The 72,089-nt window shown below is 34.0% G+C and overlaps 2 protein-coding genes, 1 long non-coding RNA gene and 1 pseudogene across 4 annotated transcripts; 1 reads left to right on the plus strand and 3 right to left on the minus strand.

The window, feature by feature from the left end:
* Nucleotides 1-24,627: 24,627 nt before the first annotated feature.
* Nucleotides 24,628-26,243, plus strand: LOC120178794. The gene is made up of 2 exons (XR_005521543.1): nt 24,628-24,736; nt 25,998-26,243. It is a non-coding gene; the product is annotated as an uncharacterized LOC120178794 (long non-coding RNA).
* Nucleotides 26,244-28,239: 1,996 nt separating this feature from the next.
* Nucleotides 28,240-28,691, minus strand: LOC120178779 (cyclin-dependent kinase D-1-like). Its single transcript, XM_039184576.1, has 2 exons — nt 28,553-28,691; nt 28,240-28,464 (listed from the first exon to the last, which is right to left on the minus strand). The coding sequence occupies exons 1-2, from the start codon at nt 28,619-28,621 to the stop codon at nt 28,240-28,242; spliced, it is 294 nt and encodes a 97-aa protein (XP_039040507.1). The 5' UTR covers nt 28,622-28,691.
* LOC120178790 (cyclin-dependent kinase D-1-like) lies at nt 28,544-30,811 on the minus strand. 2 transcript variants are annotated; one of them, XM_039184580.1, is made up of 5 exons: nt 30,515-30,802; nt 29,948-30,240; nt 29,760-29,868; nt 29,024-29,149; nt 28,544-28,859 (listed from the first exon to the last, which is right to left on the minus strand). In XM_039184580.1, the coding sequence occupies exons 1-5, from the start codon at nt 30,617-30,619 to the stop codon at nt 28,683-28,685; spliced, it is 810 nt and encodes a 269-aa protein (XP_039040511.1). In that variant the 5' UTR covers nt 30,620-30,802; the 3' UTR covers nt 28,544-28,682. The 2 variants fall into 2 exon arrangements, with proteins under 2 accessions (XP_039040511.1, XP_039040512.1); XM_039184581.1 differs by having other exon boundaries at nt 28,737-28,859; nt 28,977-29,149; nt 30,515-30,811.
* Nucleotides 30,812-36,752: 5,941 nt separating this feature from the next.
* Nucleotides 36,753-54,994, minus strand: LOC120178780 (annotated as a pseudogene).
* Between the last annotated feature and the right edge of the window lie 17,095 nt (nt 54,995-72,089).

Genomic DNA, 72,089 nt, shown 5'->3' on the forward strand with positions numbered 1-72,089 from the left:
AAACCATGGGTTGTAGTTAATGCTAAGTAGTATTGTCATAACAACCGTCTAAGAATACTCAGTAATCTTGTTGGGAAGCTTAAGCATATCATAACAAATCATTCTAGACTTAGAATAATTGCTTTTCGTAATAAAAGATTAGCATGAGTGATCTGTGAAAAGTCTAAATATATGAGGTTGTTTTGAATATATTTGAATCAACACTTGTCTTTTCCTTGCTTATTTTAATTCGATAGTTTTTCATATTTATTTTGCCTCGACCAACTCTTCTATAAATCATACTTTATAATACTTTCTTTCTTTATTTCATTAATAATAGTCTTCTAGTTTGACAAGACTTCAGGAATTATCTCGTGACAACAAGTTCTGGTTGTAGTGAAACTTAAAAGTGTCGACCAATCCCTATGGAGACGATAACTCACTTACCCTTTATTACTTGATTCGATTGTGTATACTTGCACAGATTTTCTTGCCTTAGCATATACCTTTCCAAGTGATCAATACACAAAGTATGTCGAAATTCACCTATGACTCTCAATGCACATACAATAGGCCTTTAAGTCAAATTCGTAGGTTAAACATTTATTTATGAAACATCAATAACTCTTAAAGCAATATAAAAGTTCATCCATTTGTTTTAAAGCAATTCATACTCTAAAATTATTCGTAAAATCACATCCATAAACTTTATGAAAATATTTCAAAATACTGTAAAACATACTTTTATCAAAACATTTGAGGTTGATTCATTGCAAGTCATCCTCATCTCGTATAAGTACATAATAATGCACTCATCTGGTATGCCTCACTATTATGCCTTAATGATGTCCGACTATTTTGCAACTTTATCCTTGTCCTTTTGTTTACTTGACTTGAGAGCTTGATTATGATCAACACAACCATCTATAATCACACATACAATACAAATGTTAGTATACTTTCTAACCTTTATACAAAATAATAATACTTAAAAGTATTATTATTTTTTAATTCTATTAAAATTAATCCTAACTTAAAATTTCATATTGAATAGGATTGGTACCCCTCCTACAATATTGATACTTCTCTTATATGATACTAATACCCACTTCAGTATCGATACCATTTTTGCATTCTAGAATCCATTATTCAATTACAGTGTTGATACCTTTATCTTGGAATCGATACCTCCACATCAGTATCGATACTACTTTAATCAATATTTATATTGTTCATCTTCATCCTCTTTCCTCCAATTTAACCTTATAGTATCGATATTGTTCTTTCAGTACTGATACCCTTACCCATATTTACTTATTTCACTTCGATTTTTACCTAATTTTCCCCTAAATCTCTTACTCTTATCTCCTACTATACCATCAAACTCATCATCACTTAACCCAACTAACTTACATCCATAAATATCCTTATAACATCCAAAATATCCAAAGAACACTTAAAACTAAAAATCACACCCAAACTCAAACATGTTTGTAATCACTTCTAAGGCTCTAAATCTCTTATTTACTTCTTTGACAAGTCAAATATGCTTTTAGAATCCCATAATTGTCCAAATTTCATCAAATCACTTAAAACCTCATTTTATTAAATCACTAATAAATCATTAATCTCTTAATTTTAATCATCTTTAAACTTTCCTTAAGCCTTTATATCACTTAAGGCTTCAAAACCAACCCATAAATAAAAGGAAAACCCAACTTGAAGAAATCTTACCTTTTTTATGGAGGGTACAAGGAGAAAATAATAAGAAGAATACATAACCAAATTTTTAGCTTTAACCTTTTTCCCTTTATCAACTTAATAAGTATCCCTAAAAGAATGAATATTAAATTTATTTCTTCTAAAATACCAAAATGCCCCTTCATTCTTTCATTCTTAATATTAAGTCTTAAACACAATTTTATATATTAATCCATGTACTTTTAAATTTATTTAAATTAACCCACCAAATTTAAAAATCCTTTCACTATAGTCACTGATATGATGTTTGGGGTATTACAGTTTTCTTCCAATCGATAGTAACACCCTTGAGAAAAGTGGTGGTGCACTCTAAGTTACCCTATGAGGTAAGGTGAAGCTATCTAAAATATCTCATGGCTCTCTCAACCACTGATCGGCCGAAATTGGATCATCATCGCCTGAACCACACAAGTCTACTGACTTATACCTCCTCAGTCTCTCTACTGGGATTCTATCGACACTAACATACTCTGGGTGGCCGGCTACATACTCTGCGCTCTAGGAATGGTGTCCACTATCTCCTTGAGAGTGTAGGTCAAACCCCATAAGAAGATTATCCCATTAACTCCCGTGTTTAATGGAATCCCCAGATCCTCTGCCTAGGCAGGAACTCCTCACTGACACTATCTGGATTAGAGGCTTAGCTCTCCATCCTATCCTCAAAACCTTGCTCGAAACTATCAGCTGTCACAACATTCTACAAAATATAAGAAAGGAAACACCATCAAGATTCCAGACTTATATGAATACTTTAAGTACCTAGGGGCATGTATTCACTGACACCTTACTAAAACTAACCACTGGGTCCTAGGACCGACTCAACCTGACACTCTGATACCACTAAATCTAACACCCCAAATTAGATTGGGCCTAAAGTGTCATACTGGGCAATTAAAGAAAACCCTAATTTTCCAAAACCTATTTATTTTCCTTTTAGACGCATTGAATGAAATTATAATTAAAACATAAATAATCACTTACCATATATATATTGTAACTATCCTCGTTCCAACTTTTCGTATACGTACTCAATTCAATATACTTTAGCGTATTACACTTAATATAGTTACACCCGATGTAACATACTCCTACGAGTGTTACTAGGTATGCTTCGTCATTTATGTCCCCCATGGACTAAGTCTTACTATTACGGATCGTACTTAGCTCTTACGGGCCTAAAATGGGTCAAATCTAACCATCCAAAGTTAGTAGTATCGATACTTTACTTGCAATATCGATACCATATGGTCAAGTATCGATACCCTTATGAGTATCGGTACCAAAAATGCATTCTATTGCGAAAATGAGGCCTTAGTATCGATATTGTCACCCTGACTATCGATATTGTAGGTGCAGTGTCGATACTCTCTTATGAAATTCCTAATTTTAGCCCCAATTCAACCAGTATCGAGATTGTTCATCCCAACATCGATACTCAAACCTTGAAATGGTTTATTTAGGCTCAAAAAGCATTCTAAATGACGTGGTTTGGTTTCTAAACTTTATTCTGAAGCTTTAGTAAGTTTCTTATGGTCTTAAAGTATCATAAAAATGCATTATTAACACCTAAAACATGATTTGCTTTAGAAATCAAATATAAACCCTAAAATGTTAAAATCACCAAAATTTGGTAAAATCTCTAAATTTATGAAAACTTAACACTTCAAAGGATTAGAAATACACTATCTTGATGTTTGAATCCCGAAGTGAACCTCCTTGAGCTAGCAAGCACTCTCATTTTTAACTTGGTTGATTTCTCATTATTTTTCACTAACCAATAAAGATGCATGGATTTATCGACAAAAGGATGTTGTAGGGAGCATTAAAGATGGATTTTGAAGCTTAAGAAAGTAAGGAAGAAATCCCAACACTTACCTTGGGTTATGCTCTTGGTTAGGTATGTAAATGAGACATTACAGATCGCGAGCTACTCGAGATCGACTAGGTCAAGGCTTGATAAATACTCAGATCGAATGGACTCAACTTGAGCTTGACTCAAGTTCTTAACGAGCCGAAACGAGCTACTTGATACTTGACTCGAAAAGCTCGTGAGCATATCAAAAATTGATATATTAAGATTTTATTTTTTTAAAATAAATTATTAATAATATTAACATTTATGTGTTGATTTTTTTCAAATATCGTAAGGTTTTCATGTATTTAAGGTACAGGTTCGAGTTTGAGGCTTCAATCGAGTTAAGTTTAAGATTTTTTTCATTTTGATCCTTTTCAAGCTACTCACGAGCTTCAGTTCATGATTTTGAGTTCGAGTTTAGCTTGAAAATTTTAAGCTCGTGAGTTTTTGAGTTGAGTTGAGCTCCATTTTAGAGTTTTCGAGCTGAGTCGAGCTCAGCAATACTCGAGAGCTCAACTCGGATCGTTTACACCTCTACTCTTGCTATAGAGAGGAAGATGGAGGAAGAAATGAGAAATAAAGAAGAAAAGATGTGAAATTGGAACCCCGCATCCAAAATGAAATAAAACCCCCAAAAATCAGCTTGTTTTCCTTCAATGGTGTAATTGCACTTTTAGTCCTTCACATTTTGTATCGTATTTAAAAATACACTTTTTATGTCTAATTGGGCACCAAATCCAACCCAAATTAAGCCCAACTCAACCCAACAACTTTAATTATAAAATTCAAGGGGTCCACTTACCTCTCGGATAAACCTGAAACTACTAGCCTGGAATTTGAGGTGTAAAATTTTCTTTGCCGATGATCTAATGTTGTATGTATATGATGACCTAAAGTACGCTAATGTCATTGAGAGAACCCTCTACCAATTTGGTCACTTCTTTGGACACCAAGTTAGTAAGCGGAAAACTCATATTTATTTCTCGCCTAATACTCCCATTGAAACAGGAATTGCCATCCAGTCAACCCTTGAGTTCTGGTGCTTTCTGGGCAAACGAAAGCTACTGACTTTTTTTCTATCCTTGATAAATTTCACGACAGATTACATGATGGACTGCTAGAACCCTTTCAATGGTGGGTCGTATTACACTCGCTAAATCATTTCTTTCGGCTATTCTAACTTATTTCAAGCAAGTCATGGCATTTCCAAATCGTGTTTGTGAGATGCTTTATTTGGGGATCTAATTCCGCTGGTAAAAAAATCCCTCTTGTAAATTGGCCTACTGCTTGTAACCCGCTTGAGAGAGGAGGCTTGGAAATCATTCAACCTCTAGAACACAATAAAGCTTTCATGTTGAAGCTTACTTACTTCATCCTGGTGAAACAATATCAGTTCTGGGTGCGCCTCCTAAGGCAAAAACATAAAATTTGAAACTCCCTAAACCCGACCTAGAAGAATTAGGTCGAATCTAGAGAGCTCAATTGAAATCATTTTCCCTCGTCAAAATCATGCTCATTCTAAACTTCGAAAATAACGTTTGAAATAAAGAAACAATTTCTCAATTCAATATTTCATAATCTTACTAGAATAAAATATCTGGAAAAATCCAATATAAAAAATCAATAACAAATGTTCCCAAAATCATGTAAAAGAGTTCGGATAAATATAATATTCAAAGTCTCAAATTACATGAATAATAAAAGTAATAATAATAATAATAATAATAATCTAATAAAAATATAAATAAAAATCTGAAATATAAATTCATATAGAATGTAATAATTTTATATATGAAAAGTGAAATAGTTTTCAAGTACCAAATCTTTTAAGTACAAGTATCTGAAAGAAAATTAAGGAGATTTAAGCTATAAGTTTAGTGTGTCTCTAAAGTGTAAATAGTCACAAACAATATTATAGTCCGAACAACCAACCAAAATCAAAATCCAATTCAACACATAACTTTCAAGTCAAACAATGTTAAGAAAATGCTTATGCACCCACCCATACTCCTGTCACATCATTCAAAGAGTGGGTTCCCCAAAATCACATTATCTACAATCAATTCACACCATGAAAGTGAGATCCGTAATAAAGACAAAGGTCATTGAATCCGAATGTAACATTTACCCCGTCGAGTGAACGCACTAAACTTTTGCTATCAAAATTTGTCTCAATATACTATGCAAATGACATACATATCTGATCCGATTCAAATAACATAAATTCAAACAACATATATTCGAATTCTGATCCGATCCGAGTGTAATAACTTCATATACAAATAATCCAAATGCATCTCATAAATTTTAAGTCTAACATATCAACATATTTCACATAACATTTTTTTCAAATAAATACTGATACATACTCTCATGTTAACAACAAATATGTTAAACAATCAAAACGACACAAAATTTATTACTAAGCAGAGATACACCTCGATAAAACATTCTAATTGCGCACGTAATATTTTTCACTGTCAGGTCAAATATAGGATCTGTCCAAATCAGTTCCTACGGGATTAATGTAATAATTAGATAAATAATCTAAATAATTGACAAATCTTGACAACTAAAAATATCAACTATCACTCATGCTCAATACCGGTAATACGAGTCAGTTCGAAATTCACGGGTAACTGAGAAGGAACGGTAAATCCGATTCCGGTTCGATATCTCCAGCAAAATTACGATATTCGACTTAGATTCCAACATACAAATTTTCAGATTATAGGAATAATTTAACGTCAACAATAAATTAATTCATGGTTCGAATCAAAAATCGACAGCGGGGTTTTGGTTCGAATATGAGATTGTCAGTTCAAACAAAAAGGAATTATCAATTCGATAGCAGTAGATCACTCAGCCGTTGATGTTGTGGGTCTCGATAGTAGCCATAGACGGGGCTTATCACCGCTAAAAAAAGGTCAGAAAAAGGTTACCGAAATCCCTACGGCCAACAGAGTCGGAGTACGATCCTAACCAGGCCGGTTCAAGCTCCTCCACACGAGCCTCAGCCGGGCAGCAATCATGAACGATCGAAAATAAGCAAGATAGCGGCGGATGCAAGCCATCACTCGCAGTAACTTTCCATGAACGACTAACAATGAACCGACAACTACACAAAGGGAAGAAAGACGTGACTAGAGGCGGTTGTCTATCACCAAAGGCCATGGTTCAGTGGAACCGACGATGGTGCAGCGTGGACAGAAGAGAGCAGATCATAAAATAAAAACGAAGAATAAAGAAAGAAGAAATTTAGGGAAGCGGTCGCGTGTAGAGAAATAGAAATAGGTTAAGGATTTGTAACATAATATGAAGGGGAAATTCGTAGGATTAGTCCCTATTTTTCTTAGGGTTTTTGAAGTGGGTTCAAACTTTGTTTTCTTTGCAAAATGGTCAATAGAGATTCCTGCAAAATTAAATTTAGTCTCTATGTCCAATTTAGAGATTTGAACAATTTTTCCCAAACTTTAGGGTTTTTAATTTGGGGTAAAAATAGGTGTTACAATTATCCCCTCCTTAAAAAAATTTAGCCTTGAAATTTACCTAAATGAAATAGGATGAATTACTAAAATACACTCAATAATGTCTAGCTCATCTTGATCCACATGTATATGAGTAGCATATATCAATTCAAGTTGCCTCACTCTTGATCTAGCTGAACCTCCAGTCTGAGTCAGTCTCTCTATTAATTGAATCAGAACCATTAGGTCTATCGTGTTCTCTATCTTCAATTAATGTCTAACTAATCTTAACCTTGACCGATCACTAATTGAAAGCTCTTACGGGTGGCATAGTGAACAATCTACGAATGACAGAATCCTAAGATCAGAGTTGGTACGTGAAGTTCTGACTTAAAACATATATTTACTTCTAAAAAATAGGAAAAAATAACTATAAGAAATAATTTTATTTAAAAAAAATTCCCAATTTTACAAGAAAATATTATATGCTTGCAAAATCATTTTTTGGTTATAAATCTTGTGGTAGAGCTAAATAGTCTGAGGGTTGAACCTAGCTCTGATACCACTAAATGTAACTCTTAAATCCGACCTAGAAATATTTGGTCAAATCTAAATAGCTCAATTGAAATCTTTTTCGCTAGTCGAAACATGTTCATTCTAAACTTTGAAAATAACGTTTGAAATAAAGAAACAATTTCTCAATTCAATATTTCATAATCTTACTAGAATAAAATATTTGGGGAAAATACAGTATAAAATATTAGCAACAAATGTTCCCAAAATCATGTAAAAACAATTCGAAAAAAATGTAATATTCAAAGTCCCAAATTACATGAATAATAAAAGTAATAATAATAATCTAATAAAAATACAAATAAAAATCTGAAATATAAATTCATACATAATGTAATAATTTATGGCTGAAAAGTGAAGTAGTTCTCCAAGTATCGAATCTCCTAAGTACGAGTATCTAAAAGAAAATTATGAGGGGTGTAAGTTATTAAGTTTAGTGTATCTCTAAAATGCAAATAATCACAAACAATATCATAGTTCGAACAACCCACCACAATTAAAATTCGGATCAACAAATAATTGCACATAACTTTCTCAAATAGTCACATCATAATCTTGAATGTTATGTAAATACTTATGCACCCACCCACACTCATGTCACACTATACGAAGAGTGGGTTCCCCAGAGCCTCACTATCTACAATCAAAACACACGATGAGAGTGGGGTTCGCCACAAAGACAAATTCCATTGAATTCGAAAGTGACATTCACCCCGTCGAGTGAATGCATTGAACTTTCCCTGTCACAATTTTCCCCAATATGACATGCAAATAACTTACATGTCCGATCCTATTCGAATAACACATATCCAAACAATATATATCCAAATTCTAATCCGAACGGAGTGTAATAACTTCATGTACAATTAATCCGAATGCATCTCATAAATTTTGAGTCTGACATATCAAAATATTTCACATAACATTTTTTCAAATAAATACATATAATCAATAATCACAAACCAGTCATACTCTCATGTTAACAATAAATAAGTCAAACAATCAAAACAACACAAAATTTAGCACTGAGCAGAGACACACCACGATAAAACATTCTAATGGTGTACGTAATATTTTTCACTGACAGCTCGAATAGAGGGTTCACTACTAGAAAAAAACCCCTTTAATGACGCGCATTACGCATCATCTATGGGTGCAGATGACACACAAATGCGTATCATTGAAGCCACCATCATAAATCTCATATGACACGCAATTGTGTGTCATAAATCTATGACGCGTATTTATGACACGTATTTATGACACGCATTTATAACGTGCATTGCGCGTAATTGAAGCTCCCGTCATAAATGAAGATGACACACATTTGTGTGTCATAAATTTATGACACGCATTTATGACTTACATTTATGACTTACATTGCGTGTCATTGAAGCACACATTATTAAAAAAGATGACACACATTCGTGTGTCGTGATTGTATGTCGTAAATTATATGTATATATATATATATTGTAGATTGACAAATAATCAAACTATATCACATTTAATGCCTCATAATATTAAATATATATATCATATTATATATAAGCAATCCATTTGCATACAATATATTAACATTAAGTTATCAAAAATATTGTAATCATATGTCGATACAAAATATCACGGCATAATAAAGTTTTCCATATAAGATACCCATTCTTTGTGAATATCATCAATGTCATCATCCGTGTATTCTTCCTTCCCATCGCCAACCTAAGTAAAAAATATGAAATAAGTATATAATTTATACTTATTTAAAGTGAAGTATATAACTATCAAAGAGTACTAAAATGACCAATTTTACATATGCATTCTTTGAAGCATATGTAAAAAAAAAATTTGCACATTTAATTAGTAAAAATTCCCATATAAATTATATACATTATCACGGCACAAATTCATAGTTTTCAGTCATGCTAACAAGTACTTGCATTAATTTGTTTAGAATATCATCCTACTTTAAGTCCATATGATAGTTGTATGACTAATGTGTATGTATGATATGACAGATGTGTATCAGAAACGTTTGCTTACATTCTTATTAACCAGCACTTCAATTTCGTTCTCGACTATCTCTTTCATGAACTTAGAAACATAATATCCACACTCGGTACCTCCCGACTGACGAGGACACTACAAACAGTTTACAATAAACGATTAGTCAAAATGAAAGCTGCAATTTAAACAATGAATGATCGAAGTCCTCACCAAAACATTGATCCAATTTAGGCTAACCCTTTTGTTAGATCCACTTTGAGGAGTGTACAATATCATTTCCCTGTAAAAATTGATGAAATATATCAAAGAATATACTATAATGTTTTGATAATTTATGTTACTTATGCATCAATAATTTGCTTCAACTGCTGATGGACATTGGTGGGCCCCAAGGAATCAAGATAATAACAACTTGTTGCTTTCATATCTATCATCGCCAACACCCAATGTCTTCTATAAAAAAACAAAATCCAATTTAAGTTACTAAAATATATTGATAATCAAATGAAAAATCAAATGAAAAAACAAACCCCGGATTATATGGCACTAGGACGATGTCATTGTTCTTTCTTAGAGACAATCGATCTGCAACGCTTTGAATTACCTCATTGCTATTTTTAAATTTTGTCTTACGTCGAGATTGCAGACGGGCTCACAAAGCAAATTCCATGATCTCTTTTTGGCCCATTCTTGATTTCCTCAAACAAGTACCTATATATTAACATACAAAAACTAAAATGATTAAATATATTGTGTTTTACTAAAATTAAAATTAAGCACTTACATCATATAACAAGAAATCGCAGAACCGGTCATCTCATCCACAATAAAAACCACTTTAAAATCTTCCCAAGTTATGTACGTGAATGTCTCGTATCCAAACATATCGTTCTCACATTGCACTTTCAAGGACTCCACATTTTTAAGTTGTATATCAACCATACGTGCAAACACTTTCAAAACATGATTGCTTTTAACTCTTAGCCTTGTCCTCATTTGTGCTCTCGTCCTCCTCCTTTGTGGTGTTCCCTCTTCCTTTTCTTTCTTTTTTCCCTCTTCAGTGTCCCTTCTCCTTTCTCCTCTTTATTTTTCCTTTGCGGTGTCCCTTCTCCTTTCCCCTCTTCCTTTTCTTTCTTTTTTTCCATCTTTGGTGTCCCTTCTCCTTTCTCCTCTTCCTTTTCAACAAGTTCTCTTTGCCCTTTTTTTGCTTTCGTACTATCTACTTCATCTCCGTTCACACGTTTTTTCTATCAACGCCAACACGTTTTCCTACAAAAAAAATATAAATAAATCATTTAAATTAGACCTATATAATTTCTTTAAATAAATGAAAATATTACCAAATCAGAGCATCGAATGACTAGATCTCTAGGCCACTCCACTGGTACCCCACTGCATCTTTAACCTTGTAAATAAACTCCTCATCTAGTGAAAACGGTAGTAAAGCGTCTTCTTGCACACTCATTTCCATCATTACTTCAATATTTTCACCTGTTATATAAAGGCAAAACTAAGATCCAATATTCTTAAAATGAAAAAAGAAAACTGATATTTTTTGTAATACTTGATAGATTATGCTTCACTATCGTTCCTTTGGCAACTATATTGGAGGCAATATCAATCGCAAGATAACATGAAGTATCCTACAAATATATAATATTAGTTGTAGTCAAGACTTACATTTAATTCATACTATAATTTAAAAAGATTTACAAGTAATTCATCGGGTGGGTTATCTTCAAAATATGCTTTGTCCCACCTTTGGCAACTTGTGCCTTCAGAAGCATGATTCATCCCTTTTTGTAGTTTCTCTATTGCACCTACAATTTTGTTAAACCTTTGTTCATTCTTTTTCTTCTCACCATCTAAGTACTTCTTCACGGTCTTGGGTAAGTAAAAGTATTGGTGTGGCCTTACAAATTTGCCCATCCCTCGTACATGCCCACGTTGTTCCTGGGTACCTAGGGCTTGGGTAAGCATGTCATTTGTTCCACAAGTGACCTATCCTAAAGTTTTTGAGTTCTACATCTCTTCTTGTAGTGAAAGAAAATATTCATATTCAAAAAAGTCAAAGGATTAAAGCTCATAATATCAAACCAGATGATCCTATCATTTTTGAAAGTTTGATGTTTGTTTATTCAGCTTACATTGAATGACGCTGAGCAGTTTATGAACTTAAAAAATAATTTTATAATGGCATATATCCTGAAGGCTAATGCGCTGATTTTGGTGAGTATTTCAACTTATTCTGCACTATTTGCTTAAAATTACTCTATTAACCAATCACAACTCCATGCAGGCATACTTTGGGTGATTTTGACCCGTTTGTTTTTTATCTAAAGACATTGAATCAGGAGATGCTGCAAATGAGAGTTTTGATTCTGAGAAAGAGTGGTCTTTGGTGTTTGAGGAGCAAAGAAAGAAAGTAATACAACTATGGAATGAATGCAACATACCGTTGCATCACAGGACCTATTTTTTCTTACTTATCACTGGTGATCCATCAGATTCTATGTATATTGAGGTGGGGTTATTGTTCATAATATTTTATAGTAATTGATGGCATGATGAAGGCGTTTTATGATTTTCACTTTTGCATTGTTCATAATACTTTATAGTAATTGATGGCATGATGAAGACTTATTTGTAGTTGAATGTTTTTTTATTGTTGCAGCTACTTACTTATGGGCGAAGAATCTAGTTTTCTGAATTATTTGCCAGAATTGATGTAGTTGATGCTGCCACCATCAAACGTGCAGCCAACAGATTCATATTTGACCAGGTTTGCTAGAACTAATATGATTCTTGTTATTGATTTAACAAGGGAGAACCCAATGGTTCTTAATATTTACTTGATTTTATTTTTCATGGGGTTTTATTTTAATCATAATAAAGTAGTTCTTAGTTTAAAAAAGCGCCGCTTAAGCGCGATTAAAGCGCTAAACGACGTGAGCGAGGCCCCTGGCGCTTCAGCATAGCAAAAGCACTACGAATTCATTAAGTGGTAGTAATCGGCGCTTTTGCAGCGCTTTTAGCAAAGCACTAATCGGCGCTTAATCGCGAGTTTAGAATATACGATTATGGGCTTTAGCAGATATGATTTTTGGGCTTATTTAGGGTTTAGCGGGCTATTAAATTATCAGTTTTGGTTTTTTTTTTCTTGTAGCTTCACACTAAGAAACGAAATAGATTGGCACAATCTAGATTGAATGACATGGTGTTTGTGAAATTCAATCATGCCTTGGAGCTCCGAGCTAAAAGTAAGGAGACCGATCCCATTCTTTTGCAAGATATTGATGAGAGCAATGAGTGGTTGATGGGAAGAATGGAAGAAGATGAAGATGATGATGAGGCGGTGTTTGTTGGTGAGGATTTGACATAGAGTGATGTTGCTAACGCTTCCGGTGCATATGAGCCTAGTTATCTAACTAGAGCATCAAAAGTAGTGAATGATGGAGCCGGACCATCGAGAAATGATAAAGGAAAATCTCCTTCTCATAATCCTATCTCTAGTAGACCATCTCATAGATGCTTAGTTGATGAAGATGAGATGGAAGAAGAAATTGGAGTGTCTAGTGATGAAGGAGATGGTGTTGTCCGAGTTGATGACGATGAAGATTTAGAGGATTTTTAGTTATAAGAAATTGAGGGTTTAGAAAAATACTTTTGTTCATCTCACTTTAGACTACTTTTAGTGTAGACCATCTTTTGAGATTAGTATGCTCGTATAGTCGTATGATTAATCGTATATAAGTATTTAAGTGTTTATAACTTATAAGTTATAAGTAAATTGAGAATTATATTTTGGTGTTTAAGTACTTATAAGTTTTGAATATATGTATTGACACTTTGATATTTAAGTATTTATAAGATAATTTATAAATATTTTGTATTTTTTTCATGAATTTTAGCCTTTCTGGCGCTTCTTGTGCATAAAGCGAGCGCTTTTGCTTAGTGCTTCGGCGTCTAGGACCCTAGGGGCTTTAGGGCGCTTTACGCTTTTTAAAACCAAGAAGTAGTTTGAAATAAGCAGACATATATATACTAACTTGGTGCTATACAATAAGTAGAAAATAAATAAAGTAGGAATGTTCACTAGAACCTACCATTTTATCAACAACAATCTGGACATTCGAGTCATAACCTCCTTTTTTTCATTTGTCTTGCCTTTTTCTACAACAATGCTCTATCAATATCGTCTTCCTCCTTTCCCGTTTCTTGCATCTAAATTAAAAAGAATAAAAACAATGAATTAACATAAACAAATGCATATATAAACTATTAAATTAATTTACTACATACAATCTCAAGAGTTAGTCCAGCATATCCTTTTCTACTCAACCGATGATTGTATCTATGATGTCCACGTATTTTTTTAGCTTTCTTACTTGTTTCCTACATTAGAAACATTAAAACAGTCAAGACTGGTTTCTAAAACTAATATATAAAACAAATATAGACATGAAAAGTTTAACTAACCTCCCACTTCTTTGAAAGTCTTTGTGATACAAAAACCTTCCAGACATCTTTCCTCAAGTAAGGATACATATCTGGAGGGTTGAACAGATTTGCATTAGGGTCATTCTTAAACTTCTCAATGAATTTCTTATACAGATGATGCTTAAAGTTCTTCCACTTTGTCCCAATGGATTGAAAGGTGTTCTTCCGACTCCTTGGATCTAGTTCAAAATTCATCTAAAACATAAAGTATTAATTAATAAATATTTTTTTTAACAAAAAAAAAAGATAATTGGAAGTTAAGATCAGATGTTAGACTTACCAAAATGTATTGTCGTAAGTATTCTTTTTTTCCTGTTCAACATCTCACCAAGTGGCATAAGTGATAGGCACCATTGATCTTGCTACCATGCCCTCAAAGGAAGCAAGTTTTGTGGCTTCAACGCCAATCAAAACACCCTTTTTATTGTAAGTAACGATAACTTTTCCTTTAGTAGTTTTTCCCTTTATTGTCGGACCTCTTTGTTTAGAGTCTTCATCATGACTCGAAGACTGATTTGATTACATGGTACCAAGTAGAACCTGTTTCAACATGATTCAAATAAAAAAAGTTAGTACATTGATATTTCTTGCAGTTGGGACATAATTAATAACATACATATGTTGAAATAAAAACGTACCAAAAATTAAAGATTTTATTTTCCACACAATATCTTAAACTAATATGCCCTCGCCATCCGGGCGTGTACACAAGAAATCATCATCAAGTTCTACTAAAGGGGAGTCTTGTGAAAAATCAAAAGTAGCATGGTATTCCAACATATCATCAGTTTCACCATTTGCTCCATACTTGTACATCTTATGTGGTGTGAAGCCGACAACAGACAAACTCGCATCTTGTTGATCTTGAACATAAAAAACTTGTTTGGCTTAACTAGCTAATATGAAGCATTCAGATTGGCGATCAAGCCTAGAAAAGTTAACCACTATGAATCTAAAATCATCTTTTTTAATTCCACGACTATCAACCCAATCACACATGAAAATAGGAATAATGAATATGCGATAATCAAGATCCCATATTTCCTGTATATTACCATAGTAAGTAACAGCGCCATACACGAGATTTGAGTCTTTTGCACTAGCAATCTGCATAACATGTGCAACTAGAGATACTCCACTACATTGAATTGTTCTTGATTCATCTCGAGATGTTGTACGGAACCGATACTCATTTATGGCAAAACCGCTATATTTCTTCACATCAAAACTTGGCCCTTTGGCCAACCAACGAACACTCTCACTCTCACAAATGTCTTCCCCGTTAGCCAAATGTGTATCAACCTTGGTCTTAAGCCAACTAATAAATGTCCAAATGTATTGAGTCTTCAACCATTTACTATTTTGAGAGGCATGGGGTTATGATCCTTCAATTCCAACATATGTTACCTAAATCATATTAGACCTTAGAATCATATTAGAAGTTAGAAAAAGTTTAATGCATTACATAGAGTACAAAGAAGACACAGTGGTTCTTACTCTATATACGGCTCCACGTCAGCAGTGTTTCGTAATACATAAGGATAAGCTTCATCAAGTAGCTTAGCATCTACAACCTCGACTGTAACCTGTGATAAAGGTTCGTCGGTATGAAATCTTTCATCAGCACGTTCATGAGGATTGCCAATTGATTTCATGTTTTTTAAGTAGTCTGAGCAAAATTCCAAGGCTTCCTCTTCCACATAACATTGTGCAATGCAATATTCGGGTCGATGATGATTCCGTACATAGTCTTTGAGTGTTTTCATGTATCTCTCAAATGGATACATCCACCTAAAATGAATCGGGCCACATAACCTCGCCTCTCTAACTAAATACACCATCAAGTGAATCATGACATCGAAATATGAAGGAGGAAAATACTTCTCTAACAAACACAAAGTTAATACGATGTCACTTTGCAACTTGCCTATCTTATTAACGTCAACGACTTTACTGCACAACACGTTGAAAAAATGACACAAGCCTATGATTGTTTTCCTCACTTTCACATGTAACACCCCTTTATTGCAAAAGGGAGAAGTTGTTGCATCAGTACATGACAATCATTAGACTTCAAACCATTCATCTTTGATACATCATCAGACACGAGATTCTTGAAATTTGAAAAAAACCCATCAGGCACTTTTATGGTAGACAGGGTCTCGTAAAACTGGTGTTTCTCTATGGTATTCAATGTGTAGCATGCAGGCGGAAGTTAAGTACGGTTCCCTCTTGGTTGAGTTTGTAATTCATGCTTAATGCCCATCGCCTCAAGATATTGTCGTGCTCTTAACCCATCCTTCGTCTTGCCAGGAAAATTCAACAATGTCCCATAAACACTCTCACACACATTTTTCTCTATGTGCATAGCATCTAACTGATGACGAAGAGCAACTTCTTCCAATATTCAAGTTCAAAAAAATTGATTTATTGTGCCAAAATTTATCTCTCTCATCGATGCTTTCTTTTTCCTTCTTTGACGTTTTCTTCTTTGACGTTGTCTTCTTACTCCATGAAGTCTCAAACCCCGTTAGATAGTCTTAAATCTCTTCACCTGATAATGGTTTTTTTATAACATCATCCTCTTGTTGATTGTTGAAATCTTTTTTCTTTTACGAAGAGGATGTTGAAGTGGCATGAATCTTCTATGACCAAGAAAGCATACTTTTTTCGAATTTGGCAACCACTGTGAATATGTATTCTCTGAACATATTGGACACGCATAATAACATTTGGTAACACACCCCCGAAAGATTACCATATGCGGGAAAGTCATTTATAGTCCAAAGTAATATTGCTCTTAGATTGAAGTATTCTTTTTTATAATCATAATATGTCTTCACGCCAATTTCCCACAAGAGTTTTAGATCTGCTATCAATGGTGCCAAGTAGACATCAATATTGTTACCAGGTTGTTTTGGACCTGATATCAATAGAGTCAACATCATGAATTTTCTTGTCATGCACAAATAAGAGGGTAGATTATAAGTTATTAAGATAATCGGCCAACAGCTATGCTTGGAACTTAATGACTTGTGAGGATTGATATCATCAGCGGACAATGCTAATCTAAGATTCCGTTTTTCTTCTCCGAATTCTTTCCACGACCTATCAACAAGCTTCCCAGAGGGGGAAACGCGAGGATGACTTAGCATACCGTTATTAGCCCGACCTTGTGCATGCCAAGTTAAGTCATGTGCCATTTCTGGTGACGAAAATATTCTCCTAAATCTGGGGATGGGAGGAAAATACACAAAACTTTCGAAGGTACGTTTTTGGTATTCTCCTTCCAACGAGATGTGCCACAAGTTGGACATTGAGAAGCATCCTTATGTTCTTTCCAGAATAGAAAACAATCGTTTTCACATGCATGAATTTTTTCATATTGTAGACCTACTCCTTTTAGCAATTTCTTGGCATCATATAGGGAGTTAGGTATTGTATTGTTTAATGGTAAGACATCTTTTAGGGCACCTAAAAATACTTCAAAACTAACCTCATACCACCCAAATTGACCCTTGATATGTTGGAATTTCAATAATCCACTAAGTGTATTATACTTTGACCCTACGTAAAGTGGCTTCTCACATTCTTCAAGAAGTGACGCCAATGAATCGGGGTTTTTTTTCTACATCTTTGAAGGCATCATGTACTATATCTCATGTATAATCAAATTCGGGAGGAATAGATTTGTTAGGGCATCTAGAATCAAGCTCGGGTTGTCTTACTCCATGGAAAGACCAAACCTTATAACTTTCATCGAAGCCATAGGCAAACAGATGATAGCGCACGGTCTGAATTGAGTGGTGCCACAAATTGATACAATATATACAAGGACATCGAATAAGATCTGAATTTGGATCATTACTTTGTGCAAACTCTAGAAAAGTGTTTACACCCACTTCATATGCATCAGATAACCTATCAGACGAAATCCATCATTTATCCATAGACCATTACTTACCAACCTAAATAATTATAAAGTATTAGCAAAACTACAACTTTATAACTGATGATTGATGAAATATTTATGTAAGATATGAAGAACAAAATGTTTACCCCAAATTTATTTTATTTACCCTTATGATACTTAGGAAGAAGGCAAAGATCTTTTGTCGACTGTCAAATACTTATTTTCTGCAAAACATAATGATTAAAACAACTAAATAATTATATTATTCACTCTTGAGGATGCAAATATTTCACCAAATTTTAGCATTCTTGGTGTTGTGATGGTTTCTGGTGCTTTAATCATGGATTCATTCCTTGGGAATTTTCAAGAAGCTATCTTTACCATGAATCCCGATACAACGTATGTGAGTTACATGTGACTTGATCTGTTTCCTGTATGTGAATAAAGCAATTGGTCAAAAAAGATGACTTTTTTATGTATGGTATAATATTGGCTTTCTTCATGCTGGTGTATTTTTTAAGACCTATTTGGAATGCTCACTAAGTTAACTAAAATACTTGAAATAAGTTAATTACTTCTGGTGGTTTACCTTTCAAAAACACACACCTCATATTATAAAAACTCACACATTTCATATTAATAACACACACACCCTTTATATTATAAAAACTCACTCGCACACATTTTATATTAAAACAGCACACACCCTTTATATTATAATAAGTCACACACACATTTCATATATACATTAAACACACACACGTATTGCATAATAAAAAGCACACACACATACATATATATTAAACACACACGTACTACATAATAAAAAAGCATACACACATAAATATATATTAAATACACACAAACTTACTGCATAATAAAAAAATAGACACACACTTACTGCATAATTAAAAAGCACACACGTGAATATATATTAAATACACACACTTACTGCATAATAAAAAAATATACACACAATTACTACATAATAAAAAATCTTTTATATCTACATTATTTTTATCAGTATATATACACAAATATGTTTTAACTAGTAAGTTTAGTTGTATTATTATGGTACATTCGGTTTGACACCATTTGTTTTGTACCTTGTTTTTTAATTCCTTTTTTTAACTTTAGTTTATATATCTTAAACTTAAAAATAAAGTTTTCACTTTCCTAGCCTAACTCATGATTCGTAACCCAGGAAAGATTCAGATTGATGAAATCATAATTTTTATGAATATATTTCTTTTGAAGTGTGTTTGTAATATTTTTAACATCCATAATTAGAGTTTATTTTAAACATAGTTATACTTACATGTTTTTTCATAATAAAGAAATATTTGGGTCAAAAGGTTAAAATTGGTCGAACCAAATTGGTTTTGATTGGGATAATCATATCGCACTGGAACACTATTTGGCTGGTTATATTTGGAGGAATGTCAAACCGAGGTTAGTGGTTTGGCCAAGATTTTTAGGCCCAAGACGTTGTGCACTTGAATCCTATTTCAATTGCAATTAATGAGCATTTGCATAGATGCCAAAGTACCAAATGGACATATCTTACATATCAAAACTGGAAATTTCTTTAAGCTAGAGAAATGAAGTGTATGTGTTCACTGAAGCTCACCAGGCAGAAGTACAGTATGTGGAGAGAAACAAGCTTGATCTTGCAATACCAAAAAGATCTTTAGCCAATATTGTGAAAGGCCTACATCAAGTAAAGAATATTAAGTCTAAATAAAAACGCTTTGTAATATAAATAACTTGTAGGTCTTATAAAGATAATTACAGGACAATAAAAAGAATATAAAACAAAAACCCTGATAATCGTGTTCTTTTTCCACGTATAGTTATGGTAATTGCTTATAATGAATTTAGAAGAACGAAGAATAAAGGTGTGGATAGATGATCATCGAAATTCAGAAAGATCCTAAATTTCATACTTTCATCTTCACTGACAGTGGTTAGTTGGAGTCATTTCGTATGTTGTCAGGTGGTGAAGACAGAAATTCGGTAGATGGGTTCACAAATTGACTAGTTTGACATAGAATAATGCTAGAAATTAGAGGAATGCAAATTTGCTGAAAGCTAAGAAAATTTTATTAACAATTAACGAATTAAAACGCTGGTTAGTTAAATAAAAGTAAAACACATAACTACAAACCATATCTAGAGCAGATGAGTAAGAAATACTATTTTGAGGACAAGGGGACAAACAAATATGTATCGTTTTCCAAGTCCTTGGCGATGTACTATAAGCGCATGAATCAAATAAACTGGAAGATAAACAAGTATTGCTCTTTTGTATGCTTAGAAAAAGAATGAAAATGCATGCCAACTACATGACTGTTTTCATGTATGATCTGCAAAATCCACATCTTATGTTGAGTTATCAAAGATTACCTTTCCACATAAACCTTTATGCAATGATAAACAACTTTTTAGAGATAAATTAGATAACCACAAGCCAAGGTTCCTGAACTGCGCAAATAATAAAAATTATTTATTTTTAACTTAGCGTATATCAATAGTTGACCAGCAATCACAATGCTATATTACTTTACTTCTCTCAACCGTATCTTCTTTTCCTTAATTGAGGTTCTTAGTAGCAATCAAGAGATAATATCGAGTCAAGAACTGTTCCAATTATAAACAAAATTCAAAATTTATGACCTTCTCTGTCTAAATAGATCATTGTTTATATGATTTACCAAAAGTCCATTTTCCTACCAATCTTGTTATATTGACAAGAAATTTCTCTCTTTTAGTATCAACACTAAAAACATGAACTTTACAAATACTAAACTCCACCCACTTATTTCAAATTGGTAGTTAGAATTTTCTACGTAAATAAATGCAAGTATATTCATTAAATTTCTTCAAATAGAACTGAAGTTGAAACTACATGATGATAAAAGATCCAAATTTAAGTGGATGTTTATAAGACCCTGAAAAGAAAATCAAGAAGAAAGATTAATCAACTTTCTAGAGGTTAATCAGCTCTCCTATAGTTTACATCCAAGTGGATCCAAATAAATGGGTATTTATACTTCTTAAAATGTCGTAAACTGTCTATTTAAGGGGGTGTTTAGTTTTAGTGATTATGTGATATGGAAAATTATAAATAAATAAACAATTGTAAATCAAATCAATCCTCCATGCCCTTAAATTATTGTTGATCGAATCTCGTGTTCTAGCCCATCTCCACTTCCACTTTCTCTAATTCACCCAATGATTCTTTATAAAGCCTAATTCACTAGTAAATTAACCATACCCAAAAGTTGGAATTCCGTAGAAGTTTAAGTTTCATGATTGTTTAGTAAACAAGAAAGAAGAACATATAACTGGAAAAGCAAACTCCATGTCTTCACATATGCCTAACACTATAGCACTAGTTGAAAAGAAAGTAAGAGTTACTTGGTTTGCTTTCCATATTACGGAAAATCATGTCAACCACCGAAGATAACACACCACTTTGAGTTTCAGTTAAAATGAACATTAACAAACACACATTGTTTCTCCCGTTGCCGTAGAGAAAGGGTTTTACACACAAATTCACAGGAATATAACATAAGTAATTTGTAAGACCAGAAACCCAACTTGAATGGTGGAATAGAGAACGAGGAATACCTGTGGAAACCCTTAAATTTTGACTCCCTTTATCTGCGTTGTGGTGAATGGAGAAACCAGTGGACCGAGAGGCCTTGTGAGACTGCAGATTGTTTGACTTGAATATTTGAACTGTTGCTATATTTCGTCTGCATTGTGGTGAATGACGAAACCAGTGGATCAACTGAGAGGCCTTGTGAGAGTGCAGATTCAGCTGTGCTAATCGGAATAAAAAGAGAAAAAAGGGGGGAAGCATGCGTGCGTGAAATGATGCAAAGAGAAAAAGGGAAACATAGGTTTAGTGTGAAATGATGATTGAGGAGAACTAGAAGCGGCAAAGCATATATGTGCACGTATGTGATGAAAATTATGAGGGGAAATTAAAAGATGACTTTTAGAGATGACACACAATGAAAAGTGTATTCCGTGTGTTTGCTAAATTTTTGGATTATGACTATTAAATATGACACACATTATTGTAAGTCATAAATCGTTCAGATTTTAAGAAACATTACATTTTTTTTATGACACACATTTTTTGCAAGTCATAAATTAACATGTGTCATCGTTCGTGTGTCATTAAATATATATTTTCTTGTAGTGGTTGGTCGAAATCAGTTCCTACGGATTAATGTAATAATTAGATAAATAATCTAAATAGACAACTAAAAATATCAACTATCTCTCACGCTCAGCATGGGTAATACGAGTCGGTTTGAAAGTCACGGGTAACGGTGAGGGAACGGTAAATCCCTTTGTACTTCGATATCTCCTGCAAAATTACGATATTCAACTTAGATCCCAATATACAAATTTTCAGATTATAGGAATAATTTAACGTCAACAATCAAACCCTTTTGTACTGCTTTTGTACTGCTTTGTTTCGTTCTTTCAAGTGTTCTATTTGTTCTAAATTTTACAAACAAATTACTTTTAAGCGATTTTTCAAAGTTTGATCTTTGTAATTTCTTCTTAAGAAGGGTTGTATACTAGATACTTTGGGGTATAAGTGTATTATAAGGTTACTCCTTGTCCTAAAATGTTTGAACAAATTAGTGAATTTATTGAAATCCTTATTGTGGAAGCTAATGTAGTGGATGTAGACTTTATTGAAGAAGTTGAACCACTCAAATTGTTTGTCTTTGATTTTCTTGCTAAAAGCTTCTATCAATTTTTTTAGTTAATTTACCCCATCTTGGTCATTCCATTGGTTCGATTGGCTCAACAAAACCCATTTTAATAACATGTCACGTCATCAAACTAACGACATCTACGTTCAAGTTTAGATCCAAGTGACCAAAACTTAATAAAACGATGACATAAATAATCAAAACTTAATAAAACAATAATGTTGAATTAATAATATTAATGAAACAGCTTGAAAGTTGAAAGACGTATGTGTACACATATTCAAACATATAATTTTCTTCAATTTATTTAATTAAGAATTTGTGGAGTTACGCCTTTGTTATAGTATTAAAAAAAATATCAGCTACCGGCATATATTACAAGTCTACAACTCAACATATTATCTATCCTCAAATATCATATTAACATCATAAATTATCATATTAACATCATAATAATTAATGATGAATAAATTATATTTTAATTTAAAAATAGCATTGGGTACAATATAAATCCAAAAACCATATTATTTTAAAAAGAATATAAGAATTTCAAATTTCATTGCCTAAATTTTATCTTTTATAAAAAAATCTTTAAACAAAAAATCCTATAAAAGCCACATCCAAAATATCAGATTCATCATTTCAGTTCTTCCACATAGAGTCGATCAATGTAGTCAATTTTGATGGAATGGTCGCTTTAATCAGTTTTTCAATAAATATATAAAATTCAAAATGAAAGAATACAGGTAGTTCTATCATAGAGCAATCTAATTTAAGATTAAGGAAAGACACGACAAAAAATGTTATGAAAAATCATAACATTTTTTATTGAGTGCAACTTAAAATGTTAACTCTTTAACATTTTCGGTTCAACATAAAATGTTAAGAAAAATATAACATTTTCGATTGTATAAAAAAATTTACAATCAAAAAATATTAAAAAAATTAACATATTATGTTACATCCAATAAAAAAATATTATATTTTTATAATTTTTTTATCGCGTCTTTCCTTAATTTTAAATTGAACTATTTTTTTTAAAAAAAATAAATAAATTGGGCTACTTTTCCTTATACTCTGCCGGAAGAATACGCCATCCCTAAAAACAACAAATAAACGAAATAAAAGTTGCTTTAGTGTGTATTTTTTTTTTCCTTTTATGCAAATCATTCACATTTACTAACATAAAATTACTAACTCACCATATTATGAATTAGTCACAAGATTTAGAAAAGAAAATCTAAATTAAGTTTCCAGTTTCAAAACCAATTAATATAAGTGACATTTGAGTGGAAAAAAATAAACACTATGTTAAATAGATTCAACCAGTAAACCCATAATTAACTTTAAATAAATAAATAAACTCATAACTTCATAATCTTGGACACGACATTTAGCTTCATAAAAGCAAACAAACAAATAGGGGTGTAAATGAACAAAGTGTTCGGTGAATTGTTCGTGAACCGTTCATATAACGTTCGTTTATTAAGCTAAATAAACGAGTATGAACAAAAATTTTATGTTCAATTAATAAACGAACGAACACGAATAAAGGTGTGTTCGATTCATTATGTTCATGAACAAGCTCATTTATGTGGTCGTTTACGAGCTCGTTTATATGATCATGAACAAGCCTGTTTAAAAGCTCGTTTAATTTTTTATATTTAAAATATTAGTAAAGGTACATACTAAATTGAATGATTGTTATAATATGGAGTTTAAATTATAAATTATTAGACGTTTAAGCATCAATTAAATAGTTTGACCATTTTATCTTAATTGATAAACAAAAGCCCTTTTCCAGCCGATTCTTCTATGCTTTCTTTACCCCTTTTTTCCTCAACCCCTAAACTAACAAACAATCAAACCCTAAGCTATCAATCTATCATCTCTGCTATTAAATCTTAATGCTTCCGATCATCTCCCCGTTCGGCTGTGGTACCAGGTAAGAGTTTTTTTATAGGGTTTATAAGATTCCTTCAGTGTCTGAAAACTGAGCAACTAAGAAAAGCCTTTTCGGGTCTTTCCTCTTTCAGTTTCTTCTATCTCCCTTTTTTTTTATCGTATGTTTAATCTAACTATGTTACATCTGATCATCTCAATACAATATATACTAGGATCTATCATGGTTGGCCCTTTTCTGCATTTATTCTGGAATTGAAAATGATTTTCGTTTTACACTAAAAGAGAATTTTTTTTGTTTTGTTTCGGTGGGGATGATCTTGGGATAATCTGCCGAGATCTATGTAGATTGTGTTTTGAAGAACTGTATTGTGCATTTGAATTTTTCCAAAAGAGACCCTTGTTGAAGTCTCTATACAATATGCACCCAGAAAAATGTTGGAATCGGCAGCATAAAAATGCCTTGTTTTAGTTCTTTTATTCAAATGTGATGTTTTCAGTAACAAGAATGAAAGAAAATTCACAAATGAACCGTACAGGAAGTTATGAATAAATCTTTTCTATTAAAATGATAAAAGAAACAAATTATTTTAGGTTAGTTATGGATAAATCTTTTCTATTCGCTAATGGATTCTCAAGTATCTTTCAACATTGTTAGCATTCGTTCCTGTTCTATAATAGCTAGGAGTAGGAGTATTAAGTTTAGGTCATTTTTATAATGATGAGATGTGATCATTGGTACTCTGATTTTGTAATTTGTAATCTGATTTTTTTTATCAGGCGGTGCTCCGGGTTCTTGACATTCATACTTGCATCTGGAAACCAAAATTCCTGTTCTCAAATTATTGGCTCATTCTGGTTGAGTTGGTTTTTGAGTACGGGTCCAGGTTTCCTTATGCTCGGCTCATTTTGAATTTGGGTTATTTCGGCTCAGATTCTTTAGATTTAATTATTTTAGTTTAAGTCATTTCAATTTTAGGTAAGATTCAACGTTTCAGATCAGATTATTTTGAATTTATATCATTTAGGTTATGGTATTCTGATTATTTCAACTCATTTATCCGAGTAATTTCCATGCTTATGTTGTTTCCGAATTTGTAGATCTAAATTATGATCAAATTAGCTAGACCTTACTGCCTTATTGTTTTGGCATAATCACACACAAAAACATAATCTCTTAATATTTGTCAATATAGAATATTCTTGATGTTTCATTACAAGTTTTTTTTTAGTGTTAAAGTTTGCGGTACATGTTTAGTTGCTATGAATTTTGACATATATATTTTTTCTAAACTAATCAACAGGACCTTGACATCTCACATGGGTCTGGCTGCATAATGTTGAAAAGTCAAATTGTTCGAAGTCTTAATGAGTGCAACTTTAGTAATTTAAATTATCTTTCAAGCTGTTATATTTTTGTTAAGTTTGCAGTATATGTTTAGTTGCTCTGAATTTATGTTATCAACTTTAGTAAATACTGTTAGTATGTTTTAAAATTATATTTTGTTATTGAGAATGTTATATAAGTTTTATTAGGTGATTCTGTTTAATTTGTTCTTTTCTTTTTGTTTGGTAACATTTTGGAATTGTTCATGAACATGTTCGCGAATGCTAATCTAACATGTTCACGAACGCTAAATGAACATGTTCGCGAACGTTAAACGAACACGTTTACGAACATTTAAAAGAACATGTTCACGAACAATAAACGAACACATTAACGAACGTTAAGTAAACGAACACGAGCATGATATGAAAAAAATTAAATAAACACAAACCGAACACGAACACATTTAAAAATAAACTAACAAACACAAACATAGTCTTGTTCGTTTAAGCTCGGTTCATTTACACCCCTACAAACAAACATGAATAAAAGATATCAAAATCAAAATAGATTTCTCTAACATGATTATGATGTGTGAGGAAATAACAAATATAATATTAATAAACAAAACCATATTTAAATATGTACATCCAATGATGTAAACAACAATATGATAGTACCATTCAATAAGAACAATCAAACGACCGAATAAGAGATCAAGTCGAGTTTCCATAAACCAGAACCATCAAAGCTGCAAATTCTCTTTTCTTTTCTTGTTTTTTCTCATTTAGTTATATGTAGACTGAAGAACAAGTTATATTCAAAATTCTTACCTTCTATGGGCCAATGATAATAATAATACAGAATTCATCAAAATGTTGAAAGGAGTCACCTTTAACTTCTTCCTTTACAGTATTTAGCAAATTAGAAGAAAATCCTCTGAAAAATGAATTCCTCGGCCTCGATGGTTTCTGCTTCTTTGTTATATGTAGGGGGAAGACGATGACCAAATAAAACCCAGGTTGCAGATGGGAGGCCGCCCGGGGTGATTATTTAACTAAAAACCTCCAAAGGATTAGTCATTTCTTATTCATCGTGCTGGTATCAAGTTTCCTCTTCAGATGCGATCTCTCTGCACTGAATGGAATAGTTAAAGAATCAACTCAGTGACCTAACATTTTCTTCAAACTCCTCCCATCGTTTCTACTTTTTCCACCCAACTCTCTCCCTCTTTTCCCATACTAGAAAATAGAATGTAAAGCAACTTTGAAAAATTACATGTTCTTTGATAATTTTCATTTAATGATATTTAGAGAACTAAGTAAATTTCAAACTCATCATCCAATCAATAGAAGTTCTCCTCGAAGTCATAATTTTTTACTTATAGATAAATTAAACTAGTTTAAAAATAAAATCAAATTATCTAGGACCCAATGATCATCTAAAAAAATTTCACCCGTAAGTCATCTTATTATATATACACACATACGCATGCAGAGACTTGCAAAAACACCTAAACATATTGCACCTTAGTTTGCTCGAGTGATTTCTTTACTTGTTCCTGAGGCAATATATCGTTCTAGGCTTTTAGCGCTTAGAGTAGGCTTGAAAACACTGACCCATAACCCTAAAAGAGACTCCCAGCATTGCATGATATCAATTTTTTCTTAAGAAACTTTACAGCAAGATGATGAACCAATTTGGCTCTATCCTCCTATAGACAATCTACTTGGAAGAAATTCTCTTGTGAAGGATGTCGATGGTGAAATTCTTCTCAAGATGCCTCGTATCTAAAGAGAGATACCTACGTTAGGGCTTATACAAAATTTGTAGTAGAACTTTCAAACCCTTCCATTGAGCTCAACTTCTTTTATTCCATCTAGAAAGATCGCTAAGCACTTTGAGAAAGATTCACTACTACACAGTGGAAAGTGCTTGTACTTTATAAATTCACATGATTAGGAGCTTAAGGTGTTCTACAACTTCTTGAATTGCATAAGAACAAGAAAGAGCATACCCTAGATTAAGACTTAACTATAGAGGTTAATATAATTGCTTTAACCCATTTCAACAGGGCAACAGGCATTCACTATTCTGTCCAAGACTACCGAAGATGATTCTATTTAATAGTATTTTTACAAGGTTTAATTTCCACACTCATGTTGAACATTTCAATCCCTTATAATGCTAACTATTATTAAATGATCATGCAATAGCTGTTACCTGTTAATTGTAGCTCTACTCTGTGGTTTTGCGCCAAAGATGGAAAAATCTACAGACATTGTCACTTGTTCATTCTTTCCTGTAATGTCACCAGCTGCCTGTCCCACTTCACCAGCACACTCATTGATCTTCTCCTCTTGGTTGGAATTACCTTCAAACCTCTCAGGAGCTGCCATTAGTCTCCTTGATTTTCGTTGGGGAGAAAGGACAGTGGGACCATCCTGGGGATTAAAAATCTGGTGCTCGCGACTTAGGAGCAGGCCTAGGGAGCATAGCTGGATCTGTGGTAGAGGTGCTGATGAAAAATACCTGAACAGAAACAATATGAGAAAAAGAAACCAAATTTGTCCTCATATTTCTAATTGACTGAATCCGCATACCAGTGCTCTAATGCTTGTTGCACTGAAATCCTAGCTTTTGGGTCATAAGTAAACATTTTTTATAACAGATCTAAAGCATCACCACTGGCCATCGGAAACAATGAATGCAAAGGTGGTGCAGGAACATATTGGTATTCTACATAATCAGGAAGGTATATCATATCTGGCCATTGGGAAGATGTTGGCGTACCAAAAGCTGCAAAGATCTTTCCTAATTGATCAATGTCACTTGTGCCCTATGCCCCTATCAAATGTTAAATTTTGAATCAATGAAAATGTGAAAATATAGTAGGTATCATACTTTATATAGATGACATATAGGTACAGAGCTTTGTACCAAAGAAATAACTCGCCAAAAAAAATCACATGCATTAAAAACACTGAAGGAAGTTAGGTTCACCTGCAGAAATGGTCGTCGTAGGAAAAGTTCAGTAAATACACAGGCAACAGCCCAAACATCCACGGCAGAAGTATATTGTTTGGCACCAAAAAGTAACTCAGGAGCTCTGTACCAGCGAGCAAAGACCTATATATAGTTCCATAAAAATACAACTGCTCAAAGAGAGATACAATAGATGTTGAAATAACAATAAAGAAGTGTTTCTAAATCAAAAGCTAATTACATAGAATGTGAAAAAAGCAAAAAGGAACATAAAATTCATCAGACAACACATTGTTGTTTGATGCGTTGTTAGCATCTCTCCATAAACCCTTATATTTGCATGTTTTCTATAAAATACTAAACTAAGTCATCAATGATAAAACCAAAGATACCGAATCATGAATATATCACAGAATATCGATGGATATTTACTGGGAAAACAGCATGCATGTTTTTGCGTACAAAACCAAGTGGATGCATAACTAATAAAGCCAAATGTAGAAAACTGGTAACTAAAATCGGACACAAAGATATAAACCCAGTTTCGAGACTTTTCCCACAGAAACATGATATTTTGTGTGTGTGTTGGGGGGGGGGGGGGGGGGCAGAGTTTCTGCTGCGAGGGTCAATTCTTCCGCTAAAGGTTAGCAAGGCATGGCACTAGGTAAGTTTATTCTTTGAAGAAAAAGACAAGTAGTCAATGTAAAGATAGTAAGATACAACAAAACACACTTATTGGGAGCTATAAGCTTACCTGGTGAGTAAACCTGCGATCTGGACTCCCAAATACGCGTGCTAAACCAAAATCAGCAAGTTTAAGTTGTCCGTTGGGTCCTATTAGCAAATTATTTGGCTTCATATCCCTGTAAAGTACAATTAAGAGTCGAGCAATTTAAGAAGCAGCAACCGTTAAACTAGAGGAAGAGCAGACAGAAATAAGACCTATGTAAAACCCATTTTCGGTGGCAAAAAGCAAGCCCTTTCAATGTCATTTGAAAGTAAGATTTGATGTGTGAGAGAAAAATATTCCGGTCTCGGATAACAGCTTCAAGGTCGGTCTCCATGAACTCAAACGCAAGATGCAATTTACCTTTGAGTGGGAATGCATCTGTTAACTCGATTATATTTGGATCTTTAAGCTCCTTAAGAAGTTTAATTTCTCTGAGTGCTGTAAAATTAACCCCTTCCTTTTGCTTCCCGAGACGAATTTTCTTAATTGCAACAGTCTGTCCTGTCTGCAATGGACCAACAATAAACAAATCTCATAACAGTCAGTCAACAATTAATCTAGTAACCAGAGATGCCTAATGTCATTGTTTTTGCTACTTTCCCAAAAGCTCATTTGGCTACCAAAAACAATTACTAACATTATAATTACGTGCAACACAAAGCTGGGAGAACAAAATACTACATTCAAGTCCAAGGCAGCCCAGCATTCGTCTTCAGCTACTACATTCAATTAGATGCTTACAATTAGAAAAGGAAAGAGCTTTCGGAAGTTAGGGTTACCTTCGTATCGATGGCTTTGTAGACAACACCGTAAGTACCTTCACCAAGAACCTCTCGTTTCAGATACCTATCCGCCACTCTCTTCGACTCATCCGTTTCTGTCATTTTTATTATATTTTCTTTATTTTAATTAAAATTGATTTTTTTATTGTAATTTTCACAACGATTTTCTCTTGTTTTCTCCAATTTTCCGTTTCTGATCTTAAAACCAATTTTCAAACGCAAAAGCAAAGTGTGAAACTTTTTCGATTCCTCAGCTCTGGATGAAGGGAGAGAACACAATAGAATCGATTGGAAATGATCGGAAGAGCTTTGGAAACCAAATATACCATTCAAGTATAGAGTTTAGCCAAACATCAAATTTTGGTTATAATATAATTCTTGGTGAAAATAAGCTATGGCGACGGAACAGAATGGATATTTCTTGAACTCTAATTTATCAAAGAATAAAGGCTAAACTAATTCTTACTATTTAAACTATCAGTTTTAATCCGTTTTATTATTTATACCTTTAGTTTTTTTAAATTATATCTAATTTTTAGTTTTTATTTTATTTTAGCACTCACAATTAAAAACTTAACGGATGGGCTAACGGGTCATAGCTTTGGTAGACGGATAATCAATCCGAACGGTGAACCACGAGAGAATAACGAGTTGACCAACATTGTTCAGTTTAAGACCCATCGGACGGTTGACGAAGGAGATTGGAGGATGAAGAAGTCAAGAGTACATCATTGATTTGGGAAGATTGAGGCATTTTCCAGTGAAACACAAGTCGAAATCACGTTCAGTGGCTCAAAAAGTTACTGGTTGAAAAATTTGGGTTTCATCGGTCGAAAGATGCGACGGCCGACGATGGTAGACATGACGACCGACGAGCTCATTCGTTAAGTTTTAACAATGGGTACTAAAATGAAATAAAAACTAAATATTATGTATGATTTAAAAAAAATGAAAGTTTAGATATTAAAACATAAAAAAACTAATAGTTTAGTTATTAAATGCATAAAAAACCCAAGAATAAATTATAAAATAGTACCTCTATTATAAGGTACATTTTATTTAATTTACTTAATTATAAAAAGTTACAAATTAGTCCCCCAAGTTATCAAGAAATAATATTGACATAATAAATTTATGCTTTAATTTTTACACACTATTATAAGTTGATTCAAATTTTAAAAACTTAACGCTAAACATTTAAACATTATAACAAATTAATCATATAACATATCGAGTCATCTTAATAGTTAAAGAAAATATTATTTTCTTTAGAAAACTCGAGTAATAAGTTGATCTTAATTTTAAAGATTTAACACTCAATATTTAAATATTATACCAAATTAATTGCAAAACATATTGAGTAATCTCAGTGCTCAATAAATCTGTTATTTTATTAAATTCAAACATATGCATCTATACAAGGCAAAGTGAATTATCAATAGTTAATTTTTTAAAATAAATATTGTTTTTATGTTATTATTGTTGTTTTAAATTTTAAACTTATAAAACTTTATAATTTGTACTGCCAAATAAAACATTAAAAAATTAAGATTTAATTATGCTTTACCGATCAAACGTATCTAGGGAATTAAAATATATTTTAATTATTCAAGTATAATTAATAGATTAATTACTATATTTTCATACAACTACGCTGTGATGTCCAAACATCCTAAAAAGTTACATAGAAGGAACATGGTACTAAGTTAACCTTCAACAATTTGGATTCCATGACTCACCTATAATTAAGACTGTAAACAAATTGAATGAATACGAACAAAATGTTTTAATATTTATTCGTTTAATTTTAGTCTAACAAAAGAACAAACATAATAACTAAACAAACAGACTTCTTATTTTTGTTCGTTCATTAAGGATTATAGTTTGTTCGTATTCTTTTGTTAAAATAATAAACAAACACAAATGTACAAATATAAATGAATACAAACAAACAAGCATAAACCAACAAATATAAATATAATCAAGCTTACATTTGAGAAGATTTTTTTCTTTCAAAATAATTTTAGGTTTATATCATCTTCAATTGATATGAGAATTTTTTTATTTGGATTTAAAATGAATTAGATTTTAAAATATTAATAGGTTTAAGATTAAAATTTAAGGTAAACTACACAAATTATCATAAATATTCGTATAAGTTTTCGTTTTTCCCAATGTTTTAAAAGTATCAACTTGGTCACTAACATTATCGATCTGTAACAAATTAGTCACCCTACGTTATCAGCCGTTACGGAAAGTAATGAAATGCTTACGTGGCCTGCTAAATTAATGACATGACACTATTTTTTCACACATTTGGCTTTTCAAAACTGACTGACCTTCCAGCTTCTTCGTTCTTTTTTCTTAAAAACTAGAGGAGCTAGTTTGAAGAAAAAAAAGTTTCGAACCGAACAGTAGCTGAAGCTCATTGAGTTTTTCGATCACTGCCAAGCCTAGTTTGAGTGGATTAGAGTCAATGGCGTCAAGGTGATCGATTGCAGGTGAAACTCGGATAGCTATCTGCACCGATTGCTTCAGCTATAGCTCGAACGAATTGCATTAAGAATTTATACCGGTTTGCCAATGATCCACCGAAACATGAGTTCGATCATTGATCCCATCTTTTAAGAATTGGTCGGTTAGATATGCATGTGCTCCATAAATCTCGGTCCCATCAAAACCTGAAAGTTATAGTCACAATATGCAATACAATCATTGTGCCAATGGAAAGTGAAGATTAGTTAATCTAACCGGCTCGAATTGCATTCAAGGCTGCCTTGTCGTAGTGTTTGACAACGTCTTCTATTTTCGAGATGTGTAGAGCTCAACGTTTCAATGTCGTAGCTCGCAGGAGGCATAAGAATTCTCCACCTACACGAGATGAACTTGTTTGTCGATGATATCAGTGTCGCTCCGCCAGGTTGATACACTGAATGTGATGCACGACCAACAAGCCAGAGTTAACAGAAAATGATGCTTCCTTTCGCATGAACAACATCCACAATCTTCTTCCATGCTTCCACCTGTTCTTCATTATAGATCCTAGGAACATGTGGAAACCTGCTTCAACATTATTGCAACTATAATCACCATTTTTTGTCCCATCACCACAACATACTTGCTGCAGCACCCATGCCCTGCTACACCAACTGCAGCACCATACCCTGCTGCCCCATTCACCATGCCCTGCCATCTGCCTGCTCCACGCCATGCTCCTCACCAAATCAGCAGATTACATACAAAGAAAAAAAACGGAAAAAAGAATGTAATATGGGTTATAAAACCCTAAATCAGACTTCAAAAAACGTTCTCTTCTCCGACTTCAAAAACGAAAAATAAAAAATAAAAAAGGCGGATTTTTTAGTTATTTTTTACTTGTTAGTTTCGATTTTCCATTGTTGGTGGAGTGTGCGTGAGTAGCTATTCGAAACAAAATAGAGGGGTCGGGGGTCTTCGTTTCTTATTATTTTCACAGCAACCACAGGCATTTCTTTAGGGTTTTCGAACCATAACAGAGAATTAGAGAGAGGGTGAGTCTAGGTTTTGGTTTGTTTACCTTAGACACCGGAGTCGTCGTCGGAGGGCCTCGTCGACCGTCGGGGTCGGGTGGAGCCTTGCATGTAGTCTTAGCGTTTAGGGTGAGTTTCGAGCTCATCCACCCATCGTGGAAGTTGGCCGGAGCAAATATGGCCACCAAGCTATGGTGCTTCGTTGAGCATTGAGAGGCTTCTGAGGAGACGGTCGTGGGAATGGGAAGAGTGGAGAGCTTTTCCAAAGTGGAAAGAAGGTATCGTTTAAGCTTAGGTTAAAAGTTACTGAAGTTGGGTTACTTAGTTTTAAAACGGGTTAATTACGTTTTACTTATCCTACTCTAGCCGTGTTCTTGCATGTTGGTCATTAGTTCTGTGTTTTTATTTGTTGCGAAGTTGAGGTCCTCATATTGCTATTTTCCACTTTTGTTTCTTTAGTGTTTAGGTTGATAAAGTCTAGGGTAAAATCACGTACAAGCTCCCATGCTTTAGTTGTGTTCTTGCAAAAGGGTAATTACTTCCTTGCTTTTCCATGTATTTCGAATTTGATGTTCATATTTTCTTTATTTTTTTTAGTCACTGCACGTTTAATTTACTTGTATTTTTGTTCGAATTGACCTTGTGATAACCCGATTCCGGGTACGACCCACATTATTATAGTCTGAACTCTGTTAACAACTAATTTTTCTAACTTCTAACCACTAGCAGCTAACTTTTTATTTTATGTTTGAATCTTGTAAGACTTTGCGACTACTCACCTCAGGTTACTTATTATTTATGTTATGGATTAAATATTAAAAAATAAAGCTAATATTTTATTGCTATTTATTTTTGTTATTTAATTTTATGTACATTTAAATTTCTATTTTTTACTTTTTAATTTATTTAATATCAGTCCTTTAATTTCATAACTTTAATTTTTTGTCTTTTTATTTTTTCCCTTTATTTCTCAGTACTTTAATTTTAATCCTTTAATTATCACATTTTATTTTCTGTTTATTCTATTTTAGTTCCATGAATAAAGAGATGACATTCTTTTATAGAAAAGAAATCGATGAGATAGCATTCCTAGTAGTTCGAGTGCAAACCTCATGGTCTCTTCTCAAAATATGAAATGTTCTTTATTAAATAAATCGAAACAAATTAATCAATATTCAATAAAAGGATCACAATTTAAATATTGATTCGAGTTTTTTTAATTTCCATCACGATAACGTATAAGCGACTAGGTATCAATTTTCAGCGCGGTGAGAGTGCTTACCCTTCCCTATGCATAATCGATTTTTGAAGCTAAAATGAATCTTGATAATCGCATACTAGTTTTTTGTCTTAAAAATGATTTTTCTTAAAATTGTTTAAAAGACGTTTTTAGGCGTTCGACTTACCTAATACAAAAGTCGATGACGACTCTCAAATCAATTTAAAAAATACAAAAAATTAATTTTTCCAAATAAGTTGTAATTTAGGATTTTCATTGAAAACTTATTCGAAAAATTATGACAGCAACAATAGACAATGTTTCAAAGAAATATAGGACATGTGGAAAAACTAATATGTTTGTCCATAATTTGAAGTGGGTAAGGTCCAAAACTGAGTGATGGAGAAGACTTAAGTGGACCCTAAAAAACACTAACAATTGCTGGAATAATGCAAATGATATATATGTATCAGCTTTCATTATCAAAGTAAGTTACGAAATTATCCTGCATTGGGGTCCCTTTAGATTGAGTTTCCACCATTGTTACTATATCACATAATAAACAAACTTGGAATAGAAAAACCAGAGTTGTTTTTTTTTTATGAAGTTTAGTGAGAGAATATAAGCGTGTGGCATAATATTGGATGCCATGGGAGTGGAGTTGGGGAAGTATTTATAGTTGAAAATCTACCCTGTGAAGAGTGGTGCGTGGAGCTTTGATTGGGGAGCGGTAATAGAGATAGAGATGGATGGGAACCTCCCATGATTTTTAAGTAGAGAGGAGAGAGAAGAAGACTGATGAAGCTTAAAAGTTAGGGGATGTTTGTTTACTTTAAAATAATTAAGCGCTAAATGATTCAAATACTGAATGATTCAGACTCCGAATGGTTTGGATCTGAATGTGACATGCTGTTTGATAACTGACTTTGAACTGAATCAGTCAACACTGAATTATTCAGAGGTGCGAAACCAACGCGCTGAATGCTGAACGGTTCAGCATTCAACGCTGAATAGTTAGATTAAGAGGCAAACAAATAGCCCCTTAGTAAAAAGCTTTAAAAGTCAAATGAATGGAAAAATAGTCCCAAGCCACCGATTTAGCATGCATACATCAGCATTTCGATAACTCTAGCAACAGTTCTTAACATCAAGCAATCAATTTGTAACATTAGTGATTAATTTATTACAAATCGATAAAGCAAGGACTAATTTGTTACTTTTGAAACTTCAGTAGGGAAAACAAAAATTTACTCAAACATAAGTGACATTTGTGTAATTTACCCTAAAATTTATTAAGTCTTAATATTTTAAATGATATTAGAGATTGGATTGAATATAAACAAACATAAATAAACAAAAGTTTACAAACGTAAATAAACAAACGAATCATTTGTTCATGTTCGTTCATTTAATTAAATGAACATAAAATATTGTTAATGTTCGTTCATTTAATAAATAAACGAACATAAACAAACTTATTGTAGAATGGTTCGCTTAACGTTCGATTCGTTTACAAGCATACCTATAATTTCAAAGCAGACAACATTATAGCAAACGATAAATGTAAAGCCCCTGCACTTCAATCTCGGGCTTTATTTAGCATCATTTCAATCAAATCACTAGATCACCAACATTATACCCAAAAAAAAATATAAACTAATGGAAGAATCCCAGGCAACTTGAATTTGAACCTCTAACCTATCCACATTGGGAGGGATCTCTGCATTGGTGCAGCTGCCAAATGCCAATTAAATGTGAATTAAGAGGTACAAACATGGTGTTTATGAGGCTGACATACTGGAATAGAGGAGAGTGAAGAAAAGCCCGACTTCTGGAACACTTTGTATGATTTGGAAGAACTGGTTTTTGCTAGGTTCCAAAACCAAAGACGAACATATCTGTGCAATTCGTGGCAAAAGTCTAGCTAGAGGCATCCCATTTGTTAGACTGCCTCCTCCAGATCGAAAGGCCTTCTCCAGCAAAAAGGAACAAAGTTCAAACTTTGACACCACATAAAGTTATCTGCACGAGAATAAGATTTGGCAGCACATAGATAGTTCACAAAAAAAAAAATGTATGTCCCTTTTTTCCATATATATGGGGTAAGGGGAGGTAAGATAGTAGGCTACCCCAACACCAGATTAAGAGCAGCTTCTGTAAGAGACCTTCCGTAAGATAGTTCACAAAAACATTTATAATTATATTTTGCTTTTTGAAGTCTAAATGACAATTATTCAACATACTACAAGAAATAAGGGAAAAGCTGTCGGGTCCCACTACAATGAATTCAAAACAAAAGCAAAATGGGATGTTATAATAGTCATCAAAATTCTCAACTTGCTACAAACTATATGCATTGCGTCAAGTAGTCTCGTTCAAAGCATTATTCCAAGATCAGAGTCCTTTCTGACTCAAATATGATCCAAGAATTAAGAAAATAGTATATTCTATGTAATCCGGACAAGATTTGGGGGCCAGTTTCTTCTAACCTTGGTTAAAAAAAATCCTGTTTTTTATTGGCTGATTAACCTTTCATCTCACCATTAATGAAACTAAAGCTATTTTCCCATTTTTCCGAACATTCCCCTCTCCCTCATGACTCATAAAACCTTCCCAAATCCCATCTGAGAGGATTTGGAAGAAGGCATGGTTCCTCTTTGGAGGTTTCCACTTTACAGGACAAGTTACTCATAAAGCATAAGCAATTGTCCGCATCTCTTCTCATCTTTTGCCTTTCCCTTTTTTAAAGGAATCTAAACAAGGGGGAAACTCTTATCTCTCCTCTCTCACTTTCTACTCTTTACTCCAAGAGTTTTTTTAATGAGGAAAACAATTCTTTATTTATTTTTTAGAGTAAACTACACATGTAGTACCTACACTATCAGTTTTGGTCCGTTTTAATATCTAAACTTTCAATTATTTCAAAACCATACCTAATATTTAGTTTTTATTTCATTTTAATACATTGTCGTTAAAAACTTAACGCATTTAGTATCTAAACTATCAGTTTTAGTACCTAAATTTTCAATTGTTTTCAAAAACTTAACGTTAAATTTTGAAAGAGTACTAAAATGAAACAAAACTAAACTTTAGATATGATTTTGAAAAAATTGAAAGTTTAGGTAAAACTAATAGTTTAGGCACTAAATGCATAATTTACCCATTTTCTTATTATTTCTAAGAATGATATATCTCGAGTGATTAATCATTCATCCCCAAGAAACCCGAAGCCTTAGGTTTACCAAGCCCTACTATTTGTTGGAGTACCTCCCAGTACTCTCTCCAAAATTCCACAACGTAGGTAGCCCTTCATACATATTCTAGGTTACGTAATCAACCGTTAGCCCCAAAAGAACCCCTAAATTGCTCTATATCCCCCTTCTTTTTCCCATAAATATTTTAAAATAAAGGGAAAAAATAGAAAAAAGAAATTTTAGCGGCAGTTATCTAAGACTTGAGCATCATCAACTTTTATTTTGTTTTTAACTTTTTTTTATGTTCTTTCTTTCCCCAAGCAATGCTTTACAATATAATTATTAAATAAGAATGATTGGTATTAAAGCTTTTGTTGAGACAGAATGGAGTTATGAATTGACCACAACACCCGTTGTTCACTTCTAAGACTACAATAAAACAATATAATGTACTAATGATACCTTGAAATTACTTCTCGTGTCTAAACCATAAGTTGATCAAATTGTGTTAACCGGGAGGATTTGTTTTATCACTGCTGGATGCTTTGGCAAGCTTGTGCAATCTTGGGTCCTCAGGCATCAAGCAGTCCACCCAGTGATGAGGACTTCCCGTGCTAAGTAACATGTCAAGTATTTGCATGATAGTTTGATGAAGTATTGCACTACTGAAGAAGTCCCTCAACTGCTTTCTGCAAGAAAGTTAAAAAATTTCAATTTCCAAGCCATGTGAGGGAACTTTAACGTTCACCCAATGTACTTGATAATCAAAGATAACATTCCTGAAGCATTCAAGTTCATCGATTTCAGGGAAAACAAGAAGTTTCATAGTGGTACTATCTTCTGAATCCTAAAGTGAAAGCATATGGAGCTTGTATGTAAGCAGGGAATGCCATATATAATTAACCCTCAGTGAAAAGGGTATTAAAAAGACATCTAATTACGCCATCATGAAAAGGGTAATAAAAAAAACTCAGGGAAGAGCACATAATTGGCAAGTGTTGTACAATACCAGAAATCCGATTTCCAGGACATTAGGTTTGGTCAGTTACATTTGGGAATAGAAGAATCAGGCATGTCAAACAAGTCATCGTAATTACTTTTTCAGTCCTTCAATGTGCTTTATACCTCAGAAGGTTTTCTGTCACACACCCTACATTTAATACTTTTCTATTTATTTTAAATAATAATTGTACAATGAATACAAAATTGTATTCTTTAAACTAATAACATGTCCAAAAAAAATAAATTTGAAATTAATAAAATTCACATTACCATTTAAAGTTACAATATAAAGTTGATTACTTTCAAATAATAATTATATACATAGTTGAATATTATTATAAAAAATGAAATTAAAAAATGAATTCTAACTTTTTTAAGTTTGTTTCGTATATATAAATATATCACAATTACTTAAAGTGCAGTATTTTTTTACATTAATAGAAAATTAAAAACATTGAAGAAACATTTCCAGGTCGATGTTAACTCACTTTTATCTATAAAATAAATTTATTTAATTAAACTTGATTTCTTTTTTATGAATAGGATGAATCTTGTAAATATTTATATGATAAAATCTTAAAATGGCAATTTAGAACAACAATAAACAATGATGAAAGTTTCTCAATAGAGGAGAAGTTTTTATTTATATAAAAAAAATCTTTAAAATAACAATTTACAAAATCTTACTGATACTTTAACGATGAAATTTTAAAATGGCAATGTAGAAATATAATGAACAATCATGTCCATTTTTGTCAGTTCAACTGATTTTACACATCCGTAATTTTATATAGCATAGATTATACAGTACAGTGTATTCCTTATTGATTAGGAGAAGGAAAGTCAATTGGATTACTCCATAAACTACAAGATCAAATTGACAGACCATACCTTATCTAATGATGTATGATTGGAAATGCTAACCTCAATCAAGCCCTAACACGAAAACCAATTTGGGTTGGCTATTTAAATAATTCTCCTATACTTCACTCGTTTATGGCTATTGTTCTTTAGTAAAATATTTACATAACTAATCCTGCTCTAGCTTATTACTTATGATAGTGCTGATTCAAACAATAATAAACCAAAAAGAAAAGGAATTGAAGAACCACTTACGCTCTCAAAACTTTTGTTGCTGCTGTTTGCATACCGGAAATTAGTTTTAGCAAGCCATGATTGGCAAGAAAGTCGGCACTTGCCAGAAACTTTTGCTGGTCATCCCTGTCAATGAGGGCAGCATCCTCCTGCACGAGAGGCACAAAGACCATATTCAGAGAATAAGTTAATCAAAGGCGCTGAAAGATCATAACTAAGATTTATGGGACCAAAAGATACTAGGTGTAATGACAGCAATCGACAATGAGATTATTCAGTAATATTAGCTACCAATAAGATGATGGTTTAAACAATAAAAAAGTAATGAACACTCAGAATCACATATCAAAAGGGGGTACAAGAAGTGATGAAGCTGAGAGGGTCAAGCTGATTGGATGCATAAATCGTTTAATCAACAACAATCTCCATTAAGGCGTTAGCACATACAAGTACTATTTATTTATACGGTTGATATTGTGGCTAGAAGACTCGACACCTAGTATGAATTGAAGTCCAATTGCTATCTTGATATTTTAATAAACACTTCCAATAGGCTTAGATCCAGGATTATGCAAAAGTTAATTTCACACTTTATCACCCAAATAACCATCCAAACTAGATTTAGTAAACAATGACAACAAGTGCCGAATTCTTCATGAAAACTTCATGTATGAGGCTATTGACCAACTATAAATTCATAAATGCACCATCCTCATCTCTTTTGATTTCATTTTCTTAGATAGTTGTACCATTAATCTTGATGGACCAGTTTGGTGTTTTCAGGCTTATGAAGCAAATATATAAGGTGAATAACAATAATAGTTTAGGTCAAGTAGTATAGCCTTCAACAACGAAAGTGTTCTGATATCAAACTTAATATGACAGTTAAAATAAGCCTCCAGGTAGTAATATATATGAAATCAAAACTATTATCATAGGTTTAGTGTCTGTAAACAGCTGGTTTTCTATATGTCAACCAAAAAACCTCTTTAATTATACCAAAATTTAAAGATTAAAACCTAAAAGGTCGAGAAAAGCCACCAGAAGTTTTCTACATGTGATGGGCATGATTTAGGTTTCAAAAGAACCTGAATTTGCTTCTTCTCTTCCAAATCCCTGTATCTTTAACCACCACGTTGAGAGATATTTCCAAAACTAACACAAGCAAGATGTGAATACATGACTGCATATACCACAACTATTTGGCTTCCACTAACATATTCAGCCAGCAAGCTCTCAACCAAGGGACAAAATGACTTGAAAAGCTACAATGTCCAAACTCCAAAGCCGGCATCACTATTCAAGGTTCAAACCATATGAAAACCCTCCCTCAATTTTTTTTTGATAAGAATAGAAGGCCTCATTAAAAACCCCCTTCATGATTAATGGAGCTTGTAAACATTTCCTTAATCAACGGAAGGAGGAAAAAAGTGCCTTAGGATTTCATTAACATTATAAAAAATACATAGGAATACAACACCCTGAAGCTCCCTTAAGGAAATAAAAAACCATAAAAATAACATCCCTAAAGAAAAACACAAAAATCAACCAATTCTAGCCTTAGCTAGGGCATCTGCCTCTATATTAGTTGTCCTGTTAACCCATCTAATAACCCCTTCAAAAACTCTAAGCTTTTCAATAATATCTTTAACAATATAAGCATAAACAATAGGACATAATTCGACATCCTTAACCCAGTCAACTTCCACCCTGCTGTTAGTCTCAATAATCAAATGATCCTTAATCAACTGGCGAAAAGAGACTAAGAAATATAATCCCTTTTGAATAGCTCTTAATTCCATCAAGGTAGGAGGCCCCGAACTAGAAGACTCCTTAAAAGATCCTAGGATTGAACCAGAAACATCTTTTAAAACACCTCCTAACACACTTCTCTTCCAATCACTGGTAGTAGCAGCATCAACATTTAACTTGATAAAGCCCTTGGGAGGAAGAGACCAAGGGAACTTAGAAATAATCTAGTTAGAGTATAAAGAAACATAATCCCCTAAGGAATGATCAGAAATAAGAGAATCCTTGGAGATAGAAACCTGTTTATACTTTGCTAAAAACCATGAAGCAAGCCTAAACCTTGCTAAGAAGAATAGTTCAGCTTGATCTAGCTTCCCCCCTTCAAACACAATAGAGTTCCTAATTTTCCAAGTGGTCCAAAGGACAACCCCTGGAATAGAAGACCATATAAGTGAGTTAGTCTTCAACTCATCCCAGGCTAGGAGAAAACTTTTGGCATTAACATGAAAAATATAATTAATCTTCCAGAACTTCATGAATTTATTCCATAAAGACCAAACCTCCGAAAACAAGAAAAAATAAATGAGAGGGAGACTCTTCCACCAACTTGCAGAGAGGACATAACAGATCTTTAATACCCTGTACACCTCTTTTAACCAGTTCTGTCTTTACTGCCAGCTTCTGTAGAACCACTTGCCACACAAATATCTCCACTCTCGGAGGCAGCAGACCCCTCCAAATTACATTATTCCATAAATGGACCTCCTCCAAACCCAATGAACCCGAATAACATAGATTAACACAAGATTTAACAGAATATACCCCGTCTCTAGTGCCTTTCCAAACCAGCCCATCAGAAGAATCAAAAGAAAGGGAAAAATTCGAAATGACAACCATCAAATTAGACCACTGCTCAAATTCCCAATCATTCAAGTCCCTTCTCAATTGAATAACCCAAAACCAGCCCAATGAGTTATATTCACCAAACTCGAATAATTTACCAGTCTTGTTTAAGGAAATAGAAAACATTCTAGGGAAAATGACCAATAGTGGATGATCCATAACCCAAACATCTTGCAAAAATCGAATAATTCTCCCATCGCCAACTTGAAAACTGTACTTGCTTCTAATCTTAGAGCCAATAAAGTCTTCTTTGAAATGGTTGTTCACCACAGATTTCCAAATCCAAGAAGCTTTAGGTGTAACCTTACTGTCAAACAATAATAAGGATGAGTCCATATTATATTTAGAACATATCATTTTCCTCCAAACAACATTCCCGTCATTGGAAAACCTCCAAGACCATTTTTCTAAAAGTGCTCTGTTAACCATGTTGATATTCGGAACCCCCAACCCACCCTCGATCTTTGGTTTGCAAACCGGGGACCAACTCACCCAATGAATCTTATTTTTACCATTTCCCCCACCTCATAAAAAATTGGACATAATTGAGTTGAGGACTTTGTAGACCGAGGCTGGAACCTTAAACAAGGACAAGAAATATGTAGGAAGTGAACATAAAACTGACTTAATTAATACCAATTCCCTTGCCAAAGAAAGAGAGGATGCCTTCCAACCCACTAACTTCTTGTTGAAATTATGAACCACTGGATCCCACAGAACTGAAGAATTTCTATATGCACGAAGAGGAAGTCCCAAGTACTCTGACGGAAAACAACCAACTGAACATCCAATATCATTAGCCCATTCCTGAACTTCCTCTCCATTCGAATTAACCCCAAATAATTTACACTTCTTTAAATTCAACTAAAGACCAGACATAACTTCAAACACTCGAAGCACCCTCTTCACATTCAAAATCTGTATCTTCGAAGCACCACAAAAGATTATAAGATCATCAGCAAATTGTAGATGAGATAATTTAAAAGTCCTCTCGTCACTGCTAACAACCAAACCAGAAAATCATCCCTCTGAAACAACCTTAAGGATCAATAAATTAAGAAGCTCCCCTACTAAATTGAACAACAAAGGAGATAAAAAATATCCTTAGTGAAGACCCTTTGCCATTGGGGATTCCTATGGAGGAAGCCCATTAACCAACACTGAAACAGAGGTTGTTGTGACACATTTTGAAATCCAACCACTCCATCTAGAATCAAAGCCCACTTTCCCCATAACTTTGAACAAAATAGACCAGTCAACTGTAGGAATTATAGAAATGAGTTGTCAATCCCTTAAGTTAAGAGATTCTGTAATTATTTTCTGTTTTTCAATCCCTTATTTCAAGGGATTACATCTCCTAGGATTAGTTTCCTTTCTTAGAGTTTCATAGTTTAGAGGCATAATTTGTATATAAATATGTAATATGTTCTAATAAATGTACACAAGAATAAAAATAACAGACTTGTCTGTTCTGTTTTCTACACAGACTATTTTCTACATGGTATCAGGTTAGAGCGATCAATCTGATTTCCGCTTCTCTTTAAATCAATTCCTATTCAACTCTATTTTTTTTCATGGCTAATCTGGATCCCTCAGCATACGAAATCACTTCCCATACCAGCCCCTCTCAATCTGATTTTCAGATTTCAAATTTTCAAAGTAACAGAGGAAAAATCGCCTTTGGTGTGAATATTGTAAGAAGTCAGGCCATATGATAGATCAATGTTGGAAGCTGCACGGAAAACCAGTCGATTGGCAGCCCACACGGTCCAGTTTTTAAAAGGAGCCTCATATTACCTCTCAAGATGATTCCTCAAGCAGTTTTAGCAAGAAACAGATAGAGGAACTGCAACAGATTTTGAGCAGTATGACAGCCAAGCCTACAAATGTGACTTATACTACTACTGATGGAAATAATCCATATGCTTCCTCGGTACAATGGATAATAGACTCGGGTGCGTCAGATCATATGACATGAAATATTGATCTCTTGGAGGAATATAGTGAAAGCAGCTTACCAGCTTCTATCAAAATAGCAGATGGCTCTCTCACTACAGTCAAAGGGAGTGGTTCTGTTACATTAAACAAAAATATACTACTTTATAATGTCCTCTATGTTCCTAGACTTGCATGCAATCTGTTGTCAGTTAGCAAATTAATTAAATATTTTGGTTGTAATGTTGTGTTTGGTACTGGTGGTTGCATTTTTCAGGCACAAGGCTCGAAGAGGGTGATTGACAGTGCTAGGCTGGGCAAAGGATTGTACACCCTTGGAGGTAAAGCATCTCATAATCATGCCTTACCCAGTGCTCTTAGGAAACCAATTTTATCTTCTGATCTCAATACCAATAAAATTATGTTATGGCACTCTAGATTATGTTATCCTAATTTTTTCCATCTTTCCAAAATGTTACCGAAGTTATTCATTAATAAAGACTCATCTTTGTTTTCCTGTGAAATTTGTCAAATGGCCAAACACACCAGAAAACCATATATTCTAGCCAAATTTGAACCAACAACACCTTTTTCTATCATCTATAGTGATATTTGGGGCCTTCTCCTGTCAAAAGTATTTCTGGGTATAAGTGGTTTGTGTCTTTTATAGATGATTACTCTAGGAAAACATGGGTTTTCATAATGAGAGAAAAATATGAGGTTGAATCTCTCTTTAAAATTTTTTATCAAAAAGTTGAAACCCAATTTGACACAAAAATTAAAATTCTAAGGAGTGACAATGGGAGTGAGTATTTGAATAAAACCCTTGGGTATTTCTTTAAGGAAAAAGGCATTGTTCACCTTACTTCTTGTGTCAACACACCTCAACAAAACGGGGTAGCAGAAAGGAAAAATAGACATCTTCTAGAGGTTACTAGGTCTCTTATATTTGCTGCTAATGCTCCTAAGTATCTTTGGGGGAAGCTCTTCTTACAGCCACTTACCTCATCAATAGAATGCCAAGTAAGACCTTAGATTTCAAAATTCCTACTAAGGTTTTGTTTCAGCTGTATCCCCATTTTAAATATTTAAACTCAAGTCTTTCTCCTCGGGTGTTTGGGTGTACAACCTTTGTTCATATCCACAACAGAGGGAAATTAGATCCTAGGTCCATAAAGTGTGTGTTCTTGGGCTATTCTTCGAGTCAGAAGGGTTACAAGTGTTACTCACCTTCCACAAAAAAGACATGTCTCCTTTGATGTTACATTTTTTGAAAACCAAACTTATTTTTCAGGAACAGAAATTCAGGGGGAGAGTTACAAGGAATTTCAGCCTGTTCAAACCGATATTTCTTTACAGCCTATTAATTACAAGGAATTTTAATATGTTCAAACCGATATTTCTTTACAGTCTATCCTTTCCTTACCTATTACTGTCTCTTCAAAGCCAGCTAGCACTGTCCTAGTTCCTAGGGAGGGTGATGGGAATAACCTAAATAACTCTGATGAATTACCTTCCTCCTTATCTCAGCACTCTAGTCCGTGCAAAACACCTTCCACCACTACCAAAAATGCACCTAACAATGACCCTGAAACCATAACTCCCCAGCCGAAACAACTTAGTGTTTACTAAAGAAGAAGGAAAGATGTTGCTGAAGAAATCAGTCAACCTAGCATTTGCCAAGAACCAGATTCGGATCCTGTTGCAGCTGAAACAGAAGATAATGATGGTTACCAAGAGGCTACTACTGTTGATCTTGACGACTTTCCTATTGCTATTAGGAAAGGGGTAAGAAAATGCACTTCTCATCCCATAAATAAGTATGTTTTATATGGGAAATTACAGTCTAATTTCAGGGCCTTCACTGCCAGCATTAACACTGTGAAAATCCCAAGAAATGTGACAGAAGCATTTCAATCTCCTGAGTGGAAAAAGGCTGTGGAAGAAGAGATAAAAGCATTGCAAAAGAATAAGACATGGAGTTTGACAGATTTGCCAAAAGGGAAGAGAGTTGTTAGATGCAGGTGGATATTCACAGTCAAATATCATTCGGATGGGAGTGTGGAAAGATACAAGGCAAGGCTGGTTGCTAAAGGTTTTTCTCAGTCCTATGGCATCAACTACCAGGAGACTTTTGCACCGGTTGCAAAATTGAATACCATCAGAATATTGTTATCAGTAGCTGTTAACATGGACTGGAAATTACATCAGCTGGACATAAAGAATGCTTTTCTGAATATGAACCTTGAAGAAGAGGTATACATGGAGGTCCCCCCCCGGATTAGAAGGAAAGGTCAATAAGAAAACTGTGTGCAAGCTCAATAAATCCTTATATAGCTTAAAACAGTCTCCTAGGGCTTGGTTTGATCGATTTTCTAAGGCTATTACACAGAATGGTTTCAAACAAAGCCAAACGGATCACACATTATTCAGAAAAATTACACCGAGTGGTAAGATAACCCTCCTAATTGTCTATGTAGATGATATGATTTTAACTGGCAGTGATATAGAAGAAATAGAAAAGCTAAAGATGAATCTTGCAAAGGAGTTTGAAAATAAGGATTTAGGAAGTATGAGGTATTTCCTAGGTATGGAAGTTGCAAGGTCCGAGGAAGGGCTGGTCATAAACCAGCGTAAGTATGTTTTGGATCTTCTTGCAGAAACTGGGATGCTTGACTGCAAACCAGTTGAAACTCCAATGGAGCCAGGCTTGAAATTTTGCAAGGAAAGGACTGGAAATCCAGTAAACAAGGAAACCTACCAAAGGTTAGTTGGGAAGTTAATCTACTTTTCATTGACCAGGCCTGATATTGCATACTCAGTGAGCATTGTTAGTCAACATATGAGTGATCCTCGAGAAGAACATTTGGAAGCTGTTAACAGAATTTTAAGGTTCTTGAAATTTACCCCAGGAGCTGGACTTATATTTTAGAAAAAATCAAGACAGAACAGTGAAGGTTTATACGGATGCAAGCTGGGGAGGTGAATTAACTGATAGAAGGTCAGTTAGTGGCTACTGTACCTACGTTTGGGGTAATTTGGTGACTTGGAGAAGTAAGAAACAAGTTGTTGTCTCTCGAAGTAGTGCTGAGTCAGAGTTTAGAGCAATGGCTCTCAGAATATGTGAAGGAATGTGGATTAAAAGACTGCTCACAAAACTGAACTTAGATGACAAGAAGAATTTTGAGATTTTTAGTGACAGTCAATCAGCTATGAGTATAGCGAAAAACCCAGTGCAGCATGATAGAACGAAAAACATTGAGATAGACAGACATTTTATTTACGAGAAGGTCAACAATGGAGTTGCAAAACTGCAATACATTCCGACGAAGAAACAGCTGGCAGATATCTTCACCAAAGCCCTTCCACGAGTGTCTTTTGATGAGATGTCATTCAAACTGGGTATATACAACATATATACACCAGTTTGAGGGGGAGTGTAGGAACTATAGAAATGAGTTGTCAATCCCTTAAGTTAAGAGATTCTGTAATTATTTTCTGTTTTTCAATCCCTTATTTCAAGGGATTACATCTCCTAGGATTAGTTTCCTTTCTTAGAGTTTCCTAGTTTAGAGGCATAATTTGTATATAAATATGTAATATGTTATACTGAATGTACACAAGAATAAAAATAACAGATTTGTCTGTTTTCTACAGTCTATTTTCTACACAGTCTATTTTCTACATCAACCGTATCATAAGCCTTCTTAAAATCAACCTTGAAAACACAGACCTTTAATCCATTTTTCATCCAAAAATATATCCCCTCATTAGAAATTATAGAATAATACAAAATTTGACGACCGAGGATGAACGCAAATTGCGTTGGACTAATAATGTCTGAAATACAACTCCTTAATCTCCTAGATAGACACTTAGACATGATCTTATACAAACCACCTACTAAGCTTATAGGCCTATAGTTATCAAGGCCACCAATATTTGAGATCTTTGGAATGAGCCCATTCGTTCCCCAAATAGAAATTATGAAAGAAATTCAAAATATCATCCTTAAGGACATGCCAAAACCTTTTGAAAAATCCCAAATTTAAACCATCTAGCCCCGGAGCTTTATTACTATCACAAGACTTCAAAGTTTCCCATATTTCCTCCTCAGAAAATTCTTTTTCTAAAACAGACTCTGCTCCATAGAAAATCTGGAAAAAATTAGCCTTATGTCATCAACCTCCAATGTGGACCGTTCATTAAAATTTTTAAAGAAATGATCCCTTACTGTGGCCTTGATTACAGACGGGTCTTGAATTATCTTTCCCCTAATGTTTAGGGCATTCAATGCATTCCTCTTTCTTCTCACTGTAGCACAAGTATAGAAGTATCTAGTGTTACGATCCCAATCTTCTACCCACTTCGATATGGAGTACTGGAACCAAATCTGCTCCTGTATTTTATAAAGTCTCCACAATTATGCTATATGAGTGTTCAATTCTGCTGGTAATTCATTGTCAATAAAATCGAGCTGCTGCTGAACATCAACCTCTAACTTGTGAATCTTCTTTTCTAATTCAGAAATCAAAGCTCCTTGAAACTGATCTCTCTTCCCAACCCACTTTTTGATTGCAAATTTGGTTCTCTTCAAAAGACTGAAAATTCCAGCTTTCCTTTGGTTTTTCTTACAGTCTTGAATAGAAGACTTAACCAATTTCTCAAAACCTTCCTCCTCCATCAAATAATTAAATAATCTAAAATGTTTTTCCCCCCAGTCAACTTCTCCATTCTCAAGTGTTATAGCGTTGTGATCTGACACGGACCTTGGAAGAAGTGACTGAACAATATCCGGGAAAGTAGCCAGAAGTTGACTATTAACCAAGAAACAATCCAATCTTACAAAAGTGGGATTATCTTGGTTATTACACCAAGTAAACCTACCCCCATTCATAGGAAGATCAATTAGACTAGATTAAAGAATAAACTGACTAAAGATTCCCATTGAATTTCTGTTATGACCTCTGTCAGCCTTCTCTTCTTCATATAAATAAGCATTAAAATCTCCTCCTACACAAACAGGAAGATTTTGTCCACTTAAGAACAAGCTTAGTTCTTCAAAAAAAAAAACTAGCTTTCTCCTCCTCCATTAAAGGGCTATAAACATTGATAAATCCACATCTAAAATTATTAGCTCTAAATTTACCTAAAATAGCTATAAACCTCCTGCTAACATACTGATTTTCCAACTCAAAAATATTTTCATCCCAACAACACAATAAACCCCCTAAGGATCCGATCGATGGAGATTCAATAACACATTTAAGATTATTTAACCCACTTATTCTAAGAAAAGATCTCTGAATCTTCTCTGTTTTGGTTTCTTGCAACCAAAGAAAAGTAGGATAGATCTTAGAAACTAAATTCTGAACAACCCTCTGTTTTTTCCCCCAAACCCCTAACATTCCATGAGCAAATAATTAACTTTGTCTTCATCATTGTAAAAACAAAACAAACTAATCACCTCCTACAAAATCACCTTGATTAACCACATTCGAACCTTTCTCTAAATTCATGACTTTTTTTCCAAAAAGGCTTCTTTCCCTTGCTTAAAAGACACCCCCAAAAGCTTGCTTACCTCCCAAGTAGCTAAGCTTCCTCCAAGAAATCCGAGAAGGCTGAAGAGGAAACTGTAGTAATACTCACTTGTTCAAGGGCTTCCCTTAACAGAATTCTTTTGGCTCTTCTGACAAAAGAACCAGATTTGAACCTAGGACAATCTCCTTCTGAATACGAGCCTTCAAACTCCTAACCACACTCCCATCCTCTGAACATCTATCAATAGTAGGATCTTCACTCCCATTAACATTCATATCTGCTGTTGAACAAATCTGTTTATTAGCACTTAGAGCCATATTTTTCCTCCCTGACTGGCTATGACTTCCTCTGTATCAGGCTTAAACTTCAGAATATTCCCAAACAAATATTTCCTGACCCTAGACCTCTTATAAACCCTTTTATAAATGTTCATGCTTTTAGTTTCTACCAGATCACTTTTGTTGAAAATGGTCTTTTGGAACGATATATCTGTCTACCCCTTGAATTATTTCCAGAATTAATAGTGATGGATTCTACCAGTCTTAAATCTGCATCATTGACCTCTATTCCATCACTATCAGTCTAATTTGCATTTGAACTCTTTTCCATGACTTCTTTCATTTTTCTACCAATCTCTACCAAATCAAGGTTCTGAACCAATTCCCAAAGCTTGTTAATTTTAAATGCTGGCCCAGAAGGAATTACCTTTAAATCTTTTAACCCAGGCTGCCCAAAATCTTCAGATTGGGCCTGTGATCCAACAGTCGAAAAATTTGAATTTCTAATTCCCAAACCGGCAAACTCCCCCACTTTTATACTCCCAACATTCTGACAGCCCACATTTAAAGCATTTCCTATCTATGGAAAGTCTTGGAAGTTGTTGTTCCCCACCAACTCCCCAGAACCAAGAAAAACTCCCTGGTCAATCCACTTGTCAACTCTCAGTCGATTTTCTTCTGCTGAACATACTAAACCTTTCCCATTTTCTGATAGCACTCTGTCTTCTTCCTTTACAGACATCATCTCTCCAAAATGTCCCCAACCAGAACCTTCCATCGGAGAATCACTGAAAAAAGAGCTTGAAGACTGACACCGATCCAACCTTGATACGCACTTTAAAGGATCTTCCATATGATCCAAGAGTGATCACCTCCGGAACATCAAAAGGGCTTGCCACCCTCATTAAAAGTCTCACCATTGTGAGATCATCTTTTTTTTCTAGTGGCATCATGTATGTCAACCACGGTTCCTTATCTCCCTGTTATATGTTCGAAGAATGGATAGGGACCCCAATTAATTCCACTAGACAGAAGGCCATTGGGACTCCCTCTTCATTCAATAATGGTGCCAATCGATCAAACCATAGTTCTAGTTCCTCTTTCCTCTTCATCCATATATCCAACATCTCTTCGGATGATTTAAAAACTATAACGCAAGAATTCCATACATAGCCCCATCTAGCAATTTGGACTTCATAACCATCATTAACTAAAGCCTTCTGAACTAACTCAATCTGAAATGAATGTTTGATAATCCGCGTTAATGACCTTTTAACCCAGCTTGAACTTTCAGAGGGAATATGTATTTCTAAGATATTTTCCTTAACTTTCCCCCCGTGAAGATCATCGGATGAAAGTTCCCTGTTCCTCATTGCACTTCTGGTTGACATCAAAGCATCTTTATAAGTTCTATCATCCCTTATGCTTCTGTTAAAGTCTTCTACCTCTTTTGATTTTGATGTTTCTGCGATATTCTGACTGAAAACCTTCTTTGAAGAAATATTCTTCCCCACTATCCTTGGACGAGCTTCCTTATATCTTGCAGGACCAACTATAATACTCCCCCGTCTATCATTACACCATTTAATTCATCAACTGCCCTCTTCAAGCCTGCCTCACTCTTAAACTGAACAAAAGCAAAGGTGGAGAATTTGTATTTTGGATTTCTTGTTTCTTTGGGGATGAAAACTCTCTCAACCGGACCATGGACTAAGAAAATTTCCCTTAAAGTACGTCGAGACACCCTCCTACTAAGATTGTCGAAAAACGCTGTCCAGATCGCATTGGAAACTGCCTCACTCATTTTCTTTCCTTTCACTTTTATTTCTCACCCTCCCTCAAATTTGAATGTAATTATAAATATTTTTCAAAATAGAAGTCCAAGTCATGTATCATTCCACCTTAATAAACCATCTTATTGAGAAATTGAAAAAGAGATTCATCAAAAGAAATCCTTAGTTTCTCAAACCATAGAGACAACAAATATGAAGTCAGGTGATGTGCCAAATATCATTAAAAGTGAGAACAATTGACTTAACTATATTCTCAATAATTTCTCCATATGAAGAGGCAAAATCTGTAAGTTTATATGGTTTCAAAAATCATCTACAGTTAACAAGTGATGAGTTGAACATATTATCAAGCATTATGGATAAAAATGTAGAGCTCTTACAAGTAAATGAAAGCTTCCATGACCACGTGCAGTATCAATATATAAATGTCTTCCTAGAATGTTGACTTGTACTTTAATATATAAGCTAAGAATTGTTACTGCCCATATTGACACCACCATTCTTGTAAAACCTGGAAAAAACCAAATCAGATATCGATTTGAAATATTTGATATGGCTTAAGACCATGCAATTTATAAAAACCAGAGCAGCAAAACACTAAGGAAACAAAAGGCAACAAGCAACATACTTAAAATTTTGAGTCTACCATAATCCAAGTTTCTCTGAAGAAGACAAATTCTTGGGCTGATCCTTCCCTTTCATCAGTCTATTTGTAAGATGTGAAAGATTCAAATCTTCATCTATACGACAACTTAAAAAGCGTATTGCATGAGGCAATGTTGTTGTATTAGCAATTCGTTGAATGTTCTCAAAATGGACTTGCATCCTGTCCATGTTACGAACACAAGAAAATATAAGAACCAAAAGAGTGATTTGTTCCAAAAAGATCGATACGGTTTTGATCAGTCTTACTTAATTCATCGTTTTCCCTCTCTCTTGCGAGTTCCCTCTCCAAATCAGTAAGCCTACGTTTGTGAGCATCATATAGCTTATACAACAAATACCCACTTCCTACAACACCTGCAGTAACCAAAACCTTCCTCCTATGCCTTCTCCAAAGATCCCTATATGCAAAAAAATGTAATAATATATTAAAAAACAATTCAAGCTCATAAGGAAATGGTAAAAATATCTCGTAAACCCAATATTAAAACAGAAGCAAAGAAATAGACTTGTAAACGAACCGAACGAACACCAAGAGGGTATATTCATGTTTGTTCGTTTAACTTTAACCGAACACGAACAACTAAACAAATTAAATTTTTTTTTGTGTTTGTTCATTAAGAAATGTAGCTTATTCGTGTTCATTCATGTTCATTCGTTTAAATGATTGACGAACACAAACGAACGAACATAAACAAACAAACATAAAATTAATTAGGTTTATATTTGAAATGAGGGTTTTTCTTTCCAAATAATTTTAGGATTTATATTTTCATTAATTGATTTAAGTATTTTTTTTGTTTTAAAATTAAATAAATTTTAAAATATTAATGAGTTTAAGGTCAAAATTTATTAGGTCTTAATATTTCAAAATGTCCTAATATTTCAAACTGGTTGAATATAAAGAAACAAACATAAACAAATACAAACAAACATAAATAAACGAATATAAACCAACATATTACCAAAAATTTACAAACATAAATGAATGAACGATAACTTTTGTTCATGTTCGTTCATTTAATTAAATGAATATAAAATCTTATTCATATTCATTTGATTAATAAAGAATAAAATCAAAAACAAACTTATCGTGAAACGGTTCGCTGAACAGGCCTACAAAGCAAAGCATGAATCAGCCATTAAATGAAAACAACAGAAAAATAGCAATAGACGCATACAAGCATAATATCAGGGAATGCAACTTACCCAAAAGCAAAAAAAAAATGTAATTGAAGAACAAAACAATCTAGGTATCAGAAACCCCATAGATAAAATCGAATAAAACGAACAATTAAAGGGGGGGAATGAAAACTTACCTTAAATAGAGCATATTTTCTGCTATCAGCTATCGAAGCGACGCATTCATTTGGAATAGGTAAATATGTAAGGGGAATAACCCAAAAAGAAAAACAAACCCTACACTGAATATAAGATAAACAAGGGTAATCTTTAAAGACTGAAAACGAAATATGAAAAAATATTCTCGATGATGAGTGACGGAAAACGGCATGAATTGGGATAACCAACCCTTAAAACATAAGAAAAATATTATGGTTAATTCCAAGACGATGGTTTATTAGAGAAGAGAGGATGAATTTTGTCAACGAAGCTCAGCCAAAACGTTTATTATTTTGATTTATGATGAAATAAAGGAATTTGGGGTTCCCAACTAATTAGAGGTGTAGCTGACTACTTTCCAGAAATTCTATTCATTTTAATAAAAAATATATGTAATGAAAGAAATGAAAAAAAAGTGAAGGCCTCTTACATTTTTATTTTTTATATTTTTAAAATTTAGAATTAAATTAGTATATATTTATTAAAAATTAAATTTATTACTATGTTAATTTTAAAATTATTACATAATGCATCATATGTCCCTAAACTATACTCATTTCAAATTCGTCCTTAAACTTTTGAATATTTAAATTTCATCCGTAGACTATGACTCTCATTCTAAATTTATTAATAAACTTTTGAACACTATAATTTCATTCCTAAACTATGATCCTCTTTCTAAATCAATTCTCATACTTTTGAATATTCAAATTTTATCCCCAAATTCATGTAAATAAGTAATTAGTTTCAAACATAATTTAACCTAAATTTTATTTTTTAAAACATATAATAATATAACTCGGCCTAATGATTTTTATTAACAAGGGATGTGATTAGGTATACGTATAGTTCACGATGAATTTGGAATATTCAAAAAGGTTAAGGGCCAATTTAAAATGAATGTCATAGTTTAGGAATGAAATTAAAATGTTCAAAAGTTTGAAGACTAATTTAAAATGATAGTCATGGTTTTAGAGATGAAATTAGAATATTTAAAGGTTTAGAGACCTTAAAATGAAAATCCTACTTTTTTATAAATAGGAAATACAACCATAGGCTTCATTAAAAAAAACCCTAAACCTAATTGGGGAAAAGAGTACCCATATTAGTAAAAACAGAAAGAACCTCAAGATAACACTCGACAAAAATACAATAGCAAGCTTAACAAGAAGACCACATTAACATTTGAACCGAACATGAACCAAAAATTTGTCTTAACCACTTGGATTTTCTCTTTGATTAACATGAGAAGACTTGTTCTCACCCCTTGCTTGTCTAGGCTCATTCTTATTGTGGCTAAAAGAAGAGTCATCAATCTTCTCCCTGTGGAACAACGAGAGCAACTCTAACGGAGGCTCCATGAAGTAGGTTTCTCTCACAAGAAGATCACAAGACAAAGAAGCAAGATTATCCGTCACTACATTCAAACTTCATCGGATATAATTAGTTTCCACTTGCCAATCACGCGAAAGCAGCTCAAGAACATCCTCCACCAGCAAACCCGACGATTTAGCAACCAAACAACTTTCATGTTATCCGATTCTAACTTAATCCGGTTAAAACCCTTATGCCACACATGCAAAAGCATTATAAAAACGACCCATAATTCATCCATAAAAATCGAACAATTACCCAAACTTTTAGTGAAACCAAATAGTCAATTGTCATGCTCTTCGCGAAGAACTCCACCAGCGCTAGCATCGTTAGTCTGTAAACTACAAGTCTCGTCCTACTTTGACAACATATGATACAATTAACTCTTGAGTAATTTGTGTTAGTCATTTAATGGTTGGTAAAAAAAAATTCAAATTATTAATATTTATAATTAATGATTAAAAATAAATTTATTGAAAATTGGATACTTACCAATGTAATTTAGCTAAAATGTATTTGGTCTATTTTAGGGTATAAATCTAAATATATTAAATAGAAAATAATAATTTATTAAGAAATATTTTTTAATTAGTCTATGGAGATTATAAGCTAGTAATTGTTCATAGAATTTTTTAGTGTATTGACAACGTGTGTGCATCTCGCAGACACAATTATTTGAACTTGAAATCTTTAAAAAAGCATTATTTTTTATTATTGAGACCTATTAAAAATATTTAAAAGTATATACAATTTTAATGTAAATTAATAAATACATCTAATCATGTGTAAGTATGTTAATATATAAATATGAAAACTTATTTTATTTAGCATGTTGTCTTCCTTTAATGCTATTTTTATTTCTATCATATTAAAAATAATTTGTTGTATGGGTTTATATATTTTGTAAAAATTTTGTATTTTGATACAAATCTCAATTGCTTCTTATTTATTTCTTTACTCTTTTAAGCCACTAAATTATTACTATTATTATTACTACTACTAATACGAATCTCGTGATAGGATATGGGTAGATTAACAATTCTCTAAACATAATAAATTATGTATTCATTTAAGTTCAATTTGATTGATATTTTTATTAATATTTTGGTTGATATTATCATTAATATAATATATAAAAATATATAATTAAATATTTCATATATTTCTATTTATGGATAGAAACTTAATAATAATACGGGTATACGACATAAATCGTAAATAATGTTTGAGTAAATATTTTCACTGATATTTCAAAATTTAAAATATGATTGCTATCATTATCAATTTATAATAAATAAATTATTTACCGTTAACAAGTGCCATTGAGGGTGATAAAATGCTTATGTATGTGTTAATTTGGTTGATTTGGCATCATCTTACCACACGATATTGTCTGTTTGATTCCCCAATATTGTTGAGTGGCGTTTGATATGAATTATAGAAAATAATAATTTTTTAATGGCTGTCACAGTTTGTAGATGATTCTTTTAGTGACTTCCCATCAAACTCATTCACCGGAACCCTTAACCCTGGAAATGACCACTTGTCTTATTCAAACAAAGCTTGAAGCAACCGTTCCAAAGCGTCATTAGCAGCCTTGAAGACGAATAGGGAAGTCCAACGTCATGCATCTCCAGCGGCAGAAGAAGGGTTTCGGCGGTGTACGCTCAACATGTTAAAGAATGTGATAGTGGAGGACGAGGAATTTCTAACGGCAAGATTTTAGGAATTAAATTCTAATGGATCACACAAAAGTGCACCTGCGATAATTGACAATGGACACATCAATAATACTAACAAATCGAATAGTACTGAAATTTCTTGCCAGAGTGGTGTCCCCTTAAATGCTTCTAAACTTGTTGCCAATGTTCATGCATCTCTAATTAATAATAAGACAAAAAGAAAATGAAAATTTCCTGCTTACTAGAGTTAGCTGAAAAATGATTCTTCTAAGATATTATTTGATGTGTCGTTTGTTGGAGAATCTAATCCATTTGCAGGCATTTTGGACTCATATTTATGATATGTAGCATTTTTTGTTACAAATGCATAATTCTTATGTGCATAAACATACTCTTTTGTTTTCGTTTTGTTTCAATTGATGTATAATTTAGATTGTTGTTTATTATCTTGTTACCGTTTACCATTTTCGTTATATGTCTACGTAATGTTGGTTTTGCGTCTTCTTTAAAATATTCTCCATGTATTTAGTTTTTATCGTGGCTTGTGACGAGTTATCAGCTATCTTTGTCTTAATAAATACTAAGGAACAAGTTTATCTCGTCGATAGTGAATGATTCACTCCTAATTTGACCAAAAATTTATAGTCGGTGAGGTAATGATTTTTGATCAGTGTTTCCATATTGAAAGGAATTAATCATGAAGGATGAAAAGACGATAGAGAGGTGGTTAGGGTGGACGAGATTACAGGCCCATTATAAAATGTGTTGAAGGGTATTTATAACGGGCTTTAGTGTGTGTTAATTATAGTCATTATGGATATTTTTAGGTTGGTAGTCGGGCATATCTGGTAGTTGAACTTTGGATTTCCCTTTAATGTATCATGTGGGTTTGTCAAAGGTCTAGTCTATGAATCTTGTATGTGCAATTTAGTTGACTAGAAGCCTATGTTCAGGGGACTTAAGATAGTTAGAGACTCTAGTAGGTAAAGTGGCTTGTCTAAAGACTTTGGCTAGTGGAGAGTTGGAAAATTAAAGTGGAGGTTAGGGGGTTTTGAAAGTCATCCTCTAGAGATATAACAAGTTATCCTCCTAAGTCGATGATTGTAACCATCTTAGACTCGGTCTAGACGTTACGATCAAATCCTAAAGATCATATTATTTACTAAAGTAATCCAGAACTGTCTTATAAAAAAATATTGATTCAAAACTAGGTTTATGACCACTTTATTTTGCAGCAACCACCTAAATGTCTTTATATCAAAACTATAAAAAAATCCTGAAGATAAACCTTATAATGGAAACAAAAAAAATATTAATGTATAAAAAATCCATCAAAATATAGTCTCATGCCTTGATAAATAAAGTTGTTAAAAAAATTCATACAAATAAAAATAAGAAAAACTGAGACTGCAATCCTCTGCGTATCGTATCGTGTCTAGAATCCTGAGTGATTTGAAAAAGAGATAGGAGGTGAGTTATAAAGCTTAGTACGTTCAAATTTGTGATGGCAGACAAAATGTTATTGAAATAATACAAGCATACACAACAAATTTGATATCACAAACAAACTTAAATTCAGACACAAACTAGTAAGTTCCTAACTACCCAACCATCCGCTAAACATCACAGGACGAGTTTCATAGAATCCGTAATCAAATGAATGTCAAACAGGATACAATGAATCGTATAAATAGGATTGTTGACCGCTAAAATTTAGAAAAACGGTTTGTGGGAGTCGTATAACGGTTACACCACCAGAAGCAGTAAATTGCTAAAATAGAAGCAGTGGACCACAAAACTTTCTCCTTCACATTCCAACCCATGAAACCAGACAAGTGACATGCTTATACAGATTATAGGACAGTGTAAGGCATGAGATGCAGAAATGAAAATATTTTCAATAGCACATATAATTATCAATAGTCACAATGCAGGAAACGTGTAATTCAGAAATCTTATAGATAATTCAGGAACACATTTGATAATCAATTAATAAATTTAGAACTATAGAATAAATATCGTAATAACACGGACAAAGGAGCACATGGAAGCATCGGTCAATATTTATTTAATTTCAAATTTAATAAAAAAATATTAAACATGGTGAAAATAGTCGTAACACAGTATGACACACATCTATTAATATCCAATAAAAAATAATAAGATTTCAGTTGTTTGACGCTTCACCTGCTCATATCAATTTTATTTGATCCTTAGATTAACAACAATTACCTATCAATTTAGCGAAAGTCCAAAAACATATGTATATATAATAATACGAAAACTAAGGATTAAACTTATTCTTTCTAAACTACCAACAAATTAATAGATTCCTCATTTTAAAAATAAATAAATTAAGGACGTCGATCTAAATAAGTACTCTAAATCAATCCATTAAATTTGGTTGAAGATTCCAGCAATAAAGTCTAGTCAATGCAGGTGCTAATATAAATCCTCCAACAACTCCACTCTCACTTTATTTTAAAACAAAACAAAAGGTTACCAATATTTACTCTTTATAAATTAGTTTTCATATTTATTTATATATATATAAATCACGTCTGGGAAAATAATGCAAGAAACGTTATCTTTCTTTAATGCTTGAAGAACGGTTTGACTTGGTAATTACTCAATCAAGATTTTGCTTTTCAATTGGAGATCGAGATAATGGGTACTAGCGACAACATGGAAGTTTTAGGTCATAGATTCTAGGTTTTATTTAGAAATAATATTTATTTATTAAAAAAATAATCCCTTAAAAAGATAAGTAAAAGATGTTATAAAATTTATAAATAATAGTCGAAAAAATGGGAGGAGTTTCGGTGGGTTCAGTAACCCAATGCAATTGGGTTCAAATTCTAAGAAAAAAAATGGTCATTTGCACTACAAGTCCCTAAGGTCTAAGAATTATAAAATAATTCCTAAAGTTTTGCATTATTCACTATTTAACCCCACTTCTCGAATTTTTTAATTTTTTGAAAAAAACATTTAATTTTTTTGTACATATTTCAGGGTCCTCTTCTTAAAGAAATGTTGTCCTCGAAATTTTCCTTACTAAAAATTTGGTGATAATTCATTCCCAAAGTTTTAAACAATTCTGTACATTCAGTTCAAATGTTTACCACCACACACTCATATTGAGGTACTTCAGTTACTAACATATAAGTTTTAGGTTAGTTAATCATCAGACACAATGCTAACTCATTGATATGAAAGGAGGGTATCAATAATTTAAGGTAAAGTTATATGGGTGCTCATTTAGTGGGGTACCTGGATTTTTATTAGATCTAACTTGGTTTACACGACGTCCGATTGCATAAACTAATGCAGTCACAATTCTAATCTTGTTCAGTGGGGATTACACTTGAAGCGTACTAACTTAAATGTAAAAACTCAACCTCATACTCTGACACGATCATACCATTCTGTTTTAAATAAAAAAAAACTCTTATCGATAAGCCTCCACGTACTTAGTGCCAATGTACTTTCTCTGAAAAGCCTCATGAAAATAATCTCAATTCATTAGCTCAGTCTGAACGTTTCTCTCAATGTCTTTCCACAATGGTAAGCTTGACCATCAAGAAGAGATATCATACCTTTATGTTTCTGATCATGGGTGCACTCTAACTCATCTATTTTTCTCTCTACACCCTCCAACCAATACTCAGCTTCAATTGGGTCAACTCCAGTAGCATCCTAAAACTCACGGGCTGCAGCACCTCGTAGTACCTTAGATATAGTCCCTCTTTCTTACGTGCTGTGAGTACTATAAATTGGACGCAAATTATGTGCAAGTATACACAATCACACAAGTAATAAAGAGTGAGTGAGTATTTTTGCCACTAGGATTGGAGGAAATTGTAAGTTAAGTTAAAGCACGAATACTAAAATATCTAAGTATAGTTAGTGGTATGCACAAATGAGTATGCTGAGGCAAGATGAAATGTATGTGGGTGGAATTGGTTAGGTGGTGCTATGGAAATGTGATGGCAATGTGGCAGTGTAGCAAATGAAAATGTCGTGACAATTGAAGATGTATTTGAAATGTAAACAACTAGAAATGTCAATGCAAAACGAGTTGAGAATTCAGAAATAAATAAGAAGACTTAACAATCCTCACACAACAAGCTACTATGAGAATGAACAGTAGGGTTACTAAGAAATCCTAAGCCTTGCCTCTCAGAATGATTCAAGCTTCTATGTTCTATTTGCTCGACAAATTTTACTAAAAGTGACCCTACGCTATCTGTAGTCATGGAACCTGACAGATAAAAATGCCACAAAAATACCTCTCGGTGTGAACAATAACATCAAACCTATCAAATAAGCACTACTCCTTTTAGTCATTGAAATCCTATCCTTATCTCTAAGCTGGATTAGGTCTTACTTAGCAGTTAAAACCCATTACTCATGTTGATCATCATTTAGTTTCTCTCGAACACTAAGGATATTTCACCTTGTTTCTCTCAAACACTAAGTGTTCTACCTAAGAAAAGGCTACACTCATAACTCTTATAATCCTAAGTTATTAAGCACAATGAGCAAAACAAATAGATAAACATAAAAACTCCAATCATTCATTAAAGCGAATACTGAATCATCCATAAAAACCTACACCATATAAGGTTTAGTTCATGGTGGGGTTCGAAATATCCAAAAGAATAATCCATTCCATACAACCCAAATAATCAAATGAAAATAAAAGCATAAGGGTGGAGCAAACTCCCAACGCGCGCTGCTGGTTGCTCCTCGAACCACCACGAACGAACCTTAGCGTGCTAGCTCCTCTCGACGTCTAGCTAGCTACTCCCTTGAGCTTGGCTATGGAGGAAACCCTTTAAAAATATGAGAAGAAAAAGAAAGTTGGAAACTTTCAGCCGCCTCTTGCTTAGCTCACTATTTCCCTCAAAGAATCCTTTCCTAATTTTTGTGGCCATTTTTTTTTATTTATACTAGGGTACATTCTCCTTACGTGAAAATGGGTACAAAGGTGGCAGTGGTCCCCTCCTTGGTGGTTAACAACAGAAAACACGTGAGTGTTGGACAGCTGACAGCTCCAATAAAAATATCTTTTTCATTTTTGTCTTTTTCTGTGCATTGGAGTCGTCCCAAATTGCATTGGCAATTTTCCTTTGCTCACCATCTGGGAATGCTAAGAAAATTCTCCATGCTCACCCTTTGCTTCATCAACCTGTACAACATCAGCAAATACAACCTTCCCTGTAAAACAACACCATTTATAAAATATTATGTCACGACAAACATAACCCACCAAATATAATTATATGCTCCTAAATGTATCTATATGAACCTATATGTGCCTTAAGATAATCAATAACTTAAGTGAAAAGGCATTAAATATAACCTTTTTACAGAGTTATCACACCCTCAAACTTAAGCTATTGCTTGTCCTCAAGCAACAGATATTAGTTAGCGAAAGAAAAATGTCATGGCAAAGTTCATATTCAAGATAGTCATGTGGGATAGAGTTTCAACCCTTAGACTAATTGGCTTCAACACGCTATACTAGTTGAGAAATCAAGTATTGTTCCCTAGGGCAAGGTCCTTTGCATAGGTATGTACATGATTGTATCTAGTCTATGCTTAATGAAGCTAAAAAATTTGTTATGGCATTTACTAATCAATTAAGCACAAGATTCACTCCCATTTCCTTAACACATAACAAATTTTTTTCTACTGCTACGAGGGGAGTCAGCCTATCACAACTACTTTCCTATACTTAAGATTGAAGTAGATCAAACACCTCATCCTCGAGCTGGTAGGTAGAGTCATCTTGTGACTACTTTCATTCACTCGTATGCTATGACTGCGATTTATTGAAACACTATATCTAATCAATGCCATAGCAAAGAGGAGTGTCCCTCTACAGTTATGCTGAAACATTTATTCACAATTTACCATAATTCAAAATATATAAGGGAGTTTAATTCAACCTTTAACCAATCATTTAACATTTAAGCTCATTATCATAATTTTATGCCAAAGCATGCAAGAGTTTTATCAGAAAAAATTCTAAGTTCCTTAGCATAGAAAACATACAATCATGTATCAATGAATCACAAAGAATCAAATCCTAAGGTTGGTTTTATCATCCTAATAGTCTTGTACATTCAATTCTAGCCATAAAGGGTTCATCATCATCGGACATCATCAATTTATTCCAACAAGCTATCCTAATTCTTACTAATTCCATGATAAACTAATTCTACTAACATTATAATGTAAATGTCCTACTAACAACACACCTCCCCCAAACTTAAGGGATTTATTATCCTCAATACATAAAATAAACTAAGTTAAAAACTAAACTACATGTCATGCAATCCAATGCAATGTACCTCGACTTATCTAAGATAGTGGTGGTACCGTGATAGCTGTGCTATGCTTGGTGTGCCTTTTTCAATAGGGGTGGGCTCGACTATGAGTCTGCTGTAGGCTCAATGAGTGGGGTTTGACTGCTTTTAGGTTTCGTGGCTGACAAAGTGTCCACACACCCTGCAGACCTATTTATGCGTCTTTTAGTCTTCGGGAGAGATTGTTATGACAATTCTAGTTGCTCGGGCATCTTTCCTTGTGGTTCCTCAATAGTGGCGTAGGCCTCCATGGGTTGTTCTGGCTCAGCTTGGGTTTCTGATCTACTAAAAAACTAATATTAAAAAAAATAAAGAAAAAAACGAAAACAATCACATAATTGAAACAAAACAAAAATTGCTATAACAAAAATAAATAAATAAATAAAGAAGGTTGAAGGAAATCAAACTCCAAAACATCATGAATTGATATGGTAGTTTTGTTGCGTTCGATTGGAGCATCAATATAGAACAAAATTCCCTACACATATAATAGTTTCACCTTCAGTGTGAGCCAACAAAACCCAAATTGTAGGACCCTTGCATCAGTCCTTGCTCCTTCAGAATGCTCTTTTTCAGGGACATATCTTGTAATCATTTGGACAACACATTCTTTGAAGCTATTCAAAGAATAATGTCGTGCATGAACTTTCTCTTTCCCTGGCTATTCAAACTAGGAGGCAAAATACGACTAACGAGAAAATTGACAATGTCGGCGTACCACAAAAATTACCGCTACAAATAATAATTTCTCATTAGGAAATTCCTCATTAATTTCTAATTCATTCCTTAGTTCTTCTATAATTTCAATCCTAGAAAGATGGGCAGCTACTTGGTTTTTAATCACACGCAAATTCTTATTGCATCCCAAGTAAGGATATTTAAGATGCGATGGCAAATGCTTTAATTCTAAGGAAGGTGCATGCTGTAATGAGGGCTTAGGAGGAATAAATTCATCGAAATCAAGAGGTTTAAAGAACATACATGGTCTAGATGAAAGTAATCTAGATTGTTGTACCTCTAATGGAAAGTCCTCAGCCTCCTCTTTGTTTTCCTCATCAAAGAGCTTTTCATAATTGTCCAACTGTATAAAATTATTGTGGCAAAGATATTATGCTTCCCCTTCTGTCATTGAGTATGTTTCTACAATGATCTAACATTCTTTAGAATCATCCACATACCTGAGAGAAAGAAAGACATTCACAGTCATAATTTGATCGATCACTCACGTAGTGAGTTCACCCTTTTCATAATTAATAAGAATACGACCCGTGGCTAAGAAAGGTCTCCCCACAATAATGGATGCATTGGCATCAACCTTGCAATCAAGTATAAGAAAGTCATATGGGAACACAAATTTATCCACCCTCACTATAACATCTTCGATCCTTTCTTCGGGACGAACATGGGATCGATCGGCTAGTTGTAAACTAACGGAGGTAGGTCTTGCATTTCTCATTCTAAGCTTAAAATATTGACTTGGGCATTAGATTTACGCTTGATCCAGGGTCACACAGTGCTTTCCCAACATAGTTGTCTCCTATGGAACATGGAATAATGAAGTTGCTCGGATCTTTTTACTTTGGCAACAGCTTGCTCAATACGGAGCAATATTTTTTTTAATTGGTAATTGTCTCATACTTCTCAACTTTTCTCTTCTTGGTGATGATTTCCTTTATAAATTTAGCATATGTGGGCATCTGATCAATGTCCTCTAAGAGTGGGACATTAATATAAAGGTGATCGAGAATGTCAATAAACATCTTAAATTGCACATCATCATTGTGCTTTTTTCAGCCTTTGAGGGAAAGATAGTAGGGGTCTGACTTTTTCTATTAACGGGGTAGGAACTACTTTTACTAAGACATTTTTGTTTGCTCCCTTAGTAGGCTCACTAGTTGTAACCTATCATTGTCCTTCTCCTCGAGTTTCTCTTTTGGCAATTTCAGTTCTACTTGCACATTCATGGGGATAGAATGGTACAACTTCCTTCCCCAAAACTTATCTTTTTGATTGATTTGGGTGACACTCCTTAGTGTGAGTACACTACATTGTTCCTTCCCATTAGGTTTAACGACATCAGTTTCACTTGGCAGACAACATGGCTGGTGTTCTTGTAATGATACGACAATTTGACCAACCTGACCCTCCAAAGCTCTCAAAGATGTGATGTGGCCTTGTAACAATGTTCCTTGACTTCTAATAGTTGTATAATGTTCTTGAAACATAGTCCTTGTGCTTTCTATAAATTCTTGTATGGTAACCTCCAACGAGTTGGTATTAGATGAAGACATTGACCCTTGTTAGAATTTTGCCAAGGCATATTCGTTTGAAACCTTGGTGATCGTTTACATTTTGTTTCCGCTCATTGATTTCCCTACGAAAAATTAGGATACTGACACCATCCTGGGTTGTATGTGTTGAAGTACGATTTGTTTTTGTTACTTCGGTTGAAATTCCCCACACAGTTGATGGATTCTTGATTTTCAGGGCATTCACTTTAATGGTGATTGCCTCGACATAAGAAATATACTGAGCTGGCTACTTTCACTTCTTTCACCTCATTGGAACATTGTAAGTTCTTCAACATATTTATGATAGTGGAGAGTTAGACAGAGACTGAGTCTTTAACATCTAGCTCAAATGTCTCTGGTGTCTTCCTCCCTGTTCCAAGCCTTAAAGAGAAAAACTGGTAGTAATTGTTTGATATCCTATCAAGGATGTCAAAAGCCTCTTCAGGGGATTTTTCTAGCAAAGTTCCATTTAAGGCATTTAGCATCATTCTAGTGGGTGCATTGACTCCATTGTAAAACTTCACAAATTGAGTCCAATCTTGAAATCTATGATTAGTACACTTACGAAGCAATCCCGTATAGTGGTACCAACACTCATACATAGACTCCTCATCAACTTGATAAAAATATGCTATGTTATTTCTAGGTTGTGTGTGCATGTTGGATGGATTATACCATAACAATTTTTCTTGCATATATCAACCCATGACTCCATCAAGTCGGATAGAATTCCTCTCAATTAAGCCCTTGCTCAGTCACACAAAGAATAAGGAAATAATTTCAGCTTCAGCACATCTTCAAGCACTCATTCTTTCCTAAATAAATCACAAACTTCCAAAAAAGCACGAATGGGTTGACTCGCATCTTCATGAGGCATGCCACCAAATTGTCCTATCATGTTGAACATGACTAGTGTGAGCTCAAAGTGGGCTACATAAATCTCAGGAGCTACAATGCATGAATTGAGATCATCCAATATAGGAGCTAAGTGATCTCTAATAGCTCTTGGTTGAGGTACAAGTCCATCATTTCGATTTAACACAACATTTAGATATGTTGGATCTGGCACTTGCAGAACTCCTTAGTTCTGAACCCCGTACATGGCTCTATTAGCACATTGAGCATATTATCTTTGATGGAATAAATGTTCTATCTTAGGTACTACAGGATATAGAGGTACTGATCTCTTGTAAATGTATATGCTAAGGCAAGCAAATATGTGCAAGTATACACATTCGATGCAAGTAATATTGTAGTGAGTGAGTATCGTCTCCACAGGGATTGTATTAGAAATATATTTTCACCACAACTAGAACTAATGTCACAAACTAAATCCTACTAAGTATTTGAACTAAGAACTAATACGAAGAAACTAAGAAGAATGATTCAATGATTTCAGAATAATGTAGTCAAGACAAAGGAAATATGCAGACAGATAAAACAAAAAAAGTATTGGTTTAAATATAATGCAAACAACCTCTCATATTCAGACGTGTCATAGAGCACTGATGCTAAACTATTGTCCTGACAAAAATTATTCTAAGTTCTGAATGAATTATTATGCCTTACTAAGCTACTCGATAGGATTACTAGGTATTCTTGGACGGTTTCTATGGTAATACCTCTCGGCGTTAACTATAGACGTTGTCTTAACCTACTCTAGCAATTATCCCTTTTAGTCTCTTGAAACTTACTCCTTATCTCTAAGGTAGACAAGTTAGAACTTCGCCATCATGGATTCATTCCTTTGCTCACGTTGATCTATCTTAATTCTCTCGAATCTAAGAATCACTATCCTAGTTATTTATCAACTTTTATTCTCTTTATTCACACATTTTTTTATAGGGGAGTCAGCTCATCACACCTACCGTACACTCTAGGTGAAAGGGAGCATACCTTCCACCCCCAAGCTAGTCGGGCAGAGTCATCCTGTGACTACTTTCATTCACTCATATGCCTTGTCTACTCTTAATTTCTTTTGGAGTTTTCTTGTTCATGTCTTTGCACAGAGGAGTGCCCCTTTGTGTTTTTCGAGTTTTTCAAGTTTTTAAATACTAGAGAGTTTTTACTTTACCCTTAGAATATTTTTTTGAAGTCTCGACAATTAGAAATTTCTTTCCTAAAAATTTTAAAGATTACCTAGAGCAAAGACATCCTATAATCGTGTTTATAAATTTCAAAGAATCAAGGCTAGGGTTGGTTATCTTCTTTAGACAGTCTTAATAATAATTTATGACCTAGGTAATAAAATTCTGCTTTCATCATTGGGCATCCCTAATTCATTCCTAACAATAATCTTAACCTGCTTATGTCATGACAACCAAAATTTTCAACCAATTGTCATCAATTACTATTTAACAAAGTATGGTAGAATGATACAAAACCTCCCCTAAACTTGAGTGGTGCATTATCCTCAATGCATGAAAACTACACTATATGATTTTATATGCAGATGCGAAAGAAAAAAATATTAAAAAGAAAATGATAACTAAGAAGAATAACTTACTTTGGTGGGGTGGCTTGATTGGACGCCCTCGTACGACGTCGTTTGGGAGGAGAGGGACTCTCGAATCCGGAGTCTACTGCTGCTGGGGAGGGAGATGGCTGATGTATATGTCTTGATGTTCTCTTGTAGCGCTTCTTGCTAGATGAGGCTCATGCTGGAGTGGACTGCTCGGTCGTAGGAGTCTGTTTTACTGACATGGGTGGTGGACTAGGAATTTCTGTTGGAACTGGTGGTGCTGATTGAACCGGGGACGGAATAAGATCATACTCGGGCTGCTTCGGTGCTGGCGTAAAATCTTATCAGTGAAGAAGTGGGGTGGAGTATCATCGCTGCTTTCGGTAGTTGAGAAGGATGGGGAACTGAGGAACTCTTCTGTGTCGCTTGGCCTTCTTCTGGTACGGGTAGGACATGGGTTGCCAGTGGTGGCACATCGGTGGGCACTTTTGGTGGAACGTCTGGAGGGACATAAGATATCGAGGCATGGAATGTGTTGCCGCCTGCATTGTAGTTGAGGATAACACTGGGAAAGGTTTGCAGTCTGATCATTATGGTTGGTAGTAACTCCTTGATGAAGGCGTTGAGTTGCATGTCCCTTGCTTTGGGATACTCGAAGTAAATTTTCATGTGGTCCTCCAGGTGTCCGATCTTTTCACACGTCTCTCGCATGTGCGTGACCAAAGAAACCATTCTAGCCGCGACAACCGATTTTGCGCCTCGCTCCAGACCTTCCTTCGGGTCGTCATGATTAAAACTCATCAACTCGGGGAACTTTTTCTTTGTAATACCCTCCTTGGATTTGATGAAATCTTCAAATGGTTTCTCAGGAACCTTTTTCTTCTTACATAGTAAGGTTATAAGGATTGAAAATAGTAGGTTACCCCGGTTCCGTTTGGCACAATCATGGATCTGCTCAAAGATGATTTCACCCTCGTCGATCTTCCAACCATATATGATCGAGTGAAGAGCAGCAGCCACTTGACGACGATAGTGGTGTTGTGGGACGTTGGCATCAGCTTGCATTTGAGAAAGTGGTTCCATAATTTCACGTGCGATTTAGGGCTCGGTGATCTACCCGTTTCCTTGTGGGGGCATTCTATTCAAACTTGGCCCACCCAAAAGCATAAATCCTGTAGAACTCCACTGTACGTTTCTTGATCTGCTTCGACCATAAATCTCTTATGCTGGTCATCCACTTTCCCCAATTTAAAGTATTTATTGAGTGCAGAGGGAGAGAAGCAAATGAGTTTTTCTCAAACATATACTATATGGTTGGAGGGGTCCTCAAGATGGGCATAGAACTCCCGCACCATTACTGGTGCTACGGCGTTAGGATTTCAAGCAAACTTCTCCCAGATATGCTTCTTTATGACGTCCATCACCTCGGGTCCAAACGGCTCCTCGCCCTCAGCTGGAAAAATGAATCCATATTCCAAATATACTTGGCGTTGTTGAATGGTTTTGAAGCATGCTTCTGCTTCGGTTGTTTGGAAATGTTTGAAACTCTGTTTGGGGGCTGGGGCCGGTCTTGATCTTACCATTTTTCTTGGCTGAATTTAGTGTGGCGATGGGTAGGTATTTTTGAGAGAAAGAAAAAAATTATGGTTTATAGAGAAAGAGGGAAACACGATGAAGAAGAGGTTGGTGGGTAGTTTTTCTTGGAAAGTGATGGTAGTTTCAGGGTATTTTAGTCTTTACATGGCGGGGAAAAGATTTCTTATTAAATAAGAAATATGTGATTTGATATCAAGAGGAGAAAATATTTCTTTCCCTCTTTACTCTGCCGCCAAAACCTTGTGCCCTAGTTTGTCTTTTTTCCTTCATGCATGCTTCAACTCCCCATGCTGCCACGTGTTCCTTGCTTGACTACAATATGAAAGAAGAAAATAATAAAATAAAATGGATTAAAGCAGAAAATAACTTATCTTATTTATGTACAGAATTCAGATTTTCGTTGCCTAGGCAACAAATAATTGCTCAATTAAGTAAAGCAAACTCTTGTGCATCATGTGGCAACAATGCCGGGTTATTGTACATGACTGGGGATCCTTTGTACTCCTTGAGTCTCCTTCCGTTCACCTTAAAAATAGAACCATCGTTTTGGTTCTGGATTTCAATTGTTCCATTGTCATGGACTTGCTAAACAATGAATGGTTCTGACCATCTCGATTTTAGCTTGCCTAGGAATAACTTAAGGCGTGAATCGTAGAGCAGTACTTGTTATCCAGAATAAAATTACCTCGGCAATATTTTTCTGTCATGCCATCGTTTTGTTTTCTACTTGTAAAGGCGGGCATTTTTGTATGTATGTGCTCTAAATTCATTCATCTCCTTTAGCTCCAAGAGTCTTCTTTCTCCAGCAAGCTGAGCATCCATGTTTATCTTTTGGATGGCCCAATAAGCTTTATGTTCAAGTTCAACCGGTAAATGACATTCCTTTCCGTAGACCAGCTTGAATGAGGACATTCCTAGAGGTGTCTTGAATGCTGTACGATAAGCCCATAGTGCTTCATCTAGCTTCGACGACCAATCTTTTCGACTTGGGTTGACCACTTTCTCAAGGATCTGCTTAATTTCTTGGTTAGACACTTCGGCTTGTCCAATCGTCTAAGTATGATACGCCATAGCGATTCTATGTCGGACTCCATATCTTTTCTGTGCCTTGGCAATCAATTTATTGTCAAAATGTGTGCCTTCATCGCTAATGATAGCTCGTGGTGTTCAAAAGCAGGTGAATATATTTTTGTGCATAAATTTCAACATCGTCTTGGAATCTTTCTTAGGTGTTGCAATGGCTTCAACCCATTTTGATACGTAATCCATTTCCAAAAGAATGTACATATCTATGAATGATGTTGGAAAAGGTCCCATGAAATCTATTCCTCATACATTGAAAAGTTCGATTTCCAAAATTTTTTCCATGGCATCTCATGCCGTTTCGAGATGTTTCCTGTTCGTTGGCATCTATCACATGACTTATAGAATTTAGGCGCGTCTCTGAACAGGGTTGGCCAATAAAATACTGACTGAAACACTTTTTCTTCTCTTCTCATTCCACCAAAATGCCCTCCATATGGTAACGAGTGGCATTTGTGTAGGATATCTTGCTGCTCTTCTTCTGGAATG

Source organism: Hibiscus syriacus, unplaced genomic scaffold, assembly GCF_006381635.1.
Source record: "Hibiscus syriacus cultivar Baekdansim isolate YM2019G1 unplaced genomic scaffold, ASM638163v2 tig00112382_pilon, whole genome shotgun sequence".
NCBI classification, from domain to species: Eukaryota; Viridiplantae; Streptophyta; class Magnoliopsida; order Malvales; family Malvaceae; genus Hibiscus; species Hibiscus syriacus.

Excerpts from the sequence above, each read along its gene's own strand:
- LOC120178779 (XM_039184576.1), bottom strand. The coding sequence starts at position 28,621 with ATGCGGATTCAGTCAATTAGAAATATGAGGACAAATTTGGTTTCTTTT. Across the intron at positions 28,465-28,552 it reads CTCATATTGTTTCTGTTCAG|GATGGTCCCACTGTCCTTTC; the intron begins GTATTTTTCATC and ends TTTAATCCCCAG.
- LOC120178790 (XM_039184580.1), bottom strand. The coding sequence starts at position 30,619 with ATGACAGAAACGGATGAGTCGAAGAGAGTGGCGGATAGGTATCTGAAA. Across the intron at positions 30,241-30,514 it reads ACAAAGCCATCGATACGAAG|ACAGGACAGACTGTTGCAAT; the intron begins GTAACCCTAACT and ends GGTCCATTGCAG. Across the intron at positions 29,150-29,759 it reads ATCGCAGGTTTACTCACCAG|GTCTTTGCTCGCTGGTACAG; the intron begins GTAAGCTTATAG and ends AACTATATATAG.